The sequence below is a fragment of the Chroicocephalus ridibundus genome, chromosome 6, assembly GCF_963924245.1.
Source record: "Chroicocephalus ridibundus chromosome 6, bChrRid1.1, whole genome shotgun sequence".
Taxonomy (NCBI): domain Eukaryota; kingdom Metazoa; phylum Chordata; class Aves; order Charadriiformes; family Laridae; genus Chroicocephalus; species Chroicocephalus ridibundus.
In genome coordinates this window covers 17,773,469-17,834,416 of record NC_086289.1, presented here as the reverse complement: position 1 = coordinate 17,834,416, position 60,948 = coordinate 17,773,469, and the positions used below count along the sequence as shown (strand labels likewise).

The window sequence follows — 60,948 nt, the reverse complement described above, 5'->3', positions numbered from 1 at the left end:
TACTTGATTGTCTGAAATTCTCCCTGGATTCTGGAGGGAATATCTTCAGGATATTATACTACACATAGACTAGATTTAAAGCTTAAAGGAAAGCCTTAATTAGTTTTAAGCTCCCACATGACTTTATTAGGATTAGATGTCTGAGGGCTCCTGTATTTTTTTGATAACTGTTATTTACATGAGCATGGTGCTCGCACAGAGCCACACGCACAGCTTAGAAGACCCAGATAAGAAGTTGCCAGGAACTCCTCCTCCAGCATGTGCCCTCTTTTTATACTCAGTAATCTTTCACCAGCTTCTTACACATACGTCTCTTGCACATTTCTTCTCTCACACTAATAACTCTATCCCCCTGACATTTTCATTTGCATTTTCCCTCCTCTCTTCATTTTTCTCTTTTCAAATATTTTTTTTTTCCTGCCCTTCACCCCCCCACCCCCCATTGTCTTTTCACCTGAGGAGGAAGGAGAACCAGGTTGCCTCCTCACCTCCTTCCTTTTTGTCATGTTTTTTTCTGACTCACCGCAAGAAGAAGAAAGGGATCTGTATATTTGGTAATTGCTGTCCACTGGAACCAGTAAAGCACAGTCTGCTGACAACTGGAGCAAATAAGAGTCAGCCTGGAGAGGAAGCAAACGCTGGTGGTTGATAACAGCATGGAAGCTATTGCTTTTTGTTTGCGCACATGTTTTAAATAAACCGCTGTTCACAGCAGCCAGGGATTCATATCCCCTTGCTGAAACCAGATGGGGAATACATTCCTCCTTTCCCCAGTACTGAGCAGATTCTAAACCAGATGATCTTTGGGTGTCTGCATTTCCGGATGTCTCCTGTGAGACATCTTAAGAACAAACTAATCTTCAGAAGCCAGTGCTAAGGTCATTTAACCACTGGTCCTGGCCCACTGGTTGTAGTAGTGCACCCCAAATTTGAATTTTAACACATCACTGATCACTTTTGCACATGAAAAAAAAAGCCTGCAGCTTGCTAACAGTTACTTTAGATCCAAATAAAATGTGAATGGATCCTAATTGTACTTGTGGTTCCTTGTAGGTCATTTACCTTTTGCCCCAGCTGAGAGAGTCACATGCAAATCTTTCTAGTCCTTTTTTTATATAACTGTTTATTCTTCACACACAAAACTAAATTTCCTGTACATGTAATACAGATTTCTACGTATAAATTTAGTCGTATCCCCTACATATAAATTTAGTCGTTCTAGTTTTCTGCTGGAAACCTCTCTTTTTCCCAAGCCCTTCTTGGGAATCGGCCTTCTGCGTAGAACTCATCTGAACTTTCTCCCAGCACTTTCCAGGAACCACCTGAACCTTTCCTAACTCAGTATGATCGTAGCTCAGGGCGAGCTGGCCCCATGGCTTCACCACCCAATAAAAATTAGGCCTGCAATTAAATCATGACTTCAGGCAGCAACAGAGAAAGAAGCTTTCTGTGAATTCAGAGTTCAATAGTTACATGTATTAAACCTCTTAAAATGCCTTCAAACAGTTTTGTGCTACCTCTGGATTTTCTGTATCCTTGTGCTCTTCTTCAAGATTTCACACTCAGGGCCCTGAGAAACCAACGCTGTTCATCCAAGTCTTGCTTTTTATTGCTCTGTGATAGAACAACAGCTCTTTCTAGGTTTGCCGAGAACATACACAAAAGAGGCCAGCAAGATTTTATGACATTTTTGTAGAACTGTGAAATAAATAAGAGAAAAAGTCTTGGGGTTATTTTTGTGTGATTTTTTTATCAGTGTCACTGTAATACAATATTCAGTTAAAAAACAAGAAGCATTTTATTTCATTTGATTTCATTCTCCACCATGTGGATCAATTAGTAATTGAATACTACAGATGTGAATATGCAGTGATGACTCAGCTGTGGAATTTGAGATAAATGTCAGTAACAGTTTGCAATGTATTATGTGGGCTTAGCTCTGCCTAATTCCATTAGGAACAATAGCGTCGAAAGCCTTAGCTTAAATGCTAAAAAAAAATAAATGTATGCAAACCCAACTTTGGCTATTTTCATATAGGCATCTCAAAGCCATTTGTGGAAACATTGTGTCTATTAATTTTGCTTGAGAAAAGAAATCCAGCATGTTTACAAAAGTGATGTTTATTTTGTCAGATAACAAGAATTCTACCATCTCTGACTGTTTGTATCTAAACGCTCAGAGGGTCCTGCAGGAACTGACCGAGGACTGGTAACAGGGAGCGCTGATCCTAACTCCTAATGCCACATTTCTCTTTGCACTGAACTTCCCAGTGCACCAGCTTTTCAGCACTCCAGGGAGTCCCAGAACCCCCGGTCTGAAGTAACAAAGGACTGACTGTAGTGTCGCTTCAATCCTAAAAAACGTAATTCAAACCCCAAAACAAAAATATGAAGGGCAAATGTTTGCTCTTTATTCACTTTATGAATACTGCATACATAGTGTAAAAAAAACCCTAAATGCTTGTAATACCAGTGCCTAATTCTCAGCTCCCTGCTGGAGAATACCGGGAAGGGTTTTTCTGTTGTTTTGTTTTGTTTTTTTTTTTTAAGGAATCTGGCAATATAGTAGCCCATGTTGCAGATCTCCCTTGCCTCCAAATAAAGCAGCCTAGATAAAGATTCTCAGTTTACCCCTCATTTAAAAAAAAAAAAAAAAAAAAAAAAAAAAAAAAAAAAAAGGGCAAGTGGAACAAATGCCTTTTCTTAACATTTGGTGCTCAGTTCCACAACCAGTTTATAGAGAGCTTCATTCCTGAGACCACATGAATGAGGCTCACAATCCAAGATTTAATGGGAAATACAATTGACTAGCTGCTGTGAAAATGAGGAAACTATTTACTTTGTACAGTGAACAAAGCCAAAGTTGTTCTACCAGTTGCAATGTCAATGAAGCTTTTGCAGTTTAAATTTATATCCACAGAATCCTTTAATTTTGGGAACTTTTTTGCATGTGTTAAAAAAACAACAGGAGCTGCCAGATGTTCCACACTTTTCAAATCTAGTCCTTATTTAGTAGCTATAGAACCATGAATTCAGAAATCTGGGTTTTATGCTGCTAGTTGAAAGGCAAAAAAGCTCTGTGGGTTCTGGCTATGAACACTTTTTTTTTTTTTTAAAGTTTTCTAGTGTACACCTGCACCCTCTTGCTTTATGCTTTACAGCTGGCTGCTCTTGAGGCAGTTTCTTAGCTGCATGACTGAAGTATCTAGCATTCATTTTAATTGTTTATTTTAATATCATGGTCTATCTTTATCCTTATTCACTGTGATGCCTTTTAAAATTATTAATTTATGAAAATGTCATAATAATGAAAAATACACATTTTTTAATTTACCCAAGTATTACATTAATGCTGTTTTCCATCCTATGAACTAAGATTTCTTTATCCACAGTAGGAGCTGTTGGTGCTACTGTGCAGCTGCCTGCATGAATTTAGTTACTGTTTGTTGCACTACCTTCCTGAGACCCACTGAAGTGGCAGTTCAAGGGAGACTGTGCAATATATGACTCTTAAAATAAACTTACCTGAAGAGGTTATTCTTCTATTCTGATTACATTACTCTGCTGTGCTGTAAAAAGAAAGTAGTAAAAAACAAAACTGGACTGACAAACAGGGCGTGTAACTATATAGGCACCAGTGATCTTGGCCAGTTGAGACAGGTAAGCTGATGATACGTGAGAAAATTGTGACATTTACCTGCACTGGGCTATTCTCAACCATATATAACCTATGGGATCAGGAAAAAATATACAATCAAGATGGGATATTCAGATTATCGAAAAGCAAGTCTGACATTTAGAGTATTCAAACTCCATTTGCTTCTGCATTCTTAGCAATCTGGGAAAAATTCTGCTATGAAAAAAGAGTGCAACTAGGTCAGTTCAGTTGATGGTACAGAAAATCTGGAATTAAACTGCAATACTGAAGATTGTTAGCGATAATTCAAACTGCTATTTTCAAATTAAAGGATCAATTGGACATAACTTCGCTTCATTCATTTCTTAGTATTTTTTCTATAATCTCAATGCTAGTTTACCTGATAGTGCAGTATTTTATTATGACTTTTGCATCTGAAAATTACATACATTTTAAAGAAATGTAAAACAAAAGACACAACTACAATCACTCCGAAAGTTGTTTGTTTTAAGGTACAGGGTTCCAATTTCACTTAAAGGAAGGACTACTTTTATTCCATGTGTACGGAGACCTTGTCTCCAACTACACTTAACAAATACACCCAAATAAATTTAAAGAACAAAACATCAGTAGGAGCTAATCTTACAATAGAGACCAGTTCTCTACTACTGAAATTTGCATTTTCCTAATTTGTTAAAAAAACCCAAAACTGGTCCACATACAAAGTAAAATGGGTAAAAGTAAGTCTAAGCTGAGCAAACATTGCCTGTTTTATTCAGTTCCAGTGGTAGTGGTCTCTTGGAGCTAAATCATAATGCGTTCTCTCTTCCTCTTCAGCTCCATAATCTAGTGGCAGACCATAATTGTAATCAACTGTTACAACTGGTAATCTTTTGCTTTGTTCCATCTCTCTGACAGTTTCACCTTGAAACGGTTTTCTTTCATAGTCTACTGAGCTATCTTCTTGGTGTACAGATGAAGATGGATGCATTGTTCGTGAAGAATATGGTGCAAATCTGTTTCTTCCTCTATTAAATTCATCTGAGGGATGCATTCTTCTGTTGTCTTCAGGGCAATTTGGTCGATTACTGTAAGAAGAACAAATATGAACAGTGAAATCTGTAGAAATAAAACAGTTGATTTGTTATTGTTGGCCACCATTAGAAATTAAACTTGTGTAACCTTGGAAGAACAATTCAGACCATCAATCATGTTTTTACCCCCTAAAATTAAAATCCTCTCTACCAGATGTTGCAAACCTGTTTATATGAATTTTCCAATTCTAGTGATTAAAATTACAGCTCTTTATATTAAGTAACTCTACTATGAGATGTTTTGTTTCAAGTGCTGTTTCTAATTAAAATTCCCTGTTTACTGAGGGTTTCTTTACCTAGGGGCCATTTTTGTTCCTAAGCCCATGTTTTCATTTTTGTGAATAATATGTAATAGTAGCTCTCTGGCACATAGTCTAACAGGCAATAATATAGTTTGGATTTATAGCTCCAAATATTTTAATTCTTAATTATTCTGCAATAGAAGATTCACTCTCCTACAAAATACATACAGAAGGATCTAAAAATGCATATACGTTATATATACTTTTTGTTTTGGTTTCTCTTTACTCTCCAGTACCTTCCTTACTTTGTAAAATAAGTGGTGTATAAAGCCAATTCAGAACAATCTTTGTAATTTTAAAATCTTCTCCCTCACTGAACCATAGATTAATTTAGACTGGAAAGGATCTCTAGAAGTACTTAGGGTCACCCACTCAAAGTAGGTCTAATTACATGAGTTTGTGCAGGAGCCATGTCCAGCTGAGTTCTGAGTATCTCAAAGGATGGGGATTTCACAGCTGCTCTGGACAACCTGTTTCAGTGTCTGATCATCCCTCATGGTAAAACTCTTTAGCTTGTTGTAGACAGCAGTTAAGAGTTAAATATAGCACCTGTTATTTCACTTTTTCGCTTACTGATAATAGCTTTTTCATTTTTTGTAGTACATTAGCTTGAACTGTGCTTGTCATATCAATGACTTATGCCAGGGATTCTCAAACCATTTCATAATCACGCTCAAACTCAATATAAACGGACCACAAATTAGTCACATAATTTGCTCGGTGCTCAGATTCAATGGTTTAAACTGCATTGAAGCAAAAATATTAACATAATTTTTTAGAGTGGTTAATTTGTATTTTTAGCTGGAAAACTGTGGGACTAACAGTATAAAGGTAAGTCAGAAAACAACTTATGAAATCTGATATTTACCTATAACTTCTGTTGAAGTCATCATTATCAGACCCGTAATCTCTGTGAAGTGAAGGAGATGAGGAGAAATGAGGTTCTGGTGCATTTTCATGGGAAGAAAAAGATTGACTTCTGCAAATAACCACAAGAATCCAATGGTAAGAAGAGTACCAAGGGTTGTAAGGTTTTGAAGAATATGTGTTTATCAAATGAAATAAAAATCATCTTACTTTTAGTTTAAATTTACTTAGTATTTTAATTAAAACTATCTTAATTGTATCGATTTGACACTTCAAAATGGTATGCTTCATTGTAATGATATCCTCTGTTTCAGCTGCACAACAGAAGAAATTAAATCAAACTTTACTAGTGCAACAAATATCTGAAATATGTTCTGAAATATTAAAAATATTTTGAAATATTATGTCAGAATCCAACAGGTTTAATAATAAGTGATATATGTATGTGGGAGAATATCATACAAGTTCAGAAGCAAAGGAATTTCTAACAAATTATTAACTCATGGAATAAACAAATGCAAGTCAAACTTCCTTGTAGCATTACTGTTTATCTCTCTTTGGCTGAGGGCATAAATAAAAGTTCATATCCTCTTCTGTCTTGAGGATTGCTTTTTAAATTAAGTATCTATACAAAACAAAGTGGGACAAACAGTTTTGTTTCAAGGTGACTCTAAAAAGGTCAAGGAAACACGTAAGCTTTAAATAAGCGCGACCTTTTAATTTAGGAAACATTGGCTTTCAAAGCTGCAACACTCCAGCTTACATCAAACTCTTCCATAAGTCAAAATAAAAAGAGTTAATTAACCATTCATTTATATATGATTTTAAAAGGATAATTAGTTGTTTTCAAATTAACTTATTTTTAAAAACTAATTAATTTGAAATGTAATTTAAAAGTGCTGAGGTTTACACTTTTATTCTCTAATTCTGGTCTTACAGCTCAAGGATGCTTTACCTGTCTGAACACCATTCACGTGGCAAGTCATCGTGACCTGGATGATCATGAAAAGGTCTTGGCCTTTGTCCATGCCCTTTATTAACATAATCAAAGTCTTTTAACTGAGCCTGCTCCTGTAAGTCATCATAAGGCTGATGCTCATGAAAAGGTCTGCGCCTTTGTCCAGGACCTTTATTATCATAATCTTTTAGTTGCATCTCTGTTTGTAAGTCATTACGAGGCTGGTGATCATTGAAAGGTCTCAACCTCTGTCCACGACCCCTATTACCAAATTCAAAATCTTCCAATTGCATCTGTGGCTGTAAGTCATCATGTGACTGATAGTCATGGAAAGATCTTAGTCTTTGGCCAGGACCTTTGTTAACACAATCTAGCTCTTTTGACTGCATCTGAGTCTGAAATTCATCACGAGAGTGGTGGTCATGGAATGGTCTTCGTCTCTGGCCACGGCCCCTGCTACCAAAATCAAAATCCTTTGGCTGCCTGTCTTCCTGCAAATCATTGCGAGATGGATGATCAGGAAAAGATCTCTGCCTTTGTCCACGGCCTCTGTTAAATTCAATGCCCCTTGATTGTCTCTCTGCCTGTAAATCATCATGAAACTGGTGTCCGTGAAAAGGTCTCAACCTTTGTCCAGGTCCCTTGTTACTGAAGTCTAGGTCCTTCAGCTGCGTGTCTTCTTGATAATCATCATAAAACTGATGATCAGGAAAGGGTCTTCGCCTCTGTCCTGGTCCCCTATTGTAGTCCCAATTTCTCATCTGCATTGGTGCTCTTAAATCATCCTGAGTCTGATGGTCATGAAATGGTCTTCGTCTTTGTCCAGGTCCCTTATTAATGAAATCAAAATCTCTCAACTGCATCTGTCCTTGCAAATCATTGTGAGAGTGGTCATCATAAATTCTTAATCTTTTCCCAGACCTGTAAAGAAGTTTTTGTCTTAAACAGAACGTAATACTTCTAAGTGTTATAAAGTCATTACAGAAAAAAAGTCTTTTTAACTAAGAATTGATATGAAAGATATTGCAAATATACAGGTATCAAAGCTACTAAGAACACAAACTGTAAGAAAGATTATAAAACTTGCAATGTCATAGTAGAAGTTGTGACAAATATTCAATTGTAATTCTATAGCACTTGTTAAACAGGCAAAACCAGTGATTCCAAATTAATTAAAAATAATTGTTGAATAATAAAGGAGGACTGGCAGAGTAAAACTCTAAATTTTTCCCAGTGAACTAATTACTTACAGACTTCAAATAACACACATTCCCTTCCTTTCCTTTATGTTTTCACTGTTTCAGCAAATTCTGTAAATATATTTTGCATGAGTAGGCTATATTAATAAAATTTCTTTTAAATTAGAGTATCTATAGTATTTTCAATAAGAAACAATTTTCTTTCCCACAGTGTTGGTTTTTTTGTCTTTTAATTCCATGTTTTGGACTATTACCCCTGAAAATCTTCATTTGGGAACCGCTCTGCAGGTCCTTCCATTGCATGTGGTGGTGGAATAATTTCTTCATCTGAATCCCATACATCCATTCCAAGGTTACTAAGAAGAATAAAAACACCTCACATAGGTTTCCTTTTTTAAAACATACCATTGAGAGAGGAAAAAAACCCACATAAAATTCTTCAGTTTAGAATGACAGAAATTTTTGTATGTTAAGTTAAATTTACAGACATACATAACTTGGCAAATTTTAATCTTGCAAATTTATTTGGGGAAGGGCTGCAGGGAAAGCAAAGAGAGTACCTAAACTTCAGAATCTTGGAACAACATCCTAAAGGATGTGAGATAAGCACCATACCTATTCAAAAATCTGACACAGGAATAACTTAGTCATGCACGGACTATAAAACAATGGTAGCAGTAAACCAAAGGACATTCAGTTAAACTAAAAAGATGCAAATCAGTCAGGTATTATTTTAAAATCAATTTACTGCTACAAGATATCATCGGCACAAATAACCGCAGAATATCTAAATGTTAGCTATTCTTAGGTGAATACCATAAGCTTAAAATTCTAACTCACCAGGGATACAACTACCATGAACATAGGAGTTAAAAACAATCTTCCACTTTCCCATACTTTTTTATTGCTAAAAGTGTTGTACTTTTTTTTTAAAAGTATCTGGTTCTACCACGCCAACAACAGCAGGCAGATCATAGAGCTTATAAAGAAATCTTTGCCATGGCTCCTTTCAGCTTATAATAAGAGAATACAGACTCAATACACTTGTCATAGTATGATAAAACCACACCAGTGTTCAGTAGTAGGTCAGATTACAAAAAATCTTTTGAACCATATAAATTCAAAAGATGAACAAAGGAAGTACATTGCACTTCATGTTATTCATATCAGAAGTCTCAGAATACATGTGTAGTTGCGTATTAAAGGTTTAAGAGGAAGGTTAATTTTGGCTTATGACTGGAAGTGAACTTTTCAAAATACCAGTAGACATACTGGAAAATCTTAACCATACAACTAAAAGTTTTTGTTTACCTTCTCATTGGTTGTGTTCTGAGATCTGTGAGATACACAAGACCATCCATGCGATGACCTCTAGCATCACCAAAAGCTGAAACAAAAATGATACAAGTCTAATGAAATGGGCTCAAACTGAGCCACAAAACTGTGAAAGGCAAGTTTCTGTTCACCAGGAGATGCTGACTTTGAAACAATTATAACTTGAAACTAAATACTTCAGCAAGCTGGCAACATTGCAGCATTTTTTTTTAAACAACTGAAACCAGTAGCGGTAGCAACCTATGACTGAAAACCCTTACAAGGAAAAGGAGAAAAAAAAAAAAAAAGAATTTTAAGCAGCTGAAACATACTCCTGCTATGCTGTCAATTTCCTAATGCTCAATCCTTGCCTGGAATAGAATCAACAGTCAGAGAAAATCTTCTATGGAAGCCAGCATATTAAATAACTCTAAGGATACTAAAATAGAATTGTAGTATTTGTGAATACAATTGTAGTAATTGTGAGTTACAGTCCAACATATGCCTTAGTTCAAACTGTATAAATACCTTGAATTGCTGCCTCTGGATCCCAGCCTTCAACATCTATAAGATATCTGAAGAAAAATATGATTGGATTACTGTCCCAAATGGATTACAGGTTAAGATAAGGACACTATCTTTTGTGAACAACGATTTCTGATTTTATACAACCCTTACCTACATATAAGGTAGCCAGTTCTATTAATTCCATTAGTACAGTGAACGCCAATGAGTTTCTCTATCAAAAAGGAAAACATAGTCTTTAATAGTTCAGAAAGGGAAATTACTAAAAGATTAGTGCAAGACAAAAAAAAAAAGCTGTACTTTTCTAGCAAGGTAATGATAAATAATTGCTATTTACAAAATTATACTGTTACGCCTGTAAAAGAACAGACACATCCAGACTTTGTCCTCTTCATGATGGATCTCTAGCAGCAGTTAGCTCACTACTTCCAAACCTGTGAAGACTGAGATTAATGCTGCAGAATGCAGGAAAAAAGAAAGAGGAGCGATGACAGGTAAAGTGGCTGGCCCCAGCCAGAACTGCAGTAACAGGAGAAAAAGAATAAAATATGGTTTTGAAAGCAAATCTAAACAAGCAGATGTAAAATTGAGGAACTTAAGTTACAGATTCTCGTAAAACTTACAAAAAGGAGAACATAACCATAATACCCCTAGTGTCCTGGAGTATGAAATACATTACTAGAATAATTAATTTAACTGAACTAAACAAAGTTGTGGCAGAGACGAAGTACTGACAGACGGGCTTTGAAATGGGACTTTGATAAATTTTTGAATGAGATAAAATATAACTGTTTGCCACAGAGCAGTCATATTGCCATATAAGTTTAAGTTGGTGTCCTAACAATTCAGACACTAAAAAACCCTAACTTCTCAAAAATTATTTGTAAGAAGAATCCTGAGAAATTTTAGGGGTAATCTAAAACAGAGGTACAGTTACAATGAGTAAGTTAACAGAAAAATGAAAGTTCTCCCAACTCTGAATTATGTAAGCCCTGCCAAAATGGTCTTACTAGCTGGAACTGCAGGTCTTCGTCCACTAACAAATTAAGAATTCATTCTCTCAATTCTGAGAATCGGAAATAATTAGATTCAAATACAGACTATTCTTTGTCACACACAAAAAATCACTAGATCAAAACCAGAAGAAAACTAATAATCTCCAAGTATTTTCCCTAACCCAAAGAAGAGGAAAGGAAGAACTTACACAATAATTTCCTGAGCAAGGACAAAGGCTGCTTCTTACACCTTTTCCCAGCACTCTAATTCAGGCTCTCATACCTGAGATTTAGGTCAGAGCTCTTTCACAAAACAGAGTTGACAATCCACAGCAAAACCACCATTATGGTCTGCAGCAAAAACTGTATGCACTTGGGCAGTTAGTATGTCTACTTTCTCACAGAAAATGCTAAAGTAACCACAGCAAATAGCATGAAAAAGCTTGAAAGAATGGTCCTCCAATATTGGACAGACAAACAGTTAAAATCCACCTACAAAGAATCACTAGCAAAAAAGTGAGAAGGTAAAAGCTGCACACAGGCTGTGGCAAAATACATGCAAATTTATTTCTGCAAAAAGTACCTTATACCATCTCAGCAAGAACTGTACTGTTGCATAAGCACTAAAACAACAGCAGATCCACCCTGTGGAAACACTGACACTGTGTCTGTGATATGATGTTTAAGAATTGCTAGGATATGAGGGCAATAATGGACTCATAAATCAAAAAACTGCTATGTCAGACTAAACACACTGAAGTTGCTCACACATATCAGCGTCTAGTGCCATCAGAGAAACCCTATGCTATTTAGAACATCCATAAAAGGCTGGCAGCTACAACGCTAAGCTGATGGTAGACAACTTGGATCAGACAGATGAAAGCCTTGTTGTGGTTGCTCTGATACATACTGAGAATATAAGTATTAGGAAGGGCATTTAAGTTACTAGTCACTTTTGAAAAAGACATGCTTTGAATGTAAAAAAAGATATGTTGTGTTTCACATAATGTATCTTATTATAACAGCAAAGTGGAAAGGGCTATGGAAAGTCTGAGATCCGTGGTGCCTTAAATATCTATTGAAATTAATAAATGATACAGCTAGCACCGAAATAAAACTTTTGTTTTTTTACAGCGTAAGATGCTGATATTTACCATTTCCCGCATTTTCCCACAGGAATTTTCTGACCCATTTTTTGAACTGTAGAATAGTAGCATTATCAGGAACTTCAAGTCCAACTGTATAAAGTTTCTTATACTGCACACTTTTAGGTAAATCCTAGGAAGAAGAAAAAAAAGGTAAAAATTAAAATTATTGAAGTCTTGCACCAATGAAAACCCTTAAGCAGTATCTAACATGATGACAATGTAAAACAATCATTCAGATCCCGAGTAGAAACTGAAAACAATCTTGACACAATTCTATAAAGATACAGTCTCAGAAACTAACATTTACATTTCCACTGATCTCAAAGAACAGTTTTTACAGAAGACTTATTTAGCCCTGCTAATAAGGCAGCACATTAACTAAAGAAACCAGATTCTTGTAATTCCATTTGAACCCATTTTATAATTCTAAGCAATATTTGTCCGTCCCACCCACAGTCATATATATACTCACATATTCACCCCCTTAATGCTTACAGCCCATGTACGTTCAAAGATTAACATTCAGTTATAACACTGCTATTTATTCTCCTTTTCAAGAGGAGGCTGATTAATCCCAATTGTTTGGACCATACTGGTAAAAAATTTGAAATTAATAACATAGTTCAAAAATGCTTTCTTAATGGATTCCACTAAAGAACTGTAAAAAAAAAAAAAAAAAAAAAAGACCCTCGGAATAAATGAGAATGTCTTCAGGGCACAGCCTGTAAGCCTCCTGCATCTTTTCTGCGGAGACTGAAGTCTTTATCCATTACCCCGAGTTACCATAATACAAATGAGCCACAAATGCAACTAGCTGGGAGGAGTTATCTCCTCTGTGATAAAGCATTTAGTTTCTATTGGAGACATAACGCAAGTCTAGATGGCTCACTTCTCTATTCCAATTCAAGGTAAGCAAATGCATAAATACTTTAAAACAAAGGTTGCAGTAACTAATCTATTTTGTTATTATGCTTATATTACCTTAACTTCATAGTATCGTGTGGTATACGTTAAATCAATAATTAATCCAAGCTCCACATTGAGGGCTTTCATTGCAGCAATTAAGTCTTTTGGTGTAAATTTCTGTGTTGGGGTAAGCCTCTGGTTAATTGCCTACAATGAAAATGGAAAAGAAAGATTTTCTTTTTAAGTTCTAATAACACGACATTTGTAATATTCAGCTGTTTTAATTAGAACTAGGAAGCATTAGTATTCAGAAGGGTATGTTTACAGCATCAGAGCCACGTCCGTGTATTGTACAGAAAAAAATGAATAGGAACCAAATAAAAAGCAAGAATTTGTTGTATATTTCTACTCAGATGAAAATGCAAGAAAATGAGTGAGAATTTCCACTTGTACAACATTAATAAACATGATTAAAATAAGCACTAATTTGATAGACACAAAAATCCTGCAAAATGCAGCATGTGCCGTAACTAAACATCAGCAAAAAGTAAAACACCACAATCCCCTTTCTCCCAAACATACTTTGTCCTGCACAATAACACAAAATTAACAGTGTATTTCATGTAAAACATTAGAAGTTGTGACACAAGAGTTCATTTCTTCTAAAGGTTTTAGCTTTCTCCCCACAAACGTTGTGCAGACATTTTTATTCCTGCTTCATCTCTTGGCAGAGTGTACTTGCATTTCATTTAGCACTGGGAAATATTAAATAAGACTAAAATATAGTGACTAAGAAAGCTGCATGTTGGTGGGTAATGAACTATTAATTTAATTGGACACAACCAGTGGGGAAAAATGTTTACTCACCCTATTGTAGCTGTGTTTTTTGAAATGTGTTCTTCACTCTAGGTATGAAAATGGCTCATATACGCAAGACTGGATTTTCTCTGAATAGCACGCTCGTCCATTGTGAGAGCCTTTTGACACAGGCTCAGCCATAACCGATAAATACAGTGGCAAAAGATGCAGCAACCTCAACCGCCTCTCAGTTCCTTTGTTGACAAGATATTCAAGCAGACAGGACTCAGAACTGATGGAAAGGAAGGCAGTCACAGACCACATACCTCTCAGAACCACACATGCTATAGGGTAACTAACCATTCCTTCTTTTGACTGTATGGATTATAATCTAAAACGCTAACAAGCACTTATCCTGTCACTGGAAACAGGAACAGTAAACCAAATTAAAGAATAAAGAGCAGGACAGTCCTAACAAAGCTGGTATGTGATCATGAAGATTAAGCTAAAAAAAGTAGGATAGAAAGCATATAGAAGTATTCAGTCCTGTGTATTTCAGATACTGGAGCACTGCTGAAAAAACAGTGGAGGCTGTTGAAGTTCAAATAAAATCAACAAGTCAGTTATTTCACCGCTATTCAGCAGTGACTTTTAGTAAAATCTGAAATGGAACTTACTAACTTTGAGGTGACAACAGTGAATCTGCAAAAGGTCTATGGTAGAACCTTAAAGATATTTTTCTTTTACCACGTGAAGTCACACAAGCTGAGGTGGAATACAATTTTCAAAAATATGTCTCTAAACATATTGCTTGATTGAATAAACAGTTAAACATGTTATGATAGACTATTTGGAATTCCTGCTGAGTATTCAGTAGTTTAGGTGTTTAACTGGGCTCTGAGAATGTGAGAAATCTGTATAAACTCTAAAATCCTTCTATGGCATGGGAAAAAGCCTGCCCAGTCCTTACTATACTGTGATATTACTGTTAGCATTACAATGATGATCTAAAAGGAAGGCACAGAAAATCCTTCCAAGTAAACCCATGACCTTAAAGCCTTTACTAGCAGCACATCTTCCGCTGAAACAATTACTCTTGAGCCTTGAAATACTGAAAACACGCTTTCTCCCTTTGGGTGAAATCACCAATCATCAATTTCCGAATAAGCAGTAAAGAAGAAAACTGCTGCATATTTAAGAGGTCTGTTCCAGCAATTTAATAATGGGACTTCTGACAAGTCTATGACTAATCAGCTCTTCAGCTTTTCCAGACAGATTTATTGACCTCCATCTTCTTCACAAAGACATCACAGTTTAGCCAGTTACGTATTTTATGTGTATTCTGCCACAAACTCCATGAGCTTCAAGCACAGAGTCTCTGGCAGACTTGCCAGTTCTGTATCTTCCATAGTTGACACTGAACAAATTGAAGGAACGGAAATGTTACAGATTTTGCTTTCTTGGGTACCAGACTTTGTATCTGGCCAAGTTCAAAGACAGCTTCACAGAACAGGGATCTGTGCCCCAGTGAGATCAGTAGGACTCGAAGCGGAGTGCCTACTTGTGATATATTGCTATAAACGTTCTCTGAGAATGTATGCCGTTTTTATCATCTCTGCTGGAGCTCCTTCCAGACTATCACAGAAGCTACAGGGGAAGAGTAAATTTAGCAGTGAAGTATCTTCCTCTGAAATCTGGGGTGACAGGGAACTGGAAATACATGCACTGAACAGATCCTGCCTAGAACAGTACATCTATGCAAAAAACCGGAGCTGGATCAAGTGGAATTACAGGAGCTGATGATGCAAAAAATCCTCTCTCAAATACCTCAATAGCGAAGAAACTTAATTATAAATCTACTGACTTTTATATTCACTGCTAGGTCTGTCCGTTGGCTGTCTTTGGTAGAAAGACACAGGGCTACTGCACTATCCATCAGTACCAAGGAGGATATGATCAATGTCAAGTATGAGATCCTTGGTGTCAAAGGTACCAAACCATCATACTAAAGCTGTAAAAGCTGCTGCAGGAAGCAAACCCTGCAAGCATTCCACTTCGATCATTGCTAAAAAAAGTGAACTGAATGGTGACTGAAACCATAATGGGCACTAATATATCCAAAGAAACAAATTTTTGTATATGTGTACTAGAGTGAAATCTGTCAATTACAGACAGCTTAGACAGAATATTTACTCTTAACTGCAAAGGTCATGTCTAGCCACTGAACTCTAAAAGAGCTTAGAAACTTTTATTTCCCATGTATCTGATGCAAGGATTCTAAGGGTTAATTTATATAGCACTTTCATTATTTTACACAGAAGGGTAAATTTGCCATATTTGCCCTAATTTGCCCTACACCTCAATCCACCAAAGAACTGAAGTCTAAAAAAGACAGCCTCCACATTCTGTATCGTCACAAAGAATTAAAAGATCTGATGCAGTGTATTTAATAGATTAAGATGGCGCTCCATGTTAGTAAGACTCTAAATGAAGTACTGACACACTAATAAATCTACGAAGACTTTTCTTTAAAATATACTGCATTCCTCCAGATCACTGAAGCTTTTTACTTATGAAATTGGTAATCTGAATCTACAACTTAAAAAGTACTGCAGTGGCTGGTATCCTTTAATGAGTGTTTTATTTCCATAAAATTATATTTTGGCTTACATTGCCTAGATTGTTATTCATATCATAACCCCTTCCATATGATTTTCAACAGTAAATGAAAAGATATTAAATAAGATAATGAATTTAGGCCACTTAATAGTGATCAAATGAATCGTGCTGATTGGTTAGAGATTTTATGATTTTTAAAGGATAAATAAAAAGAATAACACCAAATAGAAAAATTAAACGAAAGCGAACAAATATAGAATATTATGTTAAAAATATAGAATATTATGTTAAAAGCCATCCAGTAGATGACTGGAAGGGCTAAATCTGAATAAATTATTTTTTCATAAAACTTTCCTGAAGTTTCAATGAATATTCATGCTGTTCTTCATTACTTTTGCACTATATCTAATAGACACAATCTGTAGTTACTTTTTATACATACCCCTTTTAAAGGTACTTTGAATGCAATAAATCTAGTTCCTGGTATAGGCTGTCCAACTGGTGTCAAACTCCGCCATCTGTAATGAAACAAATAGCTATTTTTAAATATTTTCAAAAACTTTGGTAAAACAAAGCAGATAAAAATTAAGTTCCTTTAATATTATAATAACAGTTATTGCAAGTTATGTGAAGTATCTTACAAGTATCAGGCAAATCTGGTGCCATATTTCATACAGTTTGAACATAGTAGTTATTTCAGATTTCTACAAGCAGAAAGATATGAGAGTTATCTTTTTTCTACGATGGGCTGTGCAGCTACTAGCATAATATATTAAGATTTAGATTTCCAAACAGCAGGATACAATAACTCCTAAAATACTTTGAATACATAAGCAAGAAATCATAACTGATGTGCACACGTTTGAAAAAAATGACCCATCAAATCTTGATACGGAAGCAAAATCTTTTTAAAAAAATCCCTCTTCTATTAGTAACCAGACGGTTTCACCAAGAAATGAAAATCTTTTTAGAGTAACTATAAAAATTTACTAAATATTTGAATAAAGCGAATAGCTTAGCATTATTTTGGGATAAAAGAAACAGGGAGTTGCCTAAAAGATGCTGGAAGAATATCAACCGAATATTGCTACAGCACTGATCAGAGCAGAAGCTACAGAGCTTAAATAAAGAGATTTTTATTGTTTGCAAGTCTAAAGTCAGGAGCCATAATAAAATGAATCTTTATTCTCCATAGAGCACTACAAAGAAAATACTTCTTAGAGATAACATGCATGATTGTTCTTATCATACAGTAGAATTATGTCCCCAGATCTGCAATTATTCCATGAAGTGGTTTCAAGGTATCGTGAGGATATTTGAAAACAGTCTTTTTCCTTCTTTCGTTTTCAACTTCCAAAAAAATGTCTCCCCTCAAAGTGGTAGGACAGCATTTACAAACAAGTAGCACCAATATAAAGCAAAGCAGATGGGCAAGATTCAACAGGTAAAAAAGTATTCTTATAGTTGGTGGAAATTTTTCAACTTGGCTGAACCTTTAAAAAGGTTCATATGCTGTCATACGCTCACATCGATCATTTAATTGACAACGTAATGCAAAGTTTACCTTTATTAAAAATATGAAACTTCTAGATTTTGCAAATGTGTTTATTTTGTAATATGCTTCTTTTTCAAAGAAACATTCTTGACTGTACTTTCTCTTGGTACTTTGAAAAAAAACAGAGAATATTCCATCACACCAAAACTTGGCAAAAATCGCCTACTAATATGAAGATTTATTACAATACTCAAAATACTAGTAATTCCAAAACCACAAAGAACTAGTACTCACAAATTCTACATTGTACTGAAAAAACTCTTGATGTATCACATTTCAGAGATTTCATTTTTTAAAAAAAGTATGAAAAGCTTTATCTGAAGAGGAAAACGAGTTAGCAGATCAATTTTGCCTTCAAAGACGTAACTTAATAAATTTAGGACTTTTATTTCCTCTCCTCATGTGAGGGCAGATTATCTTTATGACCTCAGAAGCTGCAGCTGGATGACTTAAAATCGACATGGCCTTTTTGCATTTTCAGCTTGTACCTCAACTATTAAAATACAAAACATTTTCACAAGATTTTGACACTGGTGCCCATTCACTTACAATTTTCTGAATTAATGTTTAATGTTTTGCCTTAAAGGGAGCATCCAACAACTTCTAGGTTCCTTTCTGATTTCCATAAAACCACATCATCTATGAAATAAATGGAACACACTATTTCAAAACATTCTAAGCACTGAGTATTTTGCTTTATTCACAATTCTCATATAGGACCATAACAAAAACTAGATGTTGGCTGGCAAAACTCTCAATTAAATATCTGTAATTATACTGGTCACAGTATATAAATAGTAACATTACCAGTCACAGATGCTTGGAAGTAACAAAGGAAACACTTATAGCATGGTGACCAGAAGCATAATTGATACTAACAAATCATGTAACAATCTACTACATCAATGTCCTTAGCACTAACTTATCTTTTTTGTCTTCATCATGAACTAAAGAACAGATTGAGGCTCACAATGTAGACATACAAATGCTTAGTTTGATGGATAACAAATTAAATAAAAAAAAGTAGTAATAACTCATCATTAGGAAAGCTGTTGCAAACAGCTGTCACGTAGAAGAAATACAAGGTGAGAAGGTATAAGGGCAAGCTAGAGATTAAACCACTGAGAGGTGTTTGCAGTTAAATTCTAAATTATTGCAGGAACTTTGTACCTTGCAATAGTAACGAGTGAACAAAACCAATCTCCTACTTCATATATTCCCTTATCTTAGGATAGTTGCATACGGGGGGAAAAAAGAGCATGTTCTCAATCACTGTAGTTTGACAAGCATTGCTCAAAAAAGTACGTATCATGTACTATAGAAGTGTTCTAACTTGAGAAGCCTTCCCAAGTCAATTTTCAAGCTTGTAAACTTTGGAGTCCGGTAGTTGTACAGTAGTTGTAAAATATGAAAACAAAAATCTGAGACTGTGTTTATCCTAGTTTAAGATACATTAATCAATTAAGATCGTAAACAGTGTAAATGGACTGAAAATATTACCAAAGCTAACAAAACCCAGCAACTAAGAAATATGTTAGTTGCAAGAAGTGCTCAGTTAAAAAAAACCCCAAAATCTACAGAAAAACTGTGAAATCCACCCTGTTTATCTCATTCTGCATAGTTTTTCTCATTCACGTAATCTCAGAAAGGTACTAAATGCTGTGAACCATATTTAGATGTATATTTAATCTGAACTACTGTTAAGATTAATGAAAAAGTCAGGTTTAATATAAGCTCCTGCCTCTTGTTAATTTTAATAACTCTGGAAATTGCATATCTTTATTTAAAACAAAGAAATACTCTTCCTGATTTTGTTTTTAAACTTCAAAATAGAATTAGAAAATGGGCTGTACCTAGAGATATAGAAAATAGTGCCGCAAATGCTGTCATAGAAATAAAACAATCAAGAATACAGTATTTTTTCTTCAACCTAGTTCAATTACTCTTTGGTGTTACCTCTACCAATAAAATGTACAAAATACAAAATACTTTACAAAAGTAGGATTTAACGTTATAGCCAGCCATATTCACATAGACATGTTTAGAAACATTTTGGAGGAAGGCAGAAGTAAAAAAGTCCCAACCACAAAAGACCAATTACCTTACGTAGTAAAACAATTTAAAAGATACCATAAATTAGAAATTCAGATCTTTTTAAACCTTCTTTCTCTTGGAAAACTGAGTGGAAATCTACCATGATTATCATAAATACAAGCAATTATGAGCCAATAAGAAATAATCAAAAAAGGGCTTAAATATCTTAGTTTCTTTAATTAGCAATGTAATAAAGACTTTGTAAAAACTCTGAATTTTTTTTCAGATTAAGGGACTGACAGAACAATGCACGGGGATTACACACTTTGTTGTCAAACCTTAATAAACTTGGGTTTTTAGTCTCCTGTTTTTAAAGCCGCTTAAATCCTACCAGAAAAAAAATCTGCAAAATCAGCAAGAAACTCAAAAGCTGCTGACAGCTCTACAGTAGAAAATGAGCACAACACACTCTTCATCAGAAAAGGGTATGTATTCCATGTTATCTTTAAAATGATATTTTAAAAGGAAATTTCAGCATACTGCTGCAGAACTAAAAATTAACCCAAATTAAAAACTACAGATTGAAATGAAGTACTTAAGAGAGAACTGCACTTAAATAAAAAGTGACATATTATGCACACATGACACATTTTCAGTTACAGCTTTATTTTTCTAAGTTTTCAAACAGGTAAACAATTGATGTACTACATGCAGATCCAGACCTCAAAGTCAACAAAACATATAAAATAATCAATTATTTAACTATTTAGCTTTCACAGTTCCCACTTCCCTCTCACGTTTTGTCTTTGTCACTCTACAACTACCATCAATTATCTTAAAACACAAGCAGAATTATGCTTGCCATTCTAAAGGAAAGAAACACTTCTTGGTTGAGAAAAAGTACTAAAATCAAACTAAAAAAATAATTCTCCTTTCCCCTTGAAATTTCTGTGATGTGTGAGTGGCTTCTAGTTAAATAAACACAGTTATTACTGATACTAAAGACTCTAGTCAGTTAACTTGTTAGAAGTTTTTAAGTCTAGTTTACATGAAAATATATTATTCTGCTTATACATTTTAATTTAAATGGAAAGCAAGCATGTTTTATTGTCTTTAAACAAAAAATTCCAGAGCTATTCAGTAAAACAACTGAAAAGAAATTAACTTCATACATCCTAGCAAAAGTTTACAAGATATGCGATCTAGATTAACCCAAGAATCTAGCAGCAATATACTTTGTAACAGCAGCAACCAGTGAAATGGCCTCTGTTGAAGGACAAAAAGAACCCCCAATCAAACAGCAACAAACTTAGAAAAACACTTTTAAAAAGCAATCAGCTCCAAGCAATCAACTGGGGATCATCAACAGGGCCTGCATAGCAGCCTCCAGCTTCAAGTGGGATAACAGAAGACATTAGAGAAATGCCCATGATAAAGACAAGCTTGGAGTAAATTTGAGTAAAACTTAGTATTAATCCTGAACCGTCTTCGGTTAAGCTCAAAAGTATGTTGAATACCAAGATAATAATCCAAGCAAAGAACATTACAATAGCTATATTTTGCATAAATCTTGCTATTAAAAAACAAACAAAAAAGTGATAGCAAAGTTGTTTATACATACAAAGTTTTTAAACATACAAAACTACATATCAATGAACTGCAAAACACAGCACAGATTGCAAATACCAGTAATAGCTGTAATTATTCAACCCAATTTTGAAATCTAGTTAAGAAAACTTTATTCATTTGATATGAGCATAACTGGTCGCTGTTAAAATAAATCTTACTATGAATCAATTCTAAAACTTAACAAATTCTACTGGAAATTATAGCTACTATGTGCCCTTAACAGAAGTGTTAAACTGAAATACAACAAAACTGTGTTTTCTATGCCTGGCTCTACTGAAGTTTTAATGGAAGCAGATAAAATATGCAGCTGTATGTAATTCATACTCAGTCACTTAAACAGATGGATACCTGTCTTGATTTCAGCTGGGATAGAGTTAATTTTCTTCCTAGTAGCTGCTGTGGTTTGGATTTAGTATGAGAATAATGTTGATAACACATATTGTTTTAGTCATTGCTATTAAGTCAAGGACTTTTTCAGTTTCTCGTAGAAGCTGAGAGGCAGCATAGCTGCTTGGAATGGGCTAGGCAATCAATCATCCGGTGGTGAGCAATGGTATTGCATTACTTATCTTGAATATTCTTTTACCATTATTATTTTTTTTCTTACATTACTGTTCTATTAAACTGTCTTCATCTCAATCTACAAGGTTTTTTGTTTGGGCTTTTTTTTTCCTTTTTCTCCCTCTTCTCCCTTTCCCACTGAGTGGGGTGAGGGACTGAGCGAATGGCTGTGCGGTCCTAGTTGCTGGCTGGGGTTAAACCCTGACAATACCTTATTATTTATTTTCTTCTGTGATGTTTTTTAAAAGAAAAATATTATTTTTTATATAATGATATTATGTATGTTTTTAATGGCATGCTGGACAAGAAAGCTACAAAATAATTCATAGGTACAATACTATGGAAACACTGAATTGGTAATAATTTGAAAGTTTCATGTCTTTTGTTTGTCAGATCTCAGTGACAGAGTTATATAAAACTGTCAACAGATACCCTACAAGTTCTTTATGGAAAAACAGTTGAACTCAGTCTTTTCTGAAGCCTAAGACCACTTTAGATAGCCTATGAAACTGATGCTTACATTAGCATATGCTAAAAAAAATTTTTTTTATATATATATACATAAAAAAATCTCTATAGGATAATACCTCTACAGAGTAGTTCTGGTATTTTTGACAGGAAAAAACCTTAAGTATAAAAAGAGGTAAGTTCTCTTATCTTACATTTCTGTGTGTAACATTCAGTTCAGCAATAACGTTTCCAGTGTTCCAGGGTAAGAGAAACTAGTACTGAACTCAAGGCATCAATTCAGAATGATTTTCATCTAATAGTTAAAAATCACTGTTTGTAAAACAGTGTAAACAGGTATACATTACACAAAAGGTACAGTGGGTGAAGAAGTAAGTTCAGAGAGCAGTATCTGAAGCTATGCTTAACAATTCAAGAGTTTCTACAATTCTGGAGCACCTGATGAACATCTATGATTACGAAGCAGTTATAAGTTTAGAACTTACCTGGGAAAGTAAATTCCAAAACACTCAAAAAGGGTAATTACTGTAACTGTAAAGAAACTCAAGTCTGAAATACTGTCAGCTATAGCAAGAACATTTAGAAAATGCTACTGGGAACCTCTTCTCCTTTTTTTGGCTACTGGTACTGCGTGACAAGACACACAGCTTTATTTTCCAAGAGGCATACCTCTACGGACACCAGATTCAATCCCATTCTGTTGGAGAAAATAAAGCCCTACAAAGACCATGACACGCTGTCAAGACAGAACACATACTGAACAGGTCCAAAGCAGAAGGGAGGGAACACAGCTCTTAACCATCTGTTACTACATGTATTTCTCACTTTGTTTGTCTTCAGTGTGGATACAAATAAATCATAGCTTATAAAAAATACAGTGTGGATGTAAAGTATGGGTGAAGAGTCTCCTTATCATGTCAATAAGTAATCACATAGCTTTGTACTTGTAGTGTATTGTAACACAAAATATGGGCTTTCAAGTCTTATAGCAATGTTATCATTACTCAGGTATCATAAGAAGTAAGTTCTTGCCATCCCACATTTTTAAATGCAAACGTTCTATGCCTGATAGTACAAAGCACTTTTACTTTACAAATAAACACTGACAGTAACCCTTCTCTCCCATCCACCCTTGAACATGCACAATCAGTGATGCCACAGATTTCAACATTCCTGTCTAAATGAAAATGCTGATGCTTTTAAGTCTGCACAGAAACAATTCCGTTAAGTATGTTTATGGTGTATAGGCAGAAATAATTTGGCTTTGCCCTTATAATAAAAAAAATCCCACTCTTAGTATTTTTTTAATACCATTTAAGGGAAACATGCAAGAAGGTGACATCTCTGCAGATGCATTTCAGTACTGAAACCGAGTTTATGAAATTATACTGACAGCAAGATTCTGGATGCACAAACACATATAAATCCGTAAAAACATCATAGTATTTTATGACTTAATGTAACTTGAACTCTTTTTACTAGCTGGTTCTCCACTAAAAGATTACAGTATACAACTACTAAAGGACAATAGCATTTCAGACACTGTGAAGAAACAGAACTTGACTACACAGTGGAAACTGCAGTGCAAAGGGTCACATGAAACACTCCCTTATGTCTCACTTCATTACGAAATTACTCCCCCAGCACTACTTTCTAGGATTGAGACTGCAGTGGACCCTGTACACCTCAGCTCTGCTCCAAGACATTACTGGGAAAAGGGAGAAATGCTTTTTGCTATGAAGAAATACAGGAAGTCTTACTTCCAGTCCACCTCCTCCTCTCACTGCTGGAGCAAAGACTGTGCAAATGGCATCAAACATTCAGGGCCAGGGCTGAGTGACAGGGAGACGAGACAAGAGTGAGCTAAGAAGAACAAGGTACAATACCAGCAGTGCAGATCCAGTGGCAATGCTGGCTATTACTACCATTTTAATATTACTTTAGGTGCCAAGTACACTCAAAGTGCTGGTATTTAGCAAGGTTGTGCAGTGCTATAGCACAACCCTTACATAAAGCCAACTTTAATTATACTGTAGACACAGTATTGTAAAAGGTGTTAGTAATTAGCTGACCAGTTAAAAAAATTCACCTCTTCTTGTTTAGTTGCACTATTCCTAGCTACTTACAACTTAACCGTAACCTCATTTATTGCATTGCTTTAATTAGCATAATGGAATTTTGATTAAAACTGTTAAGAACTGTATAAAGAACTGAGGCAGTAACAGAAAGACAATCTCAAAAAATGTCTGTATGTAGTGTGACTTGTTTATCTATGATACTGTTTCTCTTGCAGTATCATTAAAAATGAAACAGTTACTGTTAGATTTATTACTATTATAATAACACAGGGACATGATGGAGGTTCTGCTTCTATAGTGTGCAGCTGTCAGGACTGGTCCTTGTGCTATAGTGTACCACAATCTCACTTCTGCCAACAGCTGTTTCTGGGGCCAGTAAATTGCACGTGCAGGATCACCTAGGCTAAAATTAGATTTCCGGAAGTCGTCTTCTAGCATTCACTGCTTTTTTTTCCTGGTGTACTCAACTAATTCACAGTGAAGAACTACAATGTGCTGTCCTCGCACAAGGACGACATCAATATACTGCTGCATGAGGTTGGGAGACTGACAATTCCTTAAACTCCTTTACTGCCAAAACCCCAATACTGTGGATGTCTAGCCTGATTTGTTAATAGTATCAAAAAGTAAGCATCTGGAGAAGCTGAAAGTACTTCAGTATCATGAGTTTTGTCTGATGGTAACACTAATTTTATAACCAGTTACTTCACAGTAGATGTTTCTTTCCTTGAAAGATACACAGGTATTAGCTTCCAATCATAGAAGCCAAAAGTACAGTCCACTGCTTCTTCCATACTTAAGAGAAAAAATGCATGGAGCCTGAAAACTGCTCCAGTTCAAATGCAAGGGGGGAAAAGAAATGAGAAACGAGCACCCAATTCCCAAAGCTTTTGTAATAATTTTCAAGTATGGAGAAAACAAGGACAGTTATTCTTTCAGGCTTCCTGCTGCAAACCTAATTCACTTTAGCTCAATTTTGTCCAACTTTTAACTGAAATTTCATCGAAACTTCAGAGAAAGACATGCTTAAGCAGCTTTTCTAAAGTTCTAATTTTAATCCCTGAGTTTGTCAGCTATGAAAAAAACTTCAAAGTTTCTTGAAGTTATTTTTTAAGTTTTGTTCATCTTTTGTTTCTATTTATTGCTTCTAGGCCAACATATTTCGCAGGAAATCGTGCTTTTTGTATTTTATGGCTCCTAAGAATGTTCCTAATAAACTTATCTAACATTCCCCATGAAACCAGGACAATGTCAGCCTTTCCTCTCATAATGTACAAACTGCAAGCTATTGTCCCATTACAGTGTGCCTTTATATCTCAGCACAGTCTCCTATCCAAGAAGTTTATACTGATGTCAGCAGTAACACATTGGCTGAACTTTTAAACTTGGACTTCCTCTTTTTTTCTTTTAGTAGAGCTGGAGAATAGAACTATATGTTTTAAATGAGGTCATTCTGTGGTCTCCATATGCACTCCCAATCAAGTCAGAAAGCCTGTGCCATGCGTTTGGTGGTTTTTTATTATTATTTTTGCCGATAAAACATTTTTGTTGTCCTCTTGTTACAAACAAAACCGCAGGATGTTTCTGGACCTGAAGCCATGAAAATATTCCTTGATCACATGCATGCAACTGCCTGCTCCCATCTTATCAGCTCTTCCCTGACTCCTGGTAGCAAACATCAAAGTAGTCAGAAGGATGGACTACTCTCCCATTTCCCCAGTAAGTGAACACCTGGGGGTAAGAAGGTTAGGAAGAAGGGAGTGTGTTTGGCTGATGAAGTGTTCACAGACAGGTTGGAGCATTATACTCACCTGGGGGATGAAGGACTGGGTTGTTCCTGTCTTGGAGAAGATACCTACCTTACCTGGCTGTAGGTGCTGAAGATGCTTGTGGCAAGAAAGCGCCCGGGGCAGTCAGCGCCCCTTCTCTCTGGGCAGGACTGTGCCTGCTCCTGCCTCTTGCTTAGTGTGAGGGATACTTACCCATCAGGGATAGTATTCTTCTTTACCATGCTGAAAGCAGGAGCAGGCAGAGCAGGAGACAGCGGTGAAAGTGGGCACTGCAGCAAAGGAGAGAGAACCGCGCAGTTAACACGGTGCTAATCTCTTTCTCCATCAGTGGGCCTTTCCACAGGGCTGACTCTCAAGTAAAATAAACCAAGCAATCAGCTGGGGCTTGAAGCCATCCTGACCAAGTTCTGCAGCTTGCAAACTAGCCTATTTTCTCCACTGCTACAGTACGGCAAGAGGGAAAGACAACAACTCACCTCTCCTCTCCAGGAGATCAAAAGAAACAGAGAGGAGAGGCAGCAGGTTCCTAACTCTTAGCAGCAGCGCTGCAGGGATGAAGGTCTTCCTGGCAGTCCCTCTCCTGCAGCTCGGAGCAGTCTGTTCTGCCCTTGTGCTCCCACAGCTACAACTCTTGTCTCAACGAGAAGAAACTCCAGGCAGCTGCAAGAGGCGAGGCCGGTACCTCAGCAAGGGAAGGACCATCACCTGCCCCGCTCCAACCTAGACGGGCCCGACCCCGCTGGGTCCGGGGCACCGTCAGCGCCCGCCGATCTCTGCGGGACCAGGGCGGTGAGGAGAGGGGCGAGGGGAGCTCCCCCCCTCCGCGGAGGGCCCATGCCCGCTCCAGAGAAGACGCTTGAGGCTGGCGTGAGGCTCCCCCCTCACAGCCGCATCTCCCCGCCGAAGCAGGGAGCCCCGGGCAGGACCACCTCCGAGGCCGGCTCGGGGCGCTCTCTTAGCGGGAGGCGGCTGAGCTCGGGGGAGGAAAAGAGAAAAAGGAGACCGGGACGAGGGGAAGGCGGGGGGAGGGGGGGGAAGGTCGCGGCCCGACTGCGGGGGGCTGAGCTGTCAGAGAGGAGGTGGGCTGCAGCAGGAGTCGATAACAGGGAAAGGCCCGGGCGCCGGCAAGGCGGGGCGGGGAGGATCGGGGCTGCGGGCGGCCCGTACCCTGACAGGATTTCCCTTGCAGAGGAAGGTTGTTGCGAGACAGAACGTTCCCGAAAAAGGTCCCGACTGCGCCTGCGCAGCATCCGACCAGCGCGCCGCGCGGGGGGGACTGCGCCTGCTCCTCCGCGGCCGGGCCGGGCAGCGCCGAGAGCGCATGCGCGGCGCTGGGGCCGGTGAACCGGAGAGTGTCTCCGAGGCGCGCAATAAGCTGCCGGCCAATAGGATGGGGAGGTGGTGGTGGTGTCCCTGCGCGTGCGCGGCAAGCGCGTGGGTGAAGGGGCAAGGCTCGGGGCGCATGCGTGCCCAGAGGGCCGCGGGGTGGGGCCGGAGCATGCGCGGGCCGGCCGGATGGCGCGGAGGGGAGTCGGGGCCGCCTCAGGCGGAGCGGTGCTGGGGGGTGGCCGGTGAGGGGCCCTTTGGCTCCTTCTGGGCTCCCGGCTGGCTGGCTGGCTGGCTGCGTGGGTGAAAGAGACGGGTACGGGTTATTTCTTGGGGGGGTTGTGTAAGGTGCGGCCCGGGAGTTGGGGCCCGGCGGAGGCGCTGAGCGAGCCGTTGGCGGAAGGTCGGCGGAGCTTTGGCGGCCTGAAGGAGTCTGTGAGGGAGAACCGCATGGAGCGTGGGGATCGGGAAGGACTTACTGCTCTCATCTTACATCGGGAGATGCGCTACATCCCCGTCCGCGCACTTACTCAGGGAAAAGACGCCAACTCCTGCGCTCGGGGCTACTTTCGACTCTTTCTCGTTGTGTTTTCTTTGCTTTTCTTGACTGCAGATTGCTGCCCCGTGCCGGGCTTGCCGCCTCTGGCTTGCAGCAGTATCCTTTTCACGTCTTGCTGTTCAGAAGGTGGATAGATGAGAGGGTATGCCCTCCTTTTAGAATGTAAGGGAGGTGGGGGATGGAGGGGTAATCGGTGAGCCAGTGCTAGGTCACTTACTCTAATGGGCCGTCTGGGGTATTAGTTTTAACTTTCGCTTTCATGCTGGCCTTTGAGTCACTTCTGAAACTCCTCCAAGTATTTGTCACTTAAAAAAGCTTAAGTAGTTGATAGCTTACAGCATATTAATGTACAAATGCTATGAAATGATAGCAGCATTCTTGAACTTCCTGTTTGTTTTTTTATATGAGGCAGACATTGCCAGTGTTAAATTTCACAGCAGAAGTTCTTTACCACGTTATTGATAAGCCTGCTTATTAGTTACAGAGCTGCTGTTTAGTCTGAAATTATCATGTTGGTATTAGAGAAACAGAACAACTTTATTTCTGTTTGTCAAAATGGTAAACTTTTTAACATTTCTAAGACTAGAGTATTACAGATTTCGGCAGTTGTGTGGATTATTTTTAAGTTAATGTACTACAGGAAAAAAAGAACTGTAATTCCTGAATATATGTTTGTGTCTTATTGCTTCTTTCACTTTCACTCTTTTATTGCACGCTTTAAAGCAATGTTTATATAACTTTTTGTTTGCTGAATTGAATGTACTCTGAACCAGTGCTGCTTTTTCCAGTATGCTTGTTAAAACATTTCTTTTTTAATGCACATGTTTAAAAGAAATGGATCCTGATCAGAAATGAAAAGTCATCAGATGAAATAATAAAGGGAAATACTTTCACACTACTGTAAAGTAAGAAGTAGAAACATACATAGCAAATGTGTGAGTTCCGTAAGCGTTGTTTTGCCAGAAATCTTCATTTTCTGCCTCACACGTGTGTGTAAGAAGTGTTTCATGACTGATTTCACTAAATCAGTGGAATGAGAGCAGAAGGTCTCTAGTTAATGCTTTACAGCTGAACATTCAGCAGGTTAGAAAGAGGGTCGTAATCTTTTTGATACGTCTAAGAATAGAAGTAGCTTGATATTCTTTAAAACAAAAAGCGGCATCCCTCCAGCCTACCCCAAAGCTCAATTTGAAGCTGAGAGATTGTGACATAGTTCCATGTAGAATGGCTAGTCTTCCTGAAATCCATTTGAGTGTGCAGAAAAACAGTTCTTTAGTACCTGATCATGCCTTCAGTGAGGCATTATTAGCTTAACCGAGCAACTCTTCATACAGTAAGTTTTCTGTGAGAGCAGTCATGTTCCTTCTTTGCTGCAGTGCTATCTGAACATGCCTGTGAGGTTTATTCTGAGAAAATGGGGATGGCTATTCCATGGTATTTTATCACTTGGCTTTCTGTGCTACTATTTCATGATATTGTAGCAGTTGGCTCGCAAGCACTCTGAAGCATTCATTATAGAGTGGAGTGGATCATACTTCTCTGCTTTTCTCCAAAAGTGCTATGTAGGAAAATGGATTGAACTGCTTAAATGAAGACATTTGTGCTGTAACTGCACTGCAAAAAAAGAAGTGTACTGAAGGGTTATTGGATTTGTATCTGCTGAGACTAAAATAGTGTTTCATAGAAAATTTAATTGGCATTGTATCTTTTCATTAGTTGGGTAATTGCTGGGTTCTGTAAAGCATTTGTTTCTTAGAAATGACTGTAATGATTTGCATGCTTATCACAATACAATTTTGGAAAAGTTCATTGTTGTGAAATATGATCATAGTATAAGAGGTTTTCTTAAGTTTTCTTGGTTTTGACTATAAAACTTAGTCTGAGAATACTGAAATGCAGATTGTATCTTGGGTTTTCTTCAGGTTTGTGAGTGTTTTGAAAGCTACTCATATTATAGCCATCAAGTATAACGTTGCTGTCAATGTTTCGTAGCAGTATTTTCAAGAGTTTATGCAAGGATAGTGCTATGCTGTCTTTTTTGCTTCTGGAAATGGACAGAAAAAAATCCTGTGTCTTCAAGGAAGAAAACTAGTCTTAAAATATTTTAATCTGAGGGAAAGCCAAAGGCCAACTCACAATTGTTTAGAAAAATGTTGTGGAATCATAAGGTGTTCTTGTTAAGAGGGGGCCATAAATTCCTGAAACTCTCATAACACTTCATCTTTGAAGAACAGTTGAATTTGACTTCCTTACACTTAAGTATAAAGTATTCCTCCTAAAACCTAGTACTGTAAATGATAACTTATATCAGTTGTTTAGTGTCCTCTTTCTTTTCCTAGAAAACATGCTCATCAGTAAGGTCCTTATAAGCAAGGTGTGATGTAGTGAATGCAATCACTTAATCGACAAATAATTTACAAAGACAAGGTCAGAGGAAAAAGTTTTTGAACCTGTATTAAGATTTAAGTACAGTGATCTTCATAGCCCTAGAGTAAGAAGGCTGATATATTTGGTTTGGTATGTAATTTTTAACAAAGAAAATACCTGTTTTCTCATTTCTCTCTTCTGAATATTCTGCATAGGATACTTTCAGAGCAGTCATTCAGACAGGTAGTGCAAACAAGGAAAAGCAAAGACAATAATCAGAACTCATCAGCTCCACGCTTGAATTAGGATGTCAAGGCACTGATTGATTTCAGGGACTTCTGAGCTGTCACCTTGTGCATTACAGCAGTTTATCAGCTTTATTGTAGTCTTATACTAGTGATGCTATTCTATAAACAGTAAGCATATAATCCATCTCTACAGCATTATTTTTAATTAGAAGAAAGAGTGTGGAAAAAAAAAATAAGGACAGAGTTTAAAAAAATGCTTTGTTAATGTTACCTTTTAATGTAGTGAGTATAACCAAATGTCACTCTATTGAAAGGCAAAAATACTTCATCATTGTCATTTCTCAGGTAATTAAGATACTGTGATTCCTGTGTGTAGTTTTGGAATACCTTACTATGCTACAGTCCATAAACAGTACGAATAACCAGTCATGCTCTTATCTAGTAGTTAGGTGATTTTAAAACATCTAGAGAAAAAAAAAAAAATCTGTTAGTGGTCTTATAATTTAAAGTTGGCTTTAAGTCTAATTTACTAAACCAATTAATAGTACTGCTATTTTCTTAACAAAGTGTATTTATTACTGTTAGCAGAACTATCCTCTTAAGGAGCTGAAATTTTAAAAATAATATTTTGTAAGAAAATACTTGTGGATCCTTTTAAAGTGACTTTTTCTTTGAGTTGAAAGTCATCGGATTGTTGTTTTAAACAAGCTTTGCTTAATTGTTAATACTAAATTTTCTGTTTCTTTTGAATTTGAGTCATATTTGGATTATAGTAATACAAATTTTTTGTTTAAAAACTTGTAAAATGTCATTGTTTTGGATAACAACAAGAATATTTTTAGTCTGAACAGCTTTGATTACTGTCTCAACCTGGAGAAATGGTTGCAAAATTTTGTTGAGTTATTTTTATGTTTGTTTCATAGATGCCTGGAAGGGTGTGTGTGGGGGAAAGCTTGTTATTTTTCACGATGACTGCCTTTATATCTCAGCTTGCTCAATTTAATTGATTTACATCTATATTAAAAGTTAGAATACAAGCAAGCATCCTGCTCTATTTGCATCTCTCTGGAGATGGAGAATCCACTTCCTTGTCTTATTTATACTCATATTTAATTACTAACATATTTTACTTACAGTTTGTATTGAGTTTCTTGGCTCTTATTTCTCTTTCTGTACAAGAGCAGTCATTGTGGACATGGTAAGTTCTTTCAGTATGCTTAAGAAGATTGAAATATGATTTGAATACCACATAATTTATTACAGTTCTCAGATCCCTCTATAAGAAACTTTTCTATTCTTCTAATAATTATTTTGCAGCTTTTACTGTATTGTTTTCTTCTGTCATGTTTTAAAATATGGACTCTTTAAGTTGTGTTAGTGTTGGCTAGATCAGTACTATGTTAGATGTGCAGTTCCTCTGTACTTTTACATTGTTACTGTTTCTACAACCAAAGATTATACTTGCTCTTTTTGCTTTACTTTTACATGCAATTTTGTCTGTGTTTTGCTTTTGTTTTTTAACTTCTAGTTAATTTTTTACAGTGACTGTTTTTTCAGGTTATCTTTTGTGGGTGTGATGTACATTTCTTGCATAGAGCAGCCTTGTTATTGAAAAGTATCTTTTATGAGTATATGTGGCTTGAAAAATACGCATTGCTTTAGTTCTGTCAGAAAGACATCAGCTTTGTTCTGCTACCTGTGCAGTTTTCTTTGAGATTTTGTATTTTCTTTATTTGTCTCTGCAGTAAGCCTTTTCATCTGTAGGTCACAAGGGGCTCTCTAGGTTCAAGTCAAGTTCTCATTATCACTCAACCTTATTTAGATGCAGTTTTCTGGTAGTAGCACAAAATATACTTTGAAATTATTACACATTCCCAAAGCGTATGCTTTTCTTTGCTGTCACTTGAGTGTAGTGTCAGATAGTATACCAGCATGGATTAGAGTATTTCCTTCACACCTAGAGCTCGTGCCGAATTCTTTTCTAACTAGATGTTTCAAAATAGACCATCTCCTTAGTCAAGGATGTGCGAGTAGTGCAGATTTAAAAAGCAGCTAATCATCTTTCTTGCTTAAGCCAATTATTTTTTTCTTTTTAATGTCTTTGAAATTTCATTAGGTGATACTGTTTGGTTTGCTTAATTATTCCCATGTACTCCCACACACTACTCTTTGAGTTGTCATCAGTGGATGACAGCCAGAAGGGTTGTTGGTACTAGAAGCATGTCCTGAAAATTTAAACCGCAATTTGCAGGGAAACAGCTGCTGTAATGTTGGTCCTCATAATTTGTTTATTAATGTGTTTTGACATCTGCTTGGTGCTGTATCATTTACATGGATCGTGAAGGACGTACATTAAATAATTTAAGCAAATATTTTGAGTTTGTTCTTCTTTGCTCTGTTGTATCTTATTTCCTCAAAAACTTTCTTCACTCTTGTCCTAGGGTGAGTGCTTTCATACAGCATTTTTGAGATGTCTCATTTATGAAACTTACAAATATGCTTTCCATATGCTGTTTCTGATGCTTTTTGTATTGGATTATTCCTCTTGGCTTTCAGTACAAATTGATAGTTCATACCTATTAATTTTTGCATATTTCTTTTAGCATAACTTCACTTTTTTAGTCTCCTGTATAGTTACTACACATCAAATGAGCACTTACATTTTTAATTCTATCATTCTTTGAAGTTGCAGAGTCTTTATTCTTTTTAATCAAAGAAGAGTCTTTGGGGATGTAAATGAAAATTTAAAAGTACAAAAGTCTGTTAATAGCAATGCTATTATAAATCTGTAATAGCACTTGGTTTTGAATGGAAGTCATGGATTTACAACAGTGTAGCTGATGAGAACAGAGTTCCTTTTGAAAAGGGAAAACTTGCATTCAGTAATTTGGCTTGGATTTTTTCAAAGAAATATTTGTGGATTTTTGAGGGATGTTTGTATGCGGTTTGATTGTATTGTTACATTGAAGGAAGATCAAGTAGTCACAGCCAAGCTGTACTGTAAACCAAATATCTTGAAAAGGTGACTTTGGTTTTTTGAAAAAAATTTAAAACAGCCCTCTGAACAATAGCTCTGTTCTGTTTTCAGTGGTACAGTGTGAAACTACCTAATATTCCTGATTAAGTTAAATACTGTTTGAATGTGATAGGTTTTTTACAGCATTTTACTGGTTACTAATCTCTCTTCCAGTATTGGGCACCAAGAAGCCTACACTTTAGTCTGATTTTTTTTTTAAGAATATAATAATAAATCAGAAACAATGCAGATAAAAAAAAAGTCATTATTTTTATTTTCGTTGTATAAAGTGCTAGTCTCGACTGGAAACACCCTACCCCACCCCTCCATCTTCCCCTGAGTAATAGGCTTTGCAATCTTTGAAACACAGATTTGAGCAGTAACCACCAGAGGGAGCAAATGGCATGCTTGGGACTCTTCACTAAAAATGTCTTCGGTTGTCAAGAATCGTAGGCTAGGAACTAACCCATGACTAAATCACACTCCTGATTTTTGCATGGGAAAATAATCCATTTGGAAATTAACAATAAATGTTAAATATCAAATATCAGAAGCATTGAGCATTTTAGTTTATTAATAATTATATTCACTAATAAAAATGTGACAGCAGTTGGTCAAACAGTTAACATGTAGCAAAAAATTATGACATCTACGTTTCATTTAAAACATTGAAAGCTTTCCCTGATTTGTTTTTCATAGTTTACTGAAGACAGAGTATGTTGGTAGATGACAAATAGAAGAACTTGTAAATCAGAACCTACAGGAAGGTAGTACAATGAAAATACTTACTTACATATTTCCTGCCATTGTGCAGCAAAACTTAACTAGTCAGCTAGAATTCTATTAATTTTTATTTTTACATGCTTACATTGAATAGTCCCATTGAACTTGGTGGCAATTCCCATGGTTTAAGGTAGAGGTTTCTGAATTTAATTTCCTCATATTCACTCATCAGTGGTAATACTAGCTCCAGGTGGTGTGTGAGGCCTTACTGCTGAGGAGGGATGCCCTCTAACCTCTGTAAATACTTTCACTCCCTTAAATAAGAAATCCATGCTGCTGTCTTTCCCATCCTCATTACCTCAGCTGCAGCTTTGCACCTACCTGAACAGTGTCAGTACAGTGGCTGGAAAATAGAGGGTGGACGCAAGGTCTGTTACCATGTACAGAAGGAAGCTGCCATGAAGCATGATGAACGTGATGCTCTTAGTCATATGATTTAGTTTTAGGTAGTCCCATGAGGAGCAGGGAGTTGGTCCCTTCCGACCTGAGATATTCTATGAACAGAAGTGGCCCATGTGGAGGTACTCACTCTGAGTTAAGTTTGTGTCTTCACACAAGCAGGATTATTATTTATTACTATTATATTATATTTATTTATTTTTTTATTTATATTTATTATTATTATATTATTTATTATGATTGTATTTATATACACTGCAGATATCTTCAGTGTCAAAGCACAGAACAAAATACTGGTTTAAATTAAAAAATCGAGGTATACCTGTGTTTTCTCATCTCAATTCACCTAGCATTGCTTCTGTGAATATAATAGGCTTAAGGATGTATATTCTGCTTCTTTAGTCTTGCTTCAGTATGAAATTATTTGAAAAGTATAATTGCAATATCTGGTTGTTCAACACTAGTTTGTATAAAAAGTATTTAAGTCTTGTCAAACCTGAATTTCAAAACTATGTTGGAGATATTTAAGATTTATATTGGCCTCGCTAGTTAACAGGCAATGCAAGGTAGACATTTGAAAGTTGTTAATTGTGAATTAATCATTCAAATCTGAAGTTCACACTATAGAACCTAAACTGGAGAGGTGTTTCAGTGACATCAATCCTGCTTTCTTTTAAGTGAATAGTTATTTTGGATGCATGAAAATCATAGGTTAATTTTGCCACTTTAAATGGTATCTCCTTGTTTAGTTAGGGGAACTAGCAGATAATAATAAAAGTAGGGCAAGATACCTTTTTGGCTATCCAGGAGACTAAATGAACTAATGGAAGAAACCTGTTATGAACTGTGGCATATAAAGGTACTGAATTTTAACAGGTATGCAAAATACAGCCTACCTAATGCTGAAAGAGTACTTAAAGGAAGTATCATTTACTTGCTCTGCAGATGTATTTTATTGTCTTTATTGGAGACTGAGTAGTGCCTAGATAGACCTGTGATCTGACCTGTTAGAGTTTTCATTATTTTTTTGTAGCTAGTCTCTTATGCTGTGTCGTAAGACAAAAAATGGCACTGCTAATAACTGGAAAACCTGATCTACCATACATGAAGTGCATTTAGAGTGACGTTTCTATACATCACTATATACTTAATGATACCACTCTGACTGTAACATCTGGAAGAACAAGTTTTCCTTAGGATATATAAATATTTATTTTACTGAGATCAGAAGGAAACTTCTACATGTATTTAGGTATATTATGAAAAAAAAAGTAGATGAATGGTTATTTGTATTCTGTCACTGGTTGAAGTGAGTTTGTGGAACTTAGTAGGACAACTAGATGTCCTGGTCCTGCTGTAGCTGCACTGTGACCCCATTTTAGTTTCTCTAAGTGCATGTTCACGCACAATCTTTGTCTTCACAATTCCTCTACTCTTAGAGCAAATCAAGGATTACAGTGCCCCCTACAGCAACTGTGTTGTTTGTTTTTTTTTTTTTTTAACCAGGTCAAGCTAAGCACAGATATTGCTGAGTATCCTACCTGAAAGCTGATACCCAGTAATAAACAGCGGTTCAGAAAAGCTTTTCTGGCTTTTTTACTTCTGGGCTTATAGGTAGGCCTGCTTATAAATTTAGTCTTCATCAGTTCATAGTTGACTTTTGTCTCTGCTGCTCCCTCTGTCCATCCTGCTGCTATTTGTTTCTGTTTCCTGACTAAATCTCTTCCTCTCACTTCCTTTCTAGCTCCTGTGGATTATAAACCACATGCTTGAGCACAGAATAAGTGGAAATGAACTCCATAGTTTAGGATTTGTGCCTTGTTTCTGTGTTGTTAAAGAGGACTGCTATAATTTTAGAGTCTTGTTCATTTTTCTGCATCTTTACTTCATCTGGAATTAAGTTGTTGTATACAAAGTAATCATCTAATATAATGGTTCTTGGGTAGTCCGGGGTCCTCCAGAGCAGAACTTAATTCTTGAGTTAATGTATACTTTATTGGTATCACATGTAACAGGTCACAGAATCTTTATAAATCATAATGATTAACAAGTAATTCAGGAAAATGCCATGTTAGGTACACTTTGCAGAGCGTACAGTATCATGTCATTGTTTAATGAAAAGGAAGTAAATCCCTGTGTAAGTTAGTTTCAACTATAGCTTCTGTTTTGAAGTGGTTAATTTGCCCATAAAATTATGAATGAATAGCAAAAGAAGTGTTAAGATCCATTCCAGAACCATCCTAAAGCCGTGTGGCTTGTGTGATTCTGTGATTGTACAGAAATTTGTGGGCAAAAAGAAATATCATGGCAAAGCATTCTTGTACTTGTTAGTTTGTTCTGCCCTTTGTTATTTACAACAAAAGATGTGAACAGAGGAGAAGAAACAAAGTTCGGAAGCTACAAGTATTTTATAAAATTATTTTAAAATAGAAAGCAAGTCTCCAGCACATCAATGTCTTCCTTACAGTTAGTTGTTTGAGTGATATCTGATATTAATCAGATATTCAGCATTTGGGTACAATCTGTATCTTTGCCATGCATGGTCCTGATATGGCTCTCTTTAAGGTTCAGAGAAATACTATTGCTTTTAGGGAGGCTGGCATCAGTTCTCAAGAATTGAAAACATTAGAGATTCTATCAATAACTGAATGACAGGAGTGTGATTAGTTCAACTGATATAAATCTTACTTTAAAAACACCCACTTAAATTACAAACCTCATTGATAAATTTAATTAAATGTATTTTAAGAATATTAATATATTAGTATCAGTAAAATTGATCATGTACCGTATCAGTAATCATACATTAAATATATCAAGATTTGGATAAAATTTAGACCTTAAAATAACTGTCACTAAATGGATAAATTGTTATATTTTTCAATAATGTGAAATTTCAGTATTTTTTTCCTGAGTCATCTGAAAGTGATCTAAAATCATTTCTGAGAAAATCTGCTGCTTGATAATGGCGCTCATACATAATGGTGCAGATCCTTTCATGACTCAGTTATGAAAACGTGTATTTGCAGACATTAAAGTGTCATTAATGCTTAAGAAATGGGAGGTATATCTACAAAAAAAAACAACCCCACTGTGTTCTGGACAGTGACTTTGAAAAGAAATTAGAAGTCAAATAACAGTACTGCCAGTGCAAAAGTGGCTAATGCTGTTACAGCTACATCTTTCTGCTCTTTTGTACTGAAATGGCTTAGTGATACTCTGTTAACTTATGAAGTACTAGTGGAATAACCACATGTAAGGTTTTGAAGTGCCCAGATACTATGAAAATTGTCACCAGACAAAGTGGGCCCAAATTCTTAGCCTATGCCAATAATGATGTTAAAAGCCAGGATGTATTCAAACAGGCAGAGTTTAGCTGTGATCTGCAAGTTAAACCTACAAATTGAGACATAGAAAGTATTAAGTTACTAATAGGCATGTTGTGCAAATTCGTTGTGTTTGATTATGTTGTAATTTAAAGATATGATCTGTAGCTTAGATAGGCCTATTAAACTAGTTTTGAACTTCATAGCCCTGATACTGAAAGTAATATCCTTTGCACTATAGGATTCCATGAATGTTATCTGCCTTAGTATTTACTAGGTGACTTTATCCTTTTAGAGATCATGATGAAGTCCAAGTTAATAAAGCTATGCTTTTGTAAGTATCCAATGGAATTACGTTAATTTAGCTTGCCTGTATTCCTATAAACCACTTCACAGCTTTGGATTGCTTTGTAGCCTGGAAAGACTTGACGCCATTTCTAAGCTGTGTGTAGGCTTCTTTGATGTACTCCTTGTAAAATTCTGAACCAAATCCAAGGGAATGTTAAATGTTATCCATCCCTGTGTTAGGAGCAGTTAGATGGTTAGACCACTAATCTGTATTAGTGTAAGGATTTTGCTCGGAAGTTCCTTTTCTTAGCTCAGTCTAACAGAATCACTTTGTGGTTTCTCTTGTTTGTTCAGGCCAGGATTTTTCTCCTCTGAGTTTCTTCAATTATGACAGAGGTAGATAAGGCTTTTTTTTTTTCCTTCCCCCTCCCCTCATTAGCCCTTTCTTCTCCGTTATAAGAAAGAGACACCATTTGAGAACCCTTCTGAAATAATGTGTACAATTCCAGTTGCCTGTGTTCAAGAAAGATGAGCACAAAACAGAACTGGTGCACCAGAATGCTGGCATTTGCTGGTTGTGAGAACAGACAACTCTTCCGAGCAGAAACTAAGATCTGGGAGCAGCTGTGGTCAGAGAGGGATTTACTGAGGAGGTTGAGGTGGCTGCAACTTCCCCTTCCCGTCTTTAGCATTGCTTATTGAAGCACATGCTTCTAGACATGTGATGGGGTGAACAGCTGTGCAGATCTTATATTTAAGTGGAGCAGGAAGAGAAACCCAGAAAAGAAAAGACTGATTTAAATTAAAAGACAGCATTGGTGTAAGAACAAATGTCCATGAATATGTTTAAGTTCACAGTCACAACTTGTGAGCTTTTAAACCTTGTCAGACTAAGGTTTCAGAGCTACTTGATAAAAGGGTTTATATGACGTATTTGCTTATGATAATAAGGTATTGTACTTAATGACCTGTGGATCTCCTCCAGCACAATGTTTTTACGAAAGCTGCCATCTATGTGAAGTTGTTTCAAGATTTTTATAACGGGTTTCAGTCCAAATAATTTCTCTTGCCTCATAGAGTTCTGTAGTAGTCCATAGTTGTTAAGGTTCTGATTTTTTCTCGTAGGGATTCTTACAAAGACCTGTAAGGATTGTGGTGATTGCTAGTTTTTTTTCTTAAAGTTTTTAAGAAAATTATTTGAAGTGAAATAATATGCTTTGTAGCAGAAATGCCCGAGTCCATGACTGTACCATTTCTGTAGTAAGTTTTGTTACAGCTATAGTAGGTGATAGCTTAAAAGCAGCAGTCAAAATCTGGGTTAGGTTCTGAACACCACTCTCTTTATCCTGAAAGGAGACACCAAGGGTTATGTCTTTTTCCTACAAAAAAAAAATCCTCTCTGAACTCAGATCCGACAGGCTGCCAATACTGGCCTCTACCTGTTCTTAAGTACTTGTGAATTAGAGGGACTCTGGAGCACAGGTAGATTTTTCATCAGTCCTCCTGTTCAAAGGGAAGGGGTTTGAAAGGGCCTGTCAAAACTGGTGAATCAACAAATGGTTGCAGGACTGGTGCCACAGCCAGGGTTTCAGCTACTTAGACCATGAGACTTGCTTTGAAAAACCAGGTCTACTGGGGGCTGATGGGGAAGAGCATCTTTGGTCATAGGCTTGCCAAGCTCATGAAGAGGGCTTCAAACTACAGTTGCCAGGGGAGGAGAACCTCAGTCCATCTCACTCCTACCAGTTTGATGCCAGTGCCAGCAATAGATGCCCAGAGTCTGGAGAAAGATCACAGGTCAGCAGGAGAGCACCTGGAGTGCAGCACAAAGGAATTCCAGCCACTCCAGCCATGAAGTCAGCTTTATCAGGGACCCACCTTACTATCCTGGACTTCAGGAGAGCAGACTTTGGCCTCTTCAGGGATCTGCTTGGTAGAGTACCATGGGATAAAGCCCTGGAAGGAAGAAAGGTCCAAGAAAGCTGGTTCATACTCAACTTTATCACCTTCTCCAAGCTCAGGAGTGATGCATCCCAACAAAGACGTCAGGCAAAAATGCCAGTAGGCATTCATTGGTGAACAAGGAGCTCTTGAACAAACTGAAACACAAAAAAGGAAGCCTATAGAGGGTGCAAGCAAGGACAGGTAGCCTGGGAGGAATACAAAGAAACTGTCTGAGCAGCCAGGTTAGGAAAGCTAAAGCCCTGATAGAATTAAATCTGGCCAGGGATGTCAAAGGCAACAAGAAAGCTTCTACAGGTGTCAGTGATAAAAGGAACACCGGGGAAAATGTGGTCCCTCTCCAGAAGGAAATAGGGCACCTGGTTACCCAGAGTATGAGGAAGGCTGGGATATTCAAGGACTCTCTTACCTCAGTCTTCACCAGCAAGTGCTCTAGCCACACTGCCCAAGTTGCAGAAGGCAAAGGCATGAACTAGGAGAATGAAGAACTGCCCACTGTAGAATAAGATCAGGTTCGAGACCATCTAAGGAACCTGAAGATGCACAAATCCATGGGACCTGATGAGATGCATCAGCAGGTCCTGAGGAAACTGGCAGATGAAGATGCTAAATTATTATCCATCATATTTGAGAAGTCATGGCAGTCTGGTGACGTTCGCACTGGCTGGAAAAGGGGAAACGTAACCCCCGTCTTTAAAAAGGGGAAAAAAAGGAGGACCTGGGGAACTACAGGCCAGTCTTACCTCTGTGCCCAGGAAGATCACAGAGCAGATCCTCCTAGAAGCTGTGCTAAGGCATGTGAAAAATAAGGAGGTGGTTGGTGACAGTCAACATAGCATCACTAAGGGCAAATGGTGCCTGGCAGATTTGGTGGCCTTCTGTGATGGGGTACAGTGTTGGTTGATAAGGGAAGAGCAACTGACATCATCTGCCTGGACTTGTGCAAAGCATTAGACACTGTCCTGCATGACATCCTTGTCTTTAAATTGGAGAGACATGGATTTGATGAATGGACCACTTGGTGGATAAGGAATTGGCTGGATAGTCACACTCAAAAAGTTGCAGTCAACAGCTTGATGTCCAAGTGGAGACCAGCGACAAGTGGCGTTCCTCAGGGGTTGGTACTGGGACCAGTGCTGTTTAACATCTTTGTCAACAACATGGACAATGGGATTGAGTGCACCCTCAGGAAGTTTGCTGACGACACCAAGCTGTGTGGTGCGTTTGACAGGCTGGAGGGAAGGGATGCCATCCAGAGGGACCTTATCAGATTTGAGAGGTGAGTCCGTGCAAACCTCATGAAGCTCAACAAAGCCAAGTGCAAGGTCCAACACATGGGTCAGGGCAATCCCAAGCACAAATACAGGCTGGGTGCAGAATGGCTTGAAAGCCACCCTGAGGAGAGTGCCTTGGGGGGTGGACGAGAAGCTCAATGTGAGCCGGCAATGTGCGCTTGCAGCCTAGAAAGCCAACTGCATCCTGGGCTGCATCAAAAGAAGCGTAGCCAGCAGGTTGAGATTATCCCCCTATATTCCACTCTCGTGGGACCCCACCTGGAGTACTGCATCCAGCTCTGGGGTCCTCAACATAACAAGGACATGGACCTGTTTGTAGCCGTCCTCTGGACTTGCTCCAAAGATTATCAGAGGGCTGGAGCACCTCTCCTATAAGGACAGGCTGAGAGAGTTGGGGTTGTTCAGCCTGGAGAAGAGAAGACTCCGGGGAGACCTTATAGCAGGCTTCCAGTGCCTGAAGGAGGCCTACAGGAAAGCTGGGGAGGGACTCTTTATTAGGAAGTGTAGTGATAGGACAAGGGGTAATGGTTTTAAATTGGAAGAGGGTAGATTTAGATTAGATATTAGGAAGAAATTCTTTCCTGTGAGGGTGCTGAGACACTGGAACAGGTTGTCCAGAGAAGTTGTGGATACTGCATCCCTGGAGTTGTTCAAGGCCTGGTTGGATGGGGCTTTGAGCAGCCTGGTCTAGTGGAAGGTGTCCCTGCCTGGTGTGTGTGTGTGTGTAACTAGATGATCTTTAAGGTCCCTTCCAACCCAAACCATTTTATATGTTTTCTGGAGGTTTTAGAGAATTGAGTTTCCCCCTCCATTAACTCTAAATTCAAGAAAGCATCCTCCTTCAGGAAGATACTTAAGCACATGCTTATCAGCTATTCAAATGTTAAAGTGCAAGTGAGGTGCTATGCCTGTGAGGTAGTAAAGTGTAAATTTTGTTTGAAAGCAATGTAGTTGCTATGGTCAATTAATATTAAGTGGAAGGTTTGCTTCATTTTTTGGGGGGGGGGCGAGGGGACGATGACCTTTCAAATATATTTAAAAATATATACATATGCACAGTTCTATTGAATGACTTTTTGTCTTCTGTCAACAAGTTTTGGCTTAGATGTATCTTTCTTTCTAGATGAAAAAGAGAAACTACATCCTTTGATGTCAGGCAAACTCATGCATGCTTTATCACGGGCAGCTGAAGAAAGAAGTGCTTTCCTGTATCACCTGTTTCTCAGCTGATAAATTCTTCTTGATGCAGGTGGTAATGAATCATATATTTTAAAGATTTATCAGGATTCTCATCTGTTAGGATTTCACAGGCAGAACTGTGGGAAATGTTTGTATGATGATTTAGGGTTTCTTAGTGCTTCCTAGTTGATTTTTGTTTTAATAGCTATAACATTAAATCAACCTGATTAATCTGTCGGAATTGGAAATGTTTTCTAAAAATTGTATACATTATAAGAAACTTCTCGTGTAATAAACATTTGTTCCTTTAAATGTTCTACAATTAATGCTAGATGGTTTTATTTTAATGTGCCAAGAATAAATGCGGAAATAGCTACTGGAATTTGATGTCTCAGTAACACACAAACTTATTGAATGGGCCAAAGCAGTTGAGCTTGATCCCAGATATCCTGAGTATCCATGTATGATGGAATTGATTATGGTAATGCTTAGCAGATTTTGATAGCACATTTTTACATGTTTTCTAGAAGAAACACTTTTTGTCTGTATTGTGTTAGGAGACAGGGGTCTTGTAGATACTATTAAGATTTTTCATGCAAGTTCTTTAACTTCAAGATTACAAATAACAGGCCCTGAGTTAAGGCTAATTATGTTTTTTAAAAGTTTAATAGATAAGAGCAAAGCATTATCAACTTAGGTCCTGATTCATATCCACTTATGCTACTTCCTTTATTTGCTACTTTCAACACATTTGGATTAATTGTAATTAGAAGCATATGAGAAATATTAGTTAACAGTACAATTTATGTGATCCAAATCCCATCAGAAATTTATTATAGCTTGCAAAATTTAACTCATAGTTATTAGAGCTAGAGCTTATGATAGTTTGAACAGAATAAACTATTTTTCCCTCAGCTTAAATGTCCTCAAAGCGAAGCTCTGGGGAAAAATTTTAAAATGTAGTTGAAAACTAACATTTTGATTAGGTAATGCATCTAGCGTGCTGATTTTTGTAGACTGGAAGACTTCTCACACATTCTTTATGGATGGGACTGTATATCCCACGAAACATTGTGAGCCCTCACAGTGAGCTGCCACAGTTTATTATGAGGTGAAGTTCTGAGGCAGAGTCAGCAAAGGCAATGGCACTAAAGAAATAAAAACTAAGGAAATAAGAAATCATTCAATTTAAATGTTTCTGGCTTTAGAAATATTCTGGGTTCTTTAAAGTCTTCAACTTTTCAGCTACAATTAGAAATTTTCCAAGAAACCTGACATTCTCTGAAATACTTCTGCTGTTGCAATTCTGTGTTGACTTTCTTTAACAAGCCAATTGATATGAATGTCTGTCTTTTCCTTCATTAAAAAGTCTTATAGCTCCTCTTTCAATTAGTCATTTTAAGAATTGGATGTCATGATGGCCTATCTATCACTCCCCTAGAAGAGTTGTCCTAATAGTTAGTTATTCACAGTGTTTTATTTCTGCCAAGTAATGCATCCAGTCTAAATTTATCAAGACTAAACTTCCGGGAATTGTTTTTTGGTATGCCCATATCTGCTAGTTTAGGATCCCACACTAGATATGTTTTTGTTGTGCAGACACTGATAGGCTGTTGGTAACTTAACGTTAAAAATACAGAGACATTTATATTAAGTTTCTTCAGTCTGTCTCTAGAATGCAAGTTTTCTTGTAAATTTTTCTTGCAACTCTTTCTGAAGCTTTCCCATTCACTAAATTAATAAATACTGTCTTTATACCAAGATTAGCACTGAAATTCTTGGTTCTTAAACTCTTTCATGCAGAGCATGGGTGTATTCTGGGAGTTATTAGCTTTTGAGGTCCATTTTTATGGAGACTTTCTGTAGAATTTCCTGCCAGTGTTTGTTTTTCTTTATTGTTGCCCTTAGGGTCAGAAAAAAAATGTGTGGATTTCTGAGTCATACAGTGAACATATATGGAAATTGGTGTAAACAACTGACACAAATATTGATAATGAGGTATAAGCAACTGACATAAAATGTATTGATAATATGAGGTATCTGCTATCTCAGTTCTCAAAACCTTGAATGGCATGGTGACCGTTTGAAAAATAATTTCCTGAGTAACTACTTCCAGCAATTAGCATTATAGGCATTATAAAATTATTTTAGACCTTTCTTGTAAGCGTATGTATCAATTATGTGCTGCACTATTAGTGACAGCTGTGCACATGGCTATTCATTGGATGTTACTTGAAGAGCTGTACATTTTTAAAATTCTTGTAATTTCAAAGAAATACATAACTGCATGTGCAGATGCCATAAGAAGCAACTAGCTGAGTTGCCTACTCATATATTGAATATCTTATGAGTAAACTGACAGGTAAAAGAGGGAGCTGAAAGGTGTAAGTGGCAGAAAAACACTAGTTTCATAATGAAGAAAAGTGTTGCTTTACCTGTGTAACCGGAACCGGACATGTCTGCCTTTATAATATTATGAAGTTTTGATCTTCTTTCTTTTCTTTGAGTTCTAGACCCCTTGTCAAGACTTCTGTCTTGATGTTTTCTGTCTTGACAACAACCTTTTCCTATATTGCCGTATTACTGTTCTCCAGGTAGTTCAAAATCCGCTGTCAGAGGGAACTTTTCAGATGCTTTGATGCAAAGTAGATAGCTTCTCTTTCTGTGATGCTCAGGGAAGACTGAGAGCTGGTGAAATGTGAGTGTGTTCACAACACTGTGAGAACCCTTCATCTGATACAGGAGTTCCTCTATGATACTGCAACTATAATTTGGAATAGTTATTTTGCTGTTCTGTGGGGTTTATTTTGCTAGAGGTCTCTTTTGTATCCGTTTGAAAAGGTGAACTCTGAGCTTAGGACTCTTGTCTTTGATCTGCAGAGCACAGTCTTGTGTCCAGCAGTGCTTATTAATTCAAAGTGCAATGCTGTATGAAAATGATGTATCTGACTTCCATGGGCTTTGGAAATTATATGACTGCATTAACACTACGCTGTATCTTGAGGTAAGAAAACCAGCTAGATCCAGGCTAGCATATGAGGAAGCAGTTCTGATATCTGTACCTGCAGCACTGTTAGTTGTTACTTGTTCCATTTGCCAACAAATAGTTTTAGCTATGTATTCTTGATTGTATCGTCTTTGTGTTTTGATAGGATGTGTTGTAAGTGTTGCAGTGCCACTCATATGAGAGAGAATTGGCTTTGATCAGTTACAATTCTGTTCTCAGGTCCTCTGGAGCAATTGAAAGTAATACAAAATTAAATATAAAATATTCCTATGCTATTCACAAAACTCTGTAGGAGGTTTGGTTGTTACAAATGCAAGGTGATAAGACTTTTAAACTTTCAGAGTGATGATATTTTACAGTGTCCAGTAGTACATATTATAACAACAGCTGCAGTGAGTATTATTGTTTGTGAGTACTCTTTGTGGTTCCGTACATCTTAGAGCTGATGTGAAGACAGACCCCTCACTTTGGTACCCTGATTCCACAATAGCGTTTCCCCAACCCTTTTAAGGAAGCACTTCTTTTGTTGGTTTTGTGACTACAATGAAAGGTGGGGGCATGTTTCCCTCATGATGAGGAGAGCATGAAGGCCTGAAGGAGGAACTGAAATGAAGTTTGTCTGAGACACACAAAGAGCTCAGAGAAGAATAGGAAGTTCACTCACAATATTTGGATTATTCTATTCAAGTTCCAGACTCTGCATTCAGCCATAGCTGATGCCTATCACGAGAACATACACAGTAGAAAGTCTGGGAGAAAAGAGTGAATTAAGGGGTATTTAGAGCATAGCTGTGTTTGCAACAAAATTTTTAATTGGATATTTTACAGATTCCTTTTACTTAAATTACCTTTATCAATTTGAATAGGATCATGGAAAGTGAGTTGCAGAACACTGGAGGTCTTAACATCATAGAATAGAATCAGAATCATTTCGGTTGGAAAAGACCCTTAAGATCATCGAGTCCAACTGTAAACCTAACACCACCAAGTCAATTTCATTTTAAAAGTTCCTTAGATTTTATTTTTTAAGTGCATTATTCCAAGATTTCTCTTCCACTTCTCAGACTAGAAGACTAGCAAAAGACTGTTTCCCAAGAGAACGTGTCACAGGATGTGTCTTCCTGGGAGAAGTCCACTACTGTTCTTCCCTGGTGTCTTTTTTTTCCCAAACTCAGTGAGTAGAATCGTTTGAGGAAGATATAAACAATTATTATTTCCTTTTATTTCATAACATCTAATTTGAATCAAATGGATTTAATACCTTAAATACCATCTATTATACTGTATTAAAGTGATTTTATGTAATATAGACCTGTGAGCAAAAATACATAATTGTAGTGCATTTCATGTGACTATACCACAAGTTTTACTTGGATACACCTTGAATAAGACATTTATTTCCTACAGAAGTGTGTGATGGACAGAATTTTAAAGATAATACAATTTTTAACCATCGTTGCAACAATCAAATCGCAACTATCATCTACTGAAAATAATTCAAAATAATTTAAATTGAATATCAGTTTACTAGGTATGTTTATTCATTCAGGATTGCAAAATAGGATGGATTAATGCCTTGGAGCACACAATATTATTAACCTACATGATTTTCCTCTGTAGTGAGGCTTTGAAGTTACAAATCAAAGTAATTTGTATGTTCTAATTTATAGGATACTAAAAAGAAACAGTTCTTCAAAGAGCATGTATTTTTAAAAGAAATGTAAAGCACAATTTCCAAACAGAAGAAATAATAACTTGTGGTTTTAACAATGAAGGAAGAAGAGAGGAGTTTTAATAATGAACTGTATTAAACGTACTGAATCTACCACAAGAGCTATTGGATATTTATCCTAACTAAAGTAAGTATGAGTTTATTTTTTAGCATCCAGTAAAAAAAACAGAAGTTGTGAAATTAGTCTTTCAGTCACAATTTAACACTGTAATTGATAACTTGCTGGCAGTGGCTGTGAAAGATAAGCTAGTAGAATGTAATTTTAATCATAATTCCTATAGATGTTTTTTAAATTAAGTGGGTTGTGGTTCATTCACTACTATTTATTACACGCATACTCTAGTTACATATATTTTAATTTTTGAAGTTCCTTTTTTCTTGACTTGTGTCTCTAATACCTTATGGATTAAACACACTGGACGAAAATGATGTTGATAATTAGAGGACATCAGAAGTAAAAATTGCATAATGAATGTAAATGAGGTGCGAGATTACTGAAACAATCTGGTTTTAAGTTCATTTAAATTCTTGCTTTACAGAGGAAAAAAATAAAATCTTTAATTGCTAGCTAAATACATTGTTTGCTATGATAGTCAAACCTGTGTATGCAAATAAGCATATAATACAGTTCCAGGAGAGTTTTCAAGCTGAATTATGCAAATCCTGGCAATTCTTCGCCCAAAGAGCTCTAGAGGAAGTGTGTGGGGCAGACGAAGAGAGGGATTCTCTTAAAAACACACACTTTAATCTAGGAGAAAAGCAGTATTACAGAGGGGACAGAATTTCTGGTAAACAGTTTATTCCTTATACTTTTGCGTATAGTATTGCATCAGTTTGGCTGTGGGAAATAAGAAGAGCATGCAGTACTCTTGCATCATTATTTTCTGTATTTTGGAGAAAAATAGTACGGGTGCTTTTGGAAATGTCTGTTGTAGAAGCAAGTCTTTAGTTCAATAAATGTTTGCACACTTTTACTTCTGTGCCTAAGAAAAGCATGCAGCATATTAAGTGCTTAGAAGAATCAAATATACTTCTATTATACCACCAAAATTTATTGAGAAGTAACTGCTTTACTGCACCAAGTCTAGGAAAGTCCTCTGCTTTCTGCATTAAGTCAGATCCGCTAAGGGGAAGGTGCAAGAAATCCTGTCATGGACACTTATTGACTCATTTGCATTAAGAGACATTTCTTCCTTACCTCCATTGGTATTTGGCTTAAATCCTGAATGATTTCATTAGCTACGTAAATGCTTAATCTCTTGAAAATCCTGCTAAACTCTTGCCCTCATTGAAAGCTGTGATAATTTGTTCTAGGTAAATTGTATTTAAATACATTGCCTTTCAGTTCCACTAAATGTTCCTTGTTTTTCTTTTTCAAAATAATGGAGAGATTAATAAGAACACCACTTCTACTGTCTGTGTGCTATTATTTTGCACCCCTCTGCTGTTTGCTCTTACTAGATCCTTTTTTAAGCAATACCAGTTTTTTTCAGTTTGTTGGTGCAGTCACTGCAGTTGTACGTGAGGTAAAATAAAATACTTATGGAAGCTGATGCCTTTAATCCTGTTTTTTTTTTTTTAACATACAGTACTATTTATGAGAGAGCTGTAATTTGTGCTGTAATGCTGTAATTATTCTTTTGACATATGAAAGACTTTGATCTATTCAGAGTTGTCCTGCACAAAGGAAAGAAAACAATTTGCAAAAGGTTGCAGAAGGAAGCGCTGCTTTAGATCTATGTTTTATAGTCTTACTGCAAGTGTGTAAGAAAGCTAAATAGTGTTTTTACTTTCTTTTCCACTGGAAGTGTGCATCATTTCGGATACTTACTTTGTGTTGCTATAGGGGGGGAAAATTACATTTGTACTAACTCTGGAAAGATTCTTTTGGAATCTCTTAATGGGGCTGTATTGCAAGGGGATACGTTACAAGCACTTCAATACATTTTTATCCCCTCCAGAATGTTGACTGCTTTGTCAATGGGGAGAACGTAAGAATGTGGAGTTAAATCAGGGAGACAGAATGGTTTCCTGTTAAGTATAAACCAAAGCATGTACTAACATAAGTATAAGCAAGGATATATAAACAGGGAATGGCTTATGGAAATAAACAAAACAGGCAGCACTCTTGAAGAGAAAGTGGTGATGGAAGTGCTTCCAAGCTACTTTTGTCACAATTCTAGTTGATTGAAGAAGTGGAAAAAATTCTTGATGTATTTTAGCCTTTGTGGTCCCTCCTAGGTGTAGCGCTGCATGCTTGTGATCTTTTTACCAACTAGTTCTCCTCGGTCTTTGGAGACTTTAAAAGAGATTCACAAAACAAAATTACAACCATCTCTGTGTTAAGGGGGTTACATTACATTATGTGCTCATCCCTTTAGAGCACATAAACTGAACTCAGGTATATAGAAGCATGGCAGGGACTTTTCTACTAGCAGAGAACCTGTTTCCCAGTAGGATCTTCTCCTGTTTTCACATCTGTCATTCAACATTTTGGATGCATGGCTACACACTCATTCCTTCATCAGTCAATGAAGATAGTCGTCTTGGTATTCATCTCTGCTAGAAGGGTATAGAATATACAAGTCCTTGGAGATTGTCCTTATTGCGCCCCAGTGAACAAGCACTAAGATAAGATATGAGCACTGAGATACAGTGCAAGGCCAGAAGCATAGAACTGCGCTCCAAAATACAGACACTTTCCCTGGAAACTCAGTCTCTGTGGCATTTCAGAAGAATTTCTCCATCTCTGGGGATCTGCGGTGATGCCATCTGGAGTGCCGTTTACCCTCCTGCAAAATCTATGCATCTAAAGATACTGCAACACTTAGCAAAATATTACTGTTGGTGCTGTTTTAAAAACAAACAAAACGCAGAACGATCTGTGATTCTGTGAACAAAACAACTAGAAAACTCTTCTCTAAGTAACACAGTTGATAGGTGGTTGGAATGCAAATGTGCATATACTTGACCTTTGTAGAAAAGTCTAAAGCAGAAGACCATTTGGCAAAATCTTTCATGATGTGCTGACAAAAGGCAGATTCATGCTCTGCCCTTCTTTTCTACTGTGGAGTCCCATTAATAAATCTGGAGGTCAAACTGAAAAGAGGGTACATTTTAAAAGTACTGAGTCTGATGGGCTCAAGTATTGGAACCTCCATCGTGTAACTGTGTCAATGCACATACAATAATTTTCAGTTCTATTCAATTGTCTGTTTAGATTTTCTTAAAACTTCTAAGAAACGCTTCACATACATTTCTTTGTTTTCTTAAATAAGACGACGATACCTAGATACCTGAAGATGCATAGAAAAAGGTGTTTAAGGAGAAAATAATTCTTGACAAGTAAGAGCTTGGTTACTAGATTTGAGTCTATAAAGGGTAATTGTAAAATGATTCATTTAAACTACAAGCATTGCACATATAGTAGAGTGTCTTTTATAGATTAACTAGAGAGTGGTTATTGATAGGGATATGTAACAATTCTTTTTTTCCTAAATAATCCTTCCAAGTTGCAGTTACACATGTAATATTTTTTTTCCCCCAGTTATCGGGTACTATACCCAGATGCTATACATGCATTTGCAGTTAGTAACTGAAGCTGTATATCAAACACTGGCACTCATTTTTCAGAAATTGCCAGCAAGTAATTTTCTCTTGATGTGTATTTTCATCCATATTCGAATGTTTTGTTTGTGTGGGTCTACTTAGTTTCTCTGATCAATCATGAATAAGTATCATTTAGTTAAATTATATTTAAAAGCAAAGTTATTGTTGCTTACCTCTCATGGAATAAGATAATAGACTGGAGTGTTTCAGTTGGAAGGGACCTATAACAATCATCTAAATAAGAAATGAAAACTAGGAAATTAAGCTTCTTGCTTGCAAAATGTAACAAGACTGTAACACATCTTTTCAGGGCCACAAGAAATAAGCCAGTGTGTCATGTTGTTAATCTTTTTGTAGGAAGATTCTAAGTATACATTATCTGTGTAATAAACTATAAATTGGCATGCTAATGGCTGTAAATCTCCTAGTAATTAATGACTGATTAGCATGAAAAAATTCCTATGGAATATATAGTCTTAGAGTGGTCTTTTAAATGATTCCTAGATATGGAAAATGCATACTTTTTAAGAGAGCTTGAATGCGTTGCTCTATGAAAATGTTCTTTTATCTTGCTGTTTCAGGAGAGTGAATTCCAATGTTCAAAGAAAAGCAAGTGGTATTTCCAAACAGTTTTAGAATGCATACATCAGCTAATAGGTGTGATAACAATTTAACTGACTTTCACTGATGAATATGAACATAATATACTAATCTCATGTTGCAGTTCTAATGCCTGTAAATCTTTCTTAAATCTCCCATCTTCTCTTGGTAGGACTGGCAGCAGACTATCTTTGGTTGCACTGCAAATTTTTAAAACCTGGAGCTACTTTCTATATCGTTACTGTTTAATTATTGGGTTAAGTTGTGGGTTGTTTTTTTTTTTTTTTTAACGTTTAGTAGCAAATGCTTTCCTTTGTCAAAACATGTGTCTTGCTTATTAAAGTTATAGACATTTACTACATAACATTTAATTACAGGGAAAAAGCAAAATGTGTAAACTTCAAAAATGTATGTGCTTGTACTGTAACTTCTGGAGTATCATTGTAATGGGGACTAAAAATAACTGTGTATTTTGTTATTGCTGCTTCACTTGGTGTTTTAAAAAATCACTGTTGACAACCTTGTAATAAAATAAGACTAACTGGGCACTTGTGTTCAGTCAGATAAGGCCTTATCTACTCAACAGACTTTTGTTCCTGTGAACATTCAGAAAGTAGAGCTAATAGATTTTTAAAGGAGGATGCTACATTACTTTCTGGCTTATATATTCTTAACAGTAGTATTACAGTTGCAAAAAATCTTTATTTCTGGTGATGTGCCAGTCACTAAAAAATTAAACTGTAAATTTCATCTTTTAAGCTAAATTTGCAGTGCTGGAAGAATATAAACATCCTCATATTTAATGTAGATAATGAAGTGGGTCATGGGAAGCAGAGATAAAGCTTCTCGTTTTATGTACAAACACAAAAAGCCTCAGACTTGCAATTTAAAATTTGAAGTTGAGACTGCTGCTGAAATATTGAAGTGAAAAGTAGCTGGTAGTCCTTGTAGTTGTTAGAGGCCCATAAAGGTAGTTCCTATTTTGTAATTACAGTAAAAAAATATAAAAATTTGAGATTTCAAGGAGACAATCTAGACAGCCTTGACTTTTGCTGCTACAGGCGAAGACAAAACTTTCCAGATCAAAGCATCCATGTAATACACACACCACCATCACACTGGAGCATTGGCCTTGTTCCTTAGTGGGACAGAGTAGAGCTTGCTCTGGCTCTGGGCCCAGTAGAAGGGTTTGCACAATCAGAACTTATTCCTAAATGGAGGGGTGCAAGCAACACAGACCTCACAATTTAATTTTCTAACTTTAGAGGAATTAAATTCTATGCAGTCTACTTAATTTTTGTAGCTCTAGCCATAATCACGTAACTTTGTTACAGATGTGAAATGTGCACATTATTAGGAGGAACTAGAATTTCCTTTAGTAGGGAGCAGTTATCAGAAATTGTAAGCATCCAAAAATATTCCTGCTAGGAGGCATCGCATGATTTTATGCTGCCTTCAGCATGATTGAGCCTTCATGACCACTGTAAATAACCTAAGCACTTGTAGCTCTTAACAAAAGACTATTCATACATCTTCTAAGTGATTTCTAGTATTACAAGTACGAGATTGCCAGTATCACTGCTTTTTAGAAAACCACCACCACCAAAAAAACCCCAAACCAAATGAATTCACCCCCCTGCTCTTGAACTACTCCAGTTCTTTTGTTCTTGATTTCTTTGTTACAGCTGTGCACTAGACACAGTGTTGAAGTGTACAATGTTTAGCATATGCTGTGGGTGCAATTAGTTTTAAAGCCCCTTCCTGCATGATTTCCTTCCTGTTTTTTTTTTTCTTTTTATTGTGAAGTCAGAGTGTTCCTGAAGGTTATTATAGTGTCACAGAAAGGGTGGGGAGAAAGAAGAAAGTCCTTACATCTTCAGCCCATACACAGGGAGGATGCAAGACAGATTAGGGTCAGTTTACATATTTTTAAAAACCCCCACCCACACAAAAGCATAACACACACTGGAGCATCCTTACTCAAAACTAGTTTTATTTTTAAAAATAAGTTGAATGCATAGCACTCACAAAGATTCCATTGTTTTGGACATTTTGCATTTAGGAGCACCATTCTTATTTATGCCATAAAAAACACATTTTGGTTCTAATAGTAAGAACAGTGTAGTTTTAATGTACACTGGTAAAGCCCTTTTAAATAATATATTGAAACTGTTCAGTGTACATTTTCTCTGTAGTCATTATGCAGCTGTAGTGTCAGAAAAAACTCAGACTAAGTAATAAATTAAAAACAAACACCATGTAGTGGATCTTTTTACAGTTGACCTAATGTCTTAAAATAGTCAAATAAGAAATACCCCATTAAATGTAAATTTGCAGTATTAACTAACTGAATAAGCCCCCCGCCCATTTTAATTCCAGTGTTAAGTATTAGTTAAATTTTTATATATCAAATGCCTATGGGATAAATTTACTAATACCCCCGAAAAGAAGAGCCTATACTGCCGTGTCACAAATAAAGATGACAAGTTAGCTGATTTAAAGATTTTACAGAAAAAAATTGCTACAGGCATCTGCTGTTATTTCAAGTCATGGTCTATTACAAGACTGTACATTCATAGCATCAGAGGTAGTTAGCGCACGGAGGACTTGGACATAGCATTGCAACAAAATGAAACAGTCAGAAAGAAGTCCGTTTCCCTCTTAAATGGGTAACAATGCTGAACAAAAAGCATGGCATCTTATGAGGTGCAAAGTCTCTACTTAACACTACTCTCAGACATGGGGAAATATTCATTAACGGATGAAGAGAGGAGAGAAAAAAACAAAACCAAACCAAACCATCTTGCACTTTAATTAAGGATTGACCACACTATGCCTATTTCAAAGTTGATCCTCTAGAATAAAGCAGAGAGGGTCATCTCTTTCATTCACCCTCCTATCCCCCTCTTGACTTGCACATATATGCTACAAAAGCCCACAACAAAAGTTGGGATTTATGCCAAAAAAACCCCACCCAACAAACCCAAAAAACAACCCACCAAAACAAGAGAAAACAGGATTTCTTCTCCTCAAAAATAAATAGGTTTTTGTAGCATGGTATCATTCAGACCCAGAAAGAACGAACACAGCTATCCTCCCCTCCATTCTGAACATTACGGTAAGGCCCCCTTCTCCTGTGATAAACCCTTCATCTTAATACTGATAGTGCATCTTAACTGCCCCTGCTTTCAAAACAGTCTCTGTAAGATTCACAATACTTCGGTGTTATGAGATGGTACACAATTTTAAGTGCTGTCACTATGACAGAGAAGAAGGAGGTGGTAAATGAACAAATAAAGCAAACAAAAAAGCCTTAAGCCCACATACTATAAAGATATTTTAAAGTAGTAAGAATCCTGACATCCATACCTTTTCCTCCCATATTCTAGCACAGGAGAAAGTCAAGTATCTTCTTGTATTTAAAAAAAAAAAAAAAAAATCTCTACCACCGTTTTCATCCAAGAGTTGGATGAGTGAAGCTTTCTACCCTCAGACTATCCACTCCACAGGAGACAGTGTAATTCCATAAAGTTATGTAATTAGCACCTTAATTGTGATAAAGCAGTTCACTCTGCAATATATTTTTGATCCACCCGTTTAGAAGAGTAAATCTCTGCATTTTCTTCTAGAACTCCCAAATAGTAGAAGAAAAAGTTTCCCCACTATTACCTGAGAATTTCCCTCCACTATAAGCCTGACAGAACTGGATTTCTCTAAGCATTTAACTGTACTTTTTTTTGTACAAGTGATACTGTCAGTACACCTGGAGGATGCTTTCTGTTGGTTAATAATACACGTGTATGTGTGTGTGTGTGTGTACACAGAGGAATCATGGCCACTGTAGTAGTCCTGGTACAGTACGAGTTCAGCTGAAACTTTCTCTTTTCTTCAATTACTCAATACCACGCTGCTGGGCAGTAGTTCACATCTGCATTCTGTGAACACTAACACGTCCCTTTGGTACTCTGCATATAGATGCCCTGAAGAAAAGCCACTCCACTTGCTATAGTCTCTTCCTTCTCTACCTTTCTCCCTCAAGTTATACCCAATTAAGTGTACAAACCAGCAGCACAGAGTAATGAGTAGAAAATTCCCTGAGTTAGTATGGAAGAGTTACTTTAAACATAAAAAGGATAGGGAGGAGAAAAGAAGCAAAAAACATAGCGTCTATTCTGTGAGGTATAAAACTTAAAAACTAACCAAAATACCAGTTAACTCAAATGCCTTAGCCTAAAGCAAATATCCAACACAAGTGCTGACAAAGGGGCAAGAGTACAGAGTTAGCCAGAGATTTGTTTCTTTCTGTGGTCCCCATGTATCTGGAGAAGTCTGGCATTCAATGCATTAAAGTTTCAGTAAATTTAAAGTAAGTGTTAATACTGTATGCTGGTATTACATAAATGTCTTCAAAATAATACTGCATATCTCCTTCATTAAAAGGTAAGTCTGTAGTTAGTCCACAGCTATTTTTCTTTTGACTAGTATTTCAAAGATGTGTGTTAGAAGCACAGAGTATTCTGAGTGCCAGAGTGAGAACTTATTACCCCCATGTAAACACATTCTTTTTAGAGGGTGTTCTGCATGCTTGTTTTTTGCAGTCTGTATTTAAGCTATGGTACTTGTTGCCAATCCAGTTGCTTTTTTCTGGAAAGACGCTTTTTTTATTCAATTTGTTGCCCTCAAACTTATTTGAGGTTTAACAAAAAAAAGAAAAAAAAACAATTCCCCTCAACACAACTCCCCACCCCAAACAAACAAGCACAAAATCATTTTGTACTTATCACCTCTCAAAGCAGGGAGTAATACAGGAATATCGTCCATTCACTTGGTAACTCCGGTTGTAGGAGACACTTATGCATGGCTTCACTTCTAGCGGAACAGCTAGTGACATTGCAGCACCAGTCTGTACGTGGCCTCGAGCCTGAACACTAGACTGTAAGGCAGCAGGGCAAGTCTGAAGTGGGTAAGATGCTGAATGATTAGATGATAGTATCTGTTGACAGTTTTGCTGCTGTGATGTCTGATGGTGATACTGTAATGAAGATTGATGAGCTGGGAGATACTGCGATACGTGCTGTTGAGCGTTAGCCTGCTGGGGACTTGGAGCTGGGGTCTGAAATACAGTATGTTGGGCAGACTGAGCATGTTGTCCTTTTTGCTTGTTTGCTTCCTTCACATCATTATCATGCGCGCTAGAAGAAATTGAGAAGACAGAATACATAAAAATAGATATTAAAATAATTGAAGCTTTCTGTGTTAACTTTTAAGAGCACCCTAAAAAACAGTGCAATTATCTGAAAGCTTCCAAAGCTTTCAAAAAAAGAAAGATAAAATAATTTTAGCCTACCCTTTAAAATAATTTCAGGTTTTAAAATGTTTCTTTAGGCTACAGGTTTTTTTTCAACATTTCACTTCATTACATAGCAATACAAAATGCAGATAAAAGCCAAGTACAAACAAATAATACAGCAGTATCTAAAATTACGAGTGCAATGAAGTCTGCTAGTGTACTGCAATAAAGTGCCAGCTTACCAGAACTCAAAATTAAAACTTACTTGCTGCTTCTACCTCATTTAAATTGGCTAACAGAGTATAGGGGTTTTAAAGACATGATATCAGAGTGTTTCTTAAAGACCTATGTTACAGTACTTAAAGATCATATGTATATTGATATTGGATCCTGTTCTGGGGAGTAGAAACGCAAATTTTTTCTCCTTCCTCTCTCCTTTTTTTCTAGCCCACCCAGTACTTGAGTTAAACAATTTGGCTCACCGGAATTCCCTTTGATTTACACCTGTCTGAAATGTATTTAGACATACTCGTTCTCTTATGGTGAGGTTAAGCAGGTGCTACCTATACACTTCAATCAGGCCTCAAATCATCTAAGTTTTTTTGGTACTGCCTATGCAGGGCAGATCTCTTGAAGACAGATGGAGTTCAACCCCTCACCAGGTTTTCCTGAAACATTGCTAACTTGCTAACTTTTTACAGTGTGCTGCAAAGATGACTGAAAGGCTTCACCTCGCCCTGAAAGTGTTCCAGAGCAAAACTGAAAACACTTCTGCAACTGCACTTGCATGCTTTAGGTACTACTCCTTTCATTACACACATTAGTGAAGCCAAAAGAGGCCATCAGGGGTGATAATGTCACACAGGGAAGATGTGATTCTTCCCAGTACAGCTGCTCCTGTGCTTCTATGGAGCACAACTGTGTTTAGATCTGGGCAAGAGCAAACTTCTGTAGGAGGAAAGCGCTTATGGTGGGCATAGGTTTTGATCTTAAGGTTTAGAGTAAAGAACTGATTGTGTAACATCCCTTCCCAGTAAGGTTCACTTGGCATTCGTTGGCATTTTTATCTTATGTCAGCTGTATCTCTCTACAGTAGTGCAAAAGTGGATACAGCAAAAATAGATACAACCTCCTGATCATTTACTCCCCGCAAAGTTGGCAACTCAAACAGTTTGCATGTTTGATCCACAATCTGCTGGAGCATTCCTTGAACTTCCAAAGGCATAGCGTCTTCAAAGTAAGTAGGAGCTCCTATACCTTTGGTAGTCTATCTCTCTTTGCTCTTGCAGCATACTAGAGATTGGGAACAAGCTATTTAACAGATTCTTAAAGCATGCCAGATGATGTTCAGTGGAAATGCAAGGCTGAGGTTTGTTTGTTGAAAGAACAGGAAAGAGGTTAGATGTGATAAGGTTTTCTTTTTTGGAAAGAACAAAACAGTTATTACCTAACAATATTACCTAATATCTCAGTATTTTTAGAATAGAAAAACTGAAATTCAGAAAGAAATTAACTTTCAGTGCTAACAGCAATTAAGTATACCAACAGATGTGGAAATGGGCTTAAAAAAAGCTGCTGCTGTTAACTTACATTAATAGTCGCTCTATACATGGCACTAGGAAATCCCAGGAGTATGCGGTAAGATGATGCAGTCGAGTAGGCCACGTTGGTGAGAGACGCAAGATAATCCTTGAAGAAGCTACACATGCAGTAGCAACTAAAGAAGGGGCGTAACTTAAAAATGCATGATCTAGAAAGAAGGAATAAGAAAACAACTCATTTAAATTGCACATTGTCTGTCAAGGCAACAAAGGAGTCATTACCTCAAATACGTAACTCACCTTGCAGTGATACTTCCAGAAAGTAATCAGCATATTTTGCCATATATAACTTAGTCTTCTCTAAGCAAACCATTGGCCAGCCATCATGAAGATCAGTCTCATGGACAGCAATAGAAAGATAATAGTCGATGAAATGAGCAGCAGTTGGGAGGCACAAATTCCACTGAAATGTTTCTAGCAACAACAACTCCATATGAAGCAAATTCTGTTTTGTTAGTACCAAATTCATGTTAGTCATACAACCCAAGCTGTTCAACTGTTCAAGTTTGGGAACACTGTCTTCCTTTTCTTCAAATTTACCTTCAGGTGAACAGAAAGAGGAGGGGGGGGGGAAAAAAAGGTTCAGCACGAGTGAACTATAAAACAGATTGTATCTAATGTCTGCGTTGGTAATATTTCAATTCTACTATGTCAAAAACAAGCTTGAGACTTTCCTACAGATGCAAAGCTCAAATGGAAGATGTCATCAGAGACAGAAAGGGGTATGTACTATAAAGGGCTAAATTTCATCAGATAATGTCAAACACCATGTAGGATATTGTGCAGTGCCACGTTTCCTGTTGGTTTTCCCGCCCTGGCACACGGAAGCCAGTTGCCAAGAACAGAAGTATGCCGTATTAGGACATCACTGGCATTGCATACACAAGTTTTTGTCACCAAAGTATTGTATAATGTGTCCCCATCATCAATGAAATACCAGTGTGATATGACTTGGCATACACAACACCACAGCATTTGGCTTTGATCACCCTCACGCACCCACACACGCTTTTTTGTTTCTAAAACTCTAATGAGTATAGCTAGAATCTAGCCATTGCGGTTGCTTTTAATGCCTGTTATGGTAGGTACACTTTTAGATTCGATAGCTGGTAAGCTGCTTCAGCAGTTCAAACAAGTGGATTTCAGCCATGTGCATGGGAAAACTCACGCTGCCATATATATTGTTTCAACTTTCAACACTGCTAGTAGCTTCAGCTTTCCTTGGACTTTAACTTGTCAGGCCTGTATGTTTCTAGCCTGAAGCAAAATTGTGTAGGTAGAAAATCCATTAATAAGAGAAACAAGTGTCACATTTCCCTACAGTTTGCCATATGGTTCTGCTATTTCAATTTCATTGCAAATTCTTTCCATCTTACACTCTCTATTCAGTACTACATGGTATGTTGTAAATGCACATTTTTAGAGTGTTTTGCAGGACTAAACATTTGCTTTTTTTCCAGTAGTGGAGGTACTTATACAGGACTTAATCCAACACCAGTCCCAGTCTATTAGTTTTTGTTTCCCATACTCTAGTAATTACTGAAATAAAAGCTTCAAGAGTCACATAATAATTTCTCTTATTACTTCTATAATCTTATCCGATATATCACAGTGCGATTTGTCCAACTTACTGCACTGCTGGTTAAACTGCTTGTTTAAGCCACACAGGGTGAAAGTTTAAAATAGCATTCTGGTTTGCACTTTCTGAACCAATTCATACACTGCTTCTTAGAAGAGTGAGTACTACAGGCTTTCAGAGCTCTACTTGCAGCTTGTCATGTAAGATGGCAGAGGCGATTTAAAAAAAAAAAAAAAAAAAAAAGGAGAATAAAAAAAGTTCTCTTCAGAACATGAATTTCCTTTGAAAATCTGGCATTAGTTCAA

General features: G+C 36.9%; 2 protein-coding genes across 15 annotated transcripts in view; both read right to left on the bottom strand.

Moving 5' to 3' along the window:
- Positions 1 to 517: 517 nt before the first annotated feature.
- Positions 518 to 27,788, bottom strand: LOC134518003 (uncharacterized). Of its 10 annotated transcripts, XR_010071807.1 has the most exons (15): positions 27,645 to 27,751; positions 26,954 to 27,137; positions 26,670 to 26,746; positions 16,805 to 16,880; positions 13,021 to 13,152; positions 12,046 to 12,169; positions 10,050 to 10,110; positions 9,900 to 9,946; positions 9,369 to 9,444; positions 8,312 to 8,413; positions 6,856 to 7,779; positions 5,902 to 6,012; positions 3,526 to 4,725; positions 1,518 to 1,698; positions 518 to 620 (listed from the first exon to the last, which is right to left on the bottom strand). XR_010071807.1 is itself a non-coding variant. In XM_063340154.1 (13 exons), the coding sequence occupies exons 3-13, from the start codon at positions 26,696 to 26,698 to the stop codon at positions 4,413 to 4,415; spliced, it is 1,995 nt and encodes a 664-aa protein (XP_063196224.1). In that variant the 5' UTR covers positions 26,699 to 26,746; positions 26,954 to 27,137; positions 27,645 to 27,751; the 3' UTR covers positions 2,670 to 4,412. The 10 variants fall into 10 exon arrangements, 9 of the variants coding, with proteins under 9 accessions (XP_063196224.1, XP_063196227.1, XP_063196229.1 ...); XM_063340154.1 differs by lacking the exons at positions 518 to 620; positions 1,518 to 1,698 and having other exon boundaries at positions 2,670 to 4,725; XM_063340157.1 differs by lacking the exons at positions 518 to 620; positions 1,518 to 1,698 and having other exon boundaries at positions 2,670 to 4,725; positions 5,902 to 5,943.
- Positions 27,789 to 54,168: 26,380 nt separating this feature from the next.
- CCNJ (cyclin J) overlaps positions 54,169 to 60,948 on the bottom strand; it is a 10,938-nt gene continuing 4,158 nt past the window's right edge. For all 5 annotated transcript variants that reach the window (XM_063339536.1, XM_063339537.1, XM_063339534.1 and 2 more), the window contains 3 exons: positions 59,305 to 59,604; positions 59,054 to 59,213; positions 54,169 to 57,365 (listed from right to left, as the gene is read on the bottom strand). In XM_063339536.1, coding sequence (XP_063195606.1) covers positions 56,954 to 57,365; positions 59,054 to 59,213; positions 59,305 to 59,604 — 872 coding nt within the window. In that variant the 3' untranslated portion in view covers positions 54,169 to 56,953. The remainder of the gene's footprint in view (positions 57,366 to 59,053; positions 59,214 to 59,304; positions 59,605 to 60,948) is intronic.

Bases quoted from the DNA above. Each gene is read 5' to 3' on its own strand.
- LOC134518003 (XM_063340155.1), bottom strand. From the start codon at position 26,698: ATGGTAAAGAAGAATACTATCCCTGATGG. The intron at 12,170-13,020 runs GTAATATAAGCA...TCTTCTTCCTAG, and splicing joins CACGATACTATGAAGTTAAG to GATTTACCTAAAAGTGTGCA. The intron at 7,780-8,311 runs GTAATAGTCCAA...ACTTCTTTACAG, and splicing joins CCAAATGAAGATTTTCAGGG to GTCTGGGAAAAGATTAAGAA.